Source organism: Sminthopsis crassicaudata, chromosome 2 (assembly GCF_048593235.1).
Source record: "Sminthopsis crassicaudata isolate SCR6 chromosome 2, ASM4859323v1, whole genome shotgun sequence".
Lineage (NCBI taxonomy): Eukaryota > Metazoa > Chordata > Mammalia > Dasyuromorphia > Dasyuridae > Sminthopsis > Sminthopsis crassicaudata.
The window spans coordinates 195,872,730-195,944,818 of record NC_133618.1 but is presented as its reverse complement, the minus strand read 5'-3'; positions in this window follow the sequence as shown (position 1 = coordinate 195,944,818).

The window sequence follows — 72,089 nt, the reverse complement described above, 5'->3', positions numbered from 1 at the left end:
ACTCACTTCACTCATCATCTGTACATGTAAGTCTCTTCAGGTCTTTCTGAAATCATTCTGTTGATAGTTTCTTATAGAATAATAATATTCCATAACAATCATATACCATAACTTATTTAGACATTCCCCAAATGATGGGCATCTACTCAGTTTCCAGTTCCTCACCACTAAAAGGGCTGCCACAAACATTTTTGCACAAATGGGTCCTGTTCCCTTTTTTATGATCTCTTTGAGATACAGACCCAATAGAGAGACTGATAGATCAAGAGGTACGCACACTAAAGCCATTATTCCAAGATACTTTCAGTTCCCTAATTCATGTCCCAATATTTTGCTTGTCAACAGTCCTCCTCTGTAAGATGAGACACATAGATCAAATGAAATGATTTCTAATATTCATTACAGCTCTAATAATCCATGATTCTAATGTATCAGATGTTCATTATCAAGTCCTGACATAAATCAAATATGGATGTGAAAGAGAAAAAGAAATGCGTCTTTATTTGAGATAAAAAAGTTTGCAAACTGGGGTCATCCACGAATGTGGAACAACATGGATTCCACAAACTAGAGGCCATGAAAAAGTCTTTTATACCCTCAAGAGGAAAGCGGAAGAGGCAGTTCAAGGTAGCAAGACTTCATGATGAGATAGCAAGGCCTGGTAGTGAGATCCGAGCCACTCTCCATAATTCAAACTGAGAGAACCACTTATGTTGGCCATTTTGCCTTTCATGCCTTGAATATTAATGGAAGGGGACAAGGACATCAAAGGCCCAGATCCAGCTTGAGCCTGATTCTCTTACAAGGCAAGATCTCAGGCTGGGATTTAATATTTGACTCAGCTCAACCTAATTGACATTACCTTGCTGAGAATGCTACTGATATTATTGTCATTTAAGGAGTGGCAGGTAATATTACATTTGGTATTAACAGTTATATAATAATTTTATGTCCTCATTAAGTCCCTATGGTATACATGGTGCTAGGGTTTATAAAGGCAAATAACATACAGTTTGATCGCTGAAGAGGTTGCCACACAGTGTATTCCACCTGACACAGTGCTGTGATTTTTGAATGCTATTTACATAGTTCTATGGTAAGATGTTCTCTTAAGGATGCAAAAGTTGTCCTTTTCTCCTTCTATATTAAAAAAAATCCTAAGTTTTCATCAGTAACTCAGGAGATGAAAGCAACCAGAGAGCTTGGAGTAATCAAATGATTTTTGGGATGTTGTCTTGACTGTGCTTTTAGCACAACGTGTTAGGACACTCTGTAACACACACAGCCTTTCACATTAATATCCAAAGTCTTTGACTTTTGAAATATTTGAGAAAAATTCTTTGAGAAAAATAGTAATTTATGTTAAAGTTAATAATGACTTAATTGTCACAACGCAACTTCTGTTTAGATGGGCTGACAAATTAACAAGGGTCAATTTTGGTTTAGTTAAGACTTAATAAAAATAATTTCTAAAAAAGACAATTGGGCTGAAAATCAGCTATAAGCAAAAGCTTCTTTTGGGCCAGGGCAATAACAGTAGGCTAATAATAACAAGCGTGTAACATATATATGGAGAGGAGGTATGACCTAAGATCTAGGACTGACCTTGGAGCAAGAATATCCAAACTCAAGTCCTATCTGTGACATTCAGACTGGCTGTCTCAGCATGAACAAATCATTTAACACCTCAGTACTCCAGATAACTAAGATTATAAAGCAGCTCATGTCTGTCCTGGACCTTCTTGGATCTACACTCTATTACGCTGACTTTTATTTGGTTCCAGGGATTTGATCATTATTTCTTTAGAGCTCCATTTCTCCATCAATATCTGCCTATTGGAAATTTTAAAATAGATGTGCCATAGACATCTCAAATTTAACATATTGGAGGTGACTAGGTGATTCAGTGGATAGAGCGCTGCATCAGGAGTTAGTTCAATTCTGGCCTCAGATACTTACTAGCTATTTGATCCTGGTTAATCTACTAGAGAAGAAAATGTCAAACCACTTTAGTATCTTGGCCAAGAAAATCCCATGGACAGTATGGTCCATGGAGTCATGAAGAGTTGGACATAAATGAATTAACTGAATAATAACATATAGTAGTAATATACATACACATTTGAGTACAAATGTATATGTGTGGATATACATGCGTACACATACATAAATGTATATTTGTTTGGAATACAAAAACAGAAGTATAATAGTCCTTGCCCTCAAGGAGTTGGATTATAGACACATATATACACATGCATGTGTACATATTACATATATATATATGTTTGTGTGAGTGTATATCTATCCATTTATACATAAATTTATTGCTTTACAGTTTACAGCAACATCCTTTCTTAAAGACCCAAATTTGTAATTTGGGTTGACTATAAATCATAAAGTTATGTATGACATATTAAAATAAAATTTTATTTTATTTTCAAAGATTTATCTTCATTTCATTTTCCTTCTGCTTCCACTGAAAAAGAAAAAAAATCCTTGTTACACAGCTATATAGTCAAACAAAACAAAATTTCTCAATGTCTATGTCTAAAAATAATATATCTCAATCTGTACTTTAAGACCATTACTTCTCTATTAGGAGGTAGGCAGCTTGTTTCATGATGAATCATCAATAATTTGGTTGTTTATTGTGCTGTTCGGGGTTCTGAAATTTTCTTTTGCATTTCTTTCTTTCTTTTAAAAATATTTATTTTAATCATGCAAAATCTTCCTTCTCTTCCCCCCACCCCAAACTTCTCCCATCTACTGAGAACATTAGAAAAAACAAAACCCATTACAAACATCTATAGAGAAAACAAACGTCCACATTGGTTATGTCCTAAACATATTTGTTTTATTCTGTATTTTGAGAATTAATTGGAAGTGGTCAACATGTTTTGTCATTAGCCCTTTGGAATCCTTGTTAATCATTATGCAGCTAAGAGTTCAGACTGATAGTATTTTATCACATTTATGTATTCATCTATTCCCTAATTTATGGCTATCCTTTCATAGTCCCATTCTTCTTTTTTTTTTTAACCTTAAAAAGAGTTATGGATATTTTTAAAATCCTTAAAATTGTACTTGAAACTCATCCTTCCCTTAACTTATCCTCCTTCTCATTCCCCCTCCCCACTTTTCCTCTTTCTCTCCTATTTCCCTGTTGAGTGAAATCCCTGTTGATATCCAATGCTGTGTGTGTATGTATGTGTGTTTGTGTATTCTTCTTTTGACCAATTCACATGAGAGTGAGATTCCAATGTCCTACTCTCCTTTTTTTTTAATAGATGTCCATTTGTGTACCCTGATTATATAAAATAATTTTCCATATCCTTCTTTTCCTTTCCCCCACTGGTATATTTCTCTTCCTTTCTCTTTCCATTCAAGACATAACAGAAACATTTCCAGACCTTGTTTAATTGTACTTCCTGTATGAACCCTGATGATGCTAAAGATCAGATGGGACACATATACCATCTCCCCATATTTGGAAGTAAGTAGATTTTTTCTTGTTTAGAATTTTATAATATTTTGCTTTTTAGGTTTCTCTTTGCTCTTGTGTTTGAACTTCAAAGTTTCTTTGTAGCTCTGGTCTTTTCATCAGGAATGCTTGAAAACCCCTCTTTCTTTAATGGTCCATTTTTTCCCTCTGTGACATTCTACTCATTTTCTTGGCTCTAATCCCATATCCTTTGCCTTCTGGAATATCATATTTTAAGATTTCTGTTCCTTTTTAGTGGTGTTTGATAAATTGCGTATGATCCTGACTGTGGATCCTCTCTCCTTGGATTTTTTTCTTCCTGACTGCCTGCAGTATTTTTTCCTTGATATGGAAGTATAACTTTTGTTTATGTTGTTCCTGGGAGTTTTCATTTCAAGAAGGAAGTGTTCAATGGATTGTTTTCTATTTCATTTTTTGCCACCTCCTCTTTTTTCTCCTCCTCTTCCTCTTTTTTCTCCTCTTCCTCCTTCTCCTCACTCAATTTTGTGCCTTTTGTGCTAAGCTTTTAATTCTTTCTTCCATGGCTCTCATTTCTTTTCCAATTTTCTCATGTATAAATTTTTTTTAACTCTTCAAAAAATGAAGCCATTGCTCTTGCTCCATCTCTTGTAGGAATTCTACTTGAGTTTGTGGCCAAGATGTTTTTATTTTTCCTCTGAGGTAATAATTAATGTTTTGTAGTCATTATCTTCTGTATTTGTGTATGGAGTGTCCTTGCCATCACAATAATTCATTATGATGGAGTTCTTTTATTGTTTGCCTCTTTTTCCTGCCCATCTCCTGATTTCAGACTTCATGTTAAGGCTGGCTCTATAGGGCTTGTGGGGGCAAGGTTTGGGCTGGTCTCATCAGTGTCCCCCTTCTTGGTGATATTAAGTGTTGTATTATTCTAGGATCTCAGGGAAAAGCCAGGATCTGCAAAATTTTAGTGCTTACAAAAGGGGCAAAGTCTCATTGCTGATTCCCTGACCTGGATTTTGGTCTATGCAAGACCAGGCTGCTGTTGGACTCCAACTCAATCATCTCAGAAAGTCAGAAGTATAATTTCCACTTTGGTTTGGCATTTGTGACCTAGTTATTCCTCTGCAGGATCTAGACACTGGAATAGAGACCCTGCTTTGTTCCTAGGTCTGAGCCACACCATCATTATTGCTGGCTTCTGCACTTCTTCCTTTCTCAGCCCAGGGCATTGCTTCCTGGAAATGCCACTTCCCTGTGCAGTTTCCACCTTGGATCATTGACCTGGACTTGGGTAGTGAGTGAGAAAGTTGCCAGTCTGCATCTGTCCCCATTGCAGTGCCTCAGTCTGTGTCTGACGGTGAACTGTCTGATTTTGGAACCTCCTCTTTACCTCTTCCAGGTGCTGAAATGCTCCAAGCCTAGCATGCTCCTGGTGGACCCTGTCCCAGGGCTTGACAACCTCCCCAATTATCTCTCTGTGCCAACTTTTTTTGGATTTTCCCAAAAGGATTTGGTCTGGTGAGTTGTCTAGATTGGTTTGGAAGACTTTGAAGGAGAGCCCACTGCACTGCTTTCTCCCCTTGGTTCCAGTGATATATGACTGAAGTCGAGATTGGCGATTACCCAATTATTGTACAATGCCTAGTATATAACAGAGGTTTAGTAATTGCTTGTCAGTTGATTGATCTTGGCTAAGCCCTTTTATGACTATGGTCCAATTAGTTAAGTGACTTACCCAAGGTCACATAATTATGGAAGATTTGGGACTAGAACTAAGGTCTCCAAATTCCTGATGTTTCCTTAGAATCATCTTATTTGCTATCTTCTCTTCTTAACAAACTGAGCTTCTTAGCAGAAAGGAAACCTGATGCCCTGAGTATTACTAATTTGAGCTCTTTTATTCTGCAGACTTTTGCTTGGACTCATCCTCTCTTATTTCCCATCCCTCCAGGGAGAAATAACATCACACCGGCTTTGCCACAGGGAAGATGGGAAGCTTTGGATCAGCTAATTCTATTTTCCTGTTCCTCGATTTTGCCCTCTGTCAAATGGGACTAATCCTCTGTACTCCCTTGTTCTTGCTGTTGTTTTTCCTCTACTGCAGGCATATTCAGATGATAAATGAAGCAAAATGACTGAAACTCTTTGAACCCCTGCAAATGAAGACAGTATATAAAGACAAGGTATTATTATTATCATCATAATTTTGAGCACCACTCTGCCAAGTACATAGAGCAAAATTATTAATCATTCCTTAACTTTGACAGAACATGAGTATCCTTTTTGCAATTGAGATGTGCAGATAATTAAAAACTCTCTGCTGGTGTCTACCAATTGCTACCTTCCCTCTTGATTATCCTTTTGTACTTGAATAGGATTGTTCACAACCATTGTGCCTCTGACAGGCCTTAAGGGTCTGCAATTCCTGTCTTAACATTGCCTAGGAAGCAAATTGTGACAGCCTCCCAACCCGATTTAGGATAGCTGGCTCTGTTGACAGTCTTTCCAATTGCCTAGGGAAACAACCCATGCTGGCAGTCTGGGGAAAAATGTTAGAATGTGGTTTAATTAAGCAAAGGAAGCTACAGTGTAGCAACCCATTTTGTCTTTGGTTAGTTTGTATATTGGTTTGTATGATGTTTAAAATGTTCAGAAAGAATTGGCTCCTTTAAGAAACCAGGTGGAGGAGTGAAGAGAGTCATTCACATAGAGGTAGGAGTCTGAGTGAGCAAATTAGAAACAGCTGGGGGGCATGCTGATAATGATACCCTTGTCAGTGGCAATTGAGTCACCCCAAAAGGAGGGAAGATAGAAAGAAAAAAGAGGTCAAAGAGAAAGGGTATAAAATCTGAGTCCTCTGGGGACTATAGAAACCAATTCGACCTAGAGATTTTCAAGTTGAGTGAGTAGCAAGGTGGTGATAAAGAGATAATTATCACTTTTTTGTCACTGTATCAGTTGCATAGGGGCTAAAATCAAATGGGACTATAAGCTGTGAAAATGGTCTGTGGCAACCAGGAAAGGGAAGAAAATTAAAACTTTTCCTTCTTTAAAAAAATCATTGTCACTGATCATTGGAGAAAATAAATGTCCAAGATAAATTCACTTAGCGCGTGTGTTTTGCCCATGTCTATATACAGAGGGCTTTAGCTAAACTCAGATTTTAGGAACAGCTTTATTAGGAAGACTTGGATTCTTACTTTGAGGGGGTCCAGCTATGAGACCAGCCAGTTTTTCTCTCCTTAGAAGGGATACTATACAAGAATTATGTAGATCTATTTCCCCCCATCTCCAAATACTACTAATCTGGGAGAAATTACTTTTAGGGTCAAACCACATTCTTGTTTACTATTCCTTAAAGGATAAAGTCTGCTCCAAAACTATTTCTCAAGACTTAATTCCCTACCCAAATACTAGTTACACAAAAGACTATTACAAATACTAAATAGCCAGGTTAATAATCAAGCTCAGTTATACAGATAATATGCACAATGAATGAATTCTACCCCTGAGAGGAAGACATTTCAGCTAAATTGAGAGAGTCTGCATCTCATCAAAGTGAAAATTTCCTAAAGTCTCTAGTCTTTTGTTAGGAAAGCTGGAAGTCATGGCTATGCTGAGGCAATGATTCTTTTACAATTTTGTTTCTTCCTTAAGGGGACTGAATGTGAAGAGAACCTGTAATGGTATGTTCTTTTTTGAAGACAGAAGTTAGAAGAACAAGGATTTCTCTTGTTCCAAGTTCTTACCAATGTCGTCCCTCAGGCAGGCTCAGAGCATCAGTAATCATTCCCTACACTAATGGACAGTCTTATGCAAACATACTAGGATTGATTCCTAGGCTATCTTTAAGATTTAGGATTTCTTTGTGTTCTCCTCCTTCATATGGTATAATGAAAATCACACTGGCTTTGAAGTTTGACAGCCTGGATTTAAATCCTGGCTCTGCTATATTGTAGTCTCATGATATTGGGTATATCTCCCCTCTTTTCTAGGTTTAAACTTATTATCCATAAATTAAGGGACTTGATCATCTCTAAGGAAGGAGTTCCTCACCCTTTTGTATCATGGATCTCTTTTCAATCTAGTGAAACCTGCATAACACTTAATAGAACAATTTTTAAATGTATTCAGCACATTCACAGAACCCATGAATTCAGGGCTTATGCATAAATAAGAAGAACTAAAGGCATAAATAAAATATATAGGATAACAAAAGAAATTAATTACATTGAAACATAGGTATCAAGATATTAAAAAAAAAAACCTTTCATTTAATCCAAATTAAAGATATCTGCTTTAATATCCCATTGGGCTCAACATTAGAAGTAGATGTGTAGGGCTAGTGAAAAATCTGCAACTGCTTCTAGGAAAGATTGGATTAAAATTTTACTTTTGACATTGTGACTGTGGGCAAGTCATTTGAGTCCTCTAAATCACAGCTTTATCATTGTATATTATTTCCTTGAATATTCTAGACCCTTTCTTTCAAATTAATTTTATTATTTCATCTTATTCTGTAAAGTGTCACTTTTGTAGTTTGGTATACCATTTCATTGGTAAACTAACTTTCATAGTATTGCCATTTTTATTATATGGGTATAGCCCAAGCGTGAGCACTGAATGTTCCTCTAGTTATTTAAGTTATCCTTTTTTTGCTTTGAGGAACATTTTGTGCATGAATTTATAAAACTGTTGTGTGTTCTTTATATATATTATGTATATTTATTTGTAACACATTCTATGTATTATATGATATTTAAAAATTCCTTCATCTATATTTTGTTGGATTTTTAGCATAAGTGAAAGATTAACTTTGTCAAGACTTTTTTTTCATCTACAGGATAATATGAAGTTCTAGATGTTTTGGTTTTTAATATTATTTATTTTGATTATTTTCAGGATCTAGAATCATCCTTGAATTCCTAATATAAATTCAAATAATTCATGATAACTCATTTCTTGGATAAATGGTGCTTAAATTTGGAACTATGCCTAAAGGACTATCAATCTGTGCATATCCTTGATCCAGAAGTATCTATACTGAGTCTGTATCCCAAAGAGATCATAAAAAAGGAAAAGATCCCACATATGCAAAAATGTTTGTACTAGTCCTTTTTGTAGAGGCAAGGAACTGGAAATGGAAATGGATGCCCATTAGTTGGAGAATTGCTGAATAAGTTATAGTATGTGAATGTTATAGAATATTATTGTTTTATAAGAAACAATCAACAGGATGATTTCAGAATGGCCTGGAGAGACTTACATGAACTGATGCTAAATAAAGTGAGTAGAACCAAGAGAACATTGAACACATCAACAATGAGATTATGTGATGATCAGTTCCAATAGACATGGCTCTTTTCATCAGCAAGATGATTCAGGCCACTTCCAATGGTATTGAGATGGAAATAGATATCTTCATCCAGAGAGAGTACTGTGGGGATTGAACATGTATCACAATATAGTATTTTCACTTTTTGTTGTTGTTTGCTTGATTTTTTTTCCTTCTCATTTTTTTCCCTTTTGATCTGATCTTGTGCAACATGATAAATATGGAAATATATATAGAAGAACTGCACATGTTTAACCTATATTGGCTCATTTGCTATCTAGGAGAGTTGGGTGAGGGAAAGGAGGGAGAAAAATTTGAAACACAAGTTTTGCAAGGGTGACAGCTGAAAATTCTTTGCATGTATTTTGAAAATAAAAAATTATTATTTAAAAAAATAAATAAATTGTGATTCAGTGTTTGACAGGATAACTTTTTGGTAATCTCTCATCTGGTCCTTTGCTTTATCCTTTCCTAATTTAGTTATGAGAACTATTTTTATTTCATAAAATAAGTATGGCATACTCAATTTTTTAGAATAATTTAAGTAATATTAATACAAATTGTCCTTCAGAAATTTGATAGAATTATCTTGTAAGTACAATGAGATGAATATATCATTTGTAGCTCATTATTTTGTAGGTTTGCCTTTCTATCCTTTTTGATCAGATCAGATAAAAGTTTGTATATTTTGTTAGTTCTTTTCAAAGAATCAGGTTTTCATTTTGCCTCTACCATAGTCCTTTTTGATTTCCAACTTATCTATTTATTTTCTAATTCTCAATTTTTCTTTTTTTGTGCTTCTTTTGGATTTGTTATTTGTTTCATTTCTAACATTCAAAAATGCATATTCAGTTTATTTATCCTCTATTTTTCTCTTTCATTCATGTATGATTCTGGGGATGTAGTTTTTCCTTTGAGTACTACTTTAGCCTCATCCCATTCATTCAGTAACATTTCCATAATTTTTAATTGATGTTAAAAAATATTTTACACCATCTATATATCCCAATATATTTCTCCAGTTATTCCTTCTAACAAAGAAGAAAAAAGAAAAAAATTAGTCAATGCTACAAAAAAATCTAACATTATATTCAGGGTTCCATATTCATATAATTACCAACCTTTTCAAAGAAAGGAGGGAAATATATTCTTTGGGGCCATGCTTTGTCACTAATTTTGCAATATTCAATTTCTGTTGTTTTGGTCCTACCACTTCCATATATACCATTGTGAATATTTTTTCCTTGTTTTGCTTGTTTCATTTATGAAATTTTGTGTTTTTACATGTTTCTCAATTTACTTTATCATATTCATCAGCATATTTCTTTTTTTTCTTCTTGAGGGAATAGAATGCTAAGAATCCTTGCCACAACCGTGGTGTGATCAGAAACAACTAAAACGGGTTTTTGACCTTAAGTTGAAAGTTGAATCAGAAGAATTAATGGGAAAAAGACAAGAGTAAAAGGAAATGTGATCTTTTTTGGATGCTTTCTAGTATAGCCTGTTTGAGGGGAGGTGATGCATAGTCATTAGCTGAAAAGCCTATATAGCCTTTAGTTACAGAGGATTATTCCTCCAAATGGTTGATATAGGACAGTGTTATCAAATTTAAATAGATATAGATCCTACAGGATCCCACAGGATATTGTGATTAAAAAATCACAAATTATGATCACCTATGTTGTATTTATTTTTGTTAAACATTTCACAATTACAGACATACTTTGGAATTATTGTGGATTTGGTTCCAGACCATGGCAAAAAAATGAATAACACAACAAAGTGAGTGACATGAATTTTTTTGGTTTTCCCATGCATATAAAAGTAACATTTACCTATACAGTAGTCTATTAAATATTCAATAGCATTAAGTCTTAAAAATAATGTATATATCATAATCAAAAAATTCTTTGTTGATAACAAATGCAAAGTATCATCTGAACCTTAAGTGAGTTATAACATTTTTGCTTCAGGAGAATCTTGCCTTAGTGTTAATGACTGCTGAGTGATCAGTGCAGTGGTTGATGAAGGTTGGGCTGACTGTAGACTTTCTTAAAATAAGACAACAATGAAGTTTGCCCCATCGATCATCTCTTCCTTTCACTTGAACACTTAGAGACCATTGTAGGGTTATTAATTGGCCCAATTTCAATATTGTTTTGTCTCAGGGAATAAAGAGACCCAAAGAAAGGGATAGAGATGGGGAATGGCCAGTAAGTGAAGTATTTGTGGCATTTATGGATTGACTTCATGGTCCTTATGTGATCAGGGTTCATGGTACTCCAAAAGAATTATAACAGTAATGTCAAAGATCACTAATCACTATAAAAGGAATAAAATTTAAAAGTTTGAATTACCAAATGTGACACAGGAACAGAATGTGAGCATATGCTGTTGGGAAAAATGGCACTGATAAATTTGCTAGATACAAGGTTGCCACAGACCTTTAATTTGTAAAAAAAATTAATTCAGTTTCTGTGAGGTGCAGTAAAGGGAAGCAATCTAAAATGAGGTACATCTTTTTTTTTATTAATTTTTATAATTATAACATTTTTTACAGTACATATGCATAAGTAATTTTTTTACACCATTATCCCTTGTATTCCCTTTTGGTCCAAATTTTTCCCCTCCTTCCCTCCTTCCCCTCCCCTAGATGGCAGGCATTCCCATACATATTAAATATCTTATAGTATATCCTAGGTACAATATATATGTGCAGAACCGAATTTTCTTGTTGTTGTTGTTGTTGCAAAGGAAGAATTGGATTCGGAAGGTAAAAATAACCTGGGGAGAAAAACAAAAAAATGCTCACAGTTTACACTCATTTCCCAGTGTTCCTTTTCTGGGTGTAGCTGATTCTGTCCATCATTGATCAATTGGAATTGGATTAGCTCTTATCTATGTTGAAGATATCCACTTCCATCAGAATACATCCTCATATAGTACTGTTGTTGAAGTGTATAATGATCTCCTACTTCTGCTAAATGATGTACATCTTAATCTGGTTCTTATAGACCTGGAGTATGACACATCTTGCTAGGTAGATGTGAACTCTCTGATAAAACTATGGCCTTTTCTGGTAGAGGAGAAATTTAGAGACCCATGATATCTTCAGAAGATGGTGGGTTTTTGTCTTAGGAGATACTGAAGATCAATCAAGGCCTGAGAGGTAATGTTGCCAATGTGATGTCCAGTAAAAAAGCTGCAAAATGCCATCATCATCAGAAGGCTTTGACTGCTCTGCAGCATCAGAAAAGTAATTCTTCCTGTATCCTAAATGCTTGGATTGCATGAATGTGCTCTCATGAAGTCATATGCCCCAGTTCTAAAAGTGCCCTATCTATGTATGTCTCATGTATAATTTTCATGCATTCCTATTCTTTCCATCAAAGACTGAAGCACTTATGGGAGTGTAAGCTCCAGCTTTATGGGCCAATGCTTTGTTGTTAGTTTTATTAGTATGCTATTTCATTAGAAGCCTTTTCTTTGGGCTAAGTGTATTCTTTGGCTGAATAGTAAAAGTTAATACATCAGTGGGGGCTTGTGAATTGTTATTTGGAGAAGATTCTGACCCATCAAATATTAAAAAGCTGGAGTATCACTATAGGGACTGATGGATGAAAGATGAGATTGGGTGCTACATACACAGTGTTATATAAGTGTATGAGTAATGCCCAAAAAAGTGCTGTCACATGGGAAGTGGAGGGCATTCAGGGAAAACTTCCTGGAGGAGAAGAAATCTAAGCTGAACTTTTAAAAATGTATGGGAGGTCAGGGAGTAAAGATAAAGAGTAAGGATATTCCAGATTTCTGAAATCATGTGAAGAAAAACATTGTGGCAGGAAATATATATGGTGCATTTGAGGGACTGAAAGTTGACCAATTTGCTTAGGATGTGGAATACAGAGAAACTAGTAATATGAAATAAGTCTGAAAAGATCTAATAGTACCCAGATTTTAGAGAATCTTGTTATATAATGAACATTTTTTTAAATATATGAAAAGTGTGGAAAATGCAGTGATTAGCCCATCCCTTACTTTTTCTATAAGAAAGAAATAAATATCTGCTGGAGCAGATATAGACAGGCCCCAACTTTAAGGTCTGAATTTGGAGCAGTAAGATAGATAATTAAAAAACCAACAATAACAAATAGCTCTTTTTTCAAAATAAAGTCAGAGAAAGATCTCTAAGCAAACATCCAACAATCATATATAGATGTTGTTCTTTGTCCCTCACTTCCAGGTCAATTGTAAGAACAGCCTGTTGGCAATTAATGACTTATCAAGTCCTAAAAGCCATCCTTTCCCTCTTGATACTGGTTTATATGACTCTCCAAAAAGTGGGTCTTAGTGCATTTAGTTATTCTTAATCAGGATCTCCATGACTAAAAATTTACAAATCCAAAGGTCCTAATTACTTTTGGGAGATCTAAGGTCTGGTAAAACAAAAACCAGATTCCCAATTAGGCATTTGATTTCAGTTAGCATCATGGATTCAGAGCTGAGAGGGACCTTAGAGATAGTCACATTCAGCCTCCTAATTTTACAAGTAAAGAAACTGAGATTCAGTGTGACTTGCCTAGAATCATCTAGCCAGTAAGTATCTGAGGCAGAAATCAAATCCAAGTCTTCCTGACTCCAAGTCTAGCATTTTGTTTCTTATGTCACACTGCTAAAGCGGAATGAGAAAGCTTTCTAGGATTTGCTCTAATACTTCAATGCCTTTTGGAATGGCAGTCCAGAACAAATGAAATAGATTCCATATTTATTAAAACACAAAGAAATACTTTGTCAGACCCTGACAATACAAAGAAGAAAGCAACAGTCCTGTCCTGACTGAACTTATAGTCTAGTGGGGGAGGAGAGAAATGACATGCTCCATTTAAAAAACCGAGTCGGACTAGATCATGAGGGTGACATGAATGATTGAGTGGTTCAAGATATTCAATGACAGAAGCATCACGTGGGGATATTAGAGGAATTAAAGACCTTCATGGAAGACTTGGCACCTGGATATTATTTCCTTTAGGGTAAAAGCTGTTTTTTTCCTCTTCTTTGCATTATTAGTCTTTTAGTACATTGCCTGGCATGTAGTAAGTACTTAAAAACATATTGATTGCTTGATTGAAGGAAGACATTGAAGGATTTTGATTAGTGAACTTCTGGGATTTGAGGCTATCTCTTCCAGGAATGAAAGATATCTTGCTTCAATGCACAGAAGTTTGAGAAAGCAACATGAAATCAAAGGACTGGTGAACAGCCAGTATGGGATGTAAGAAAAAGAATAATGTTAGATAAGACTGGAGAGGTAATTTGGAGCCATATGGTAGAAGGTTTGGATCCCTGGCTAAGACTGCATTTTATTCCAGAGTCACAAGGAGCCCTTAAAGGTATCTGAGCAGAGAGATTGTAGAGAGGGGTTGTACAAATGGCCCTGGTCATGTGCTACATGAAAATAATTCTATAACTATCACCACTCCCTTAGACTTCTGGAATTTATAACCTATAAATGATACTCATAAAGGCAACTTCTGGAGCAGTACTTATCCAAGCTGTAGTCTCCGGCTCTGAGAGAGCATTTTAATGAAGAGGGATCGCCCGCCTGTGTCCATTAAAGCTGCCTGGCTTCATCAGCCTACTGTGTCCTGGGTTAAAGCAGATTTCATCTTGGCATTCCTTGCTCTACCAGCATTTGATTTCTTTCTTCATACTCTCCTTGGTATTCTCCCATGAGAAAGCTTTCCCAGTCTTTTGATGTCTGACTTTTAACTTACTATACCTCCTTGAATTCTGTTGAGTGCTCCCTTTCTATCTGGTTTCTCTCCAGAGTTCAGACTGAAGGAGCTTGCTCAGTCTTAGGTTCTTCCTACAGAGGATTGGATCCTCAAATGCCATGATACAAAATTTAAGTGATAATAGCTAATATTCTTATAGTGGAGAATTGTGCAAACATTAATCTGTCCCATTTTACAGATGAAGAAACTAAGACATTTGAAGTGGGGTTCAAACCCAAAGTTAATAAGTCCCTGTTCAGCATTTTTTCCATATTTTCCAAGTTCTCTAGGAACTCATTGTCTAATGGGAAGATCAAAAACATAGATCACTAGTATGCATATGCTACCTAAAAGAGCTACTGTGATGGATTTGGAGTCTGAGGACTGGAATTTGAGCCACAGATCTGTCGCTTAGTGAATAGACCACTGAGCCTGGAGTCGAGAAGATCTGAGTTCAAATTTGACCTCAGCGCACTAGCTGACACTAGACAAGTCACTTTGCTTTCCTTAATCTACTGAAGAAGAAATAGCAAACCACTCTGGTATTTTTGCCAAGAAAACCCCATGAGCAGTATTGGTGTGCTATGGTCTGTGGAGTTAGGGAGGGTCAGATTTAACTGCAAACTGAACAGTAATAATAACCTATCACTCACTAGTTGTGCCATCTTGAGCTAGTTATCTTAACTTTTCTGAATTTCAATTTCCTTTTATCATAAAGTGAGGTTGGACTAGATGGCCTCTGAGGTTCCTTCTAACTCTGAATCTATTTAAAAAAACTAAAAAAGACTATGATTTTGCTTTCCCATGCAGTTTGGTACTTGCTCCACAATTTGCAGTCTTATTTGACAGAAGTTCTGCAAGATGAAGTTAGTTGTCCAAGGTCACACAGAATTTGAACTCAGGTCTTCCTGATGTCATACCCAACTCTTTCCATTTTTTCTTCTTAATTGCATTTCAGAAGGATAAACTAAAGTTCTGAGGGAGATATGAGAGAAAAAAGTTCATTGGCAGATTGTGTAGAGATATTGGGAAAGCTGAATGAAGGAGTTTGCAACTGAGATGGGCTTTGAAGGTTAGAGAGGCATTCATTCCATGGAGAGGGTGAGAAAAAATCAGCAGGCAGGGCAAAGATGGGTGAGTACAGAGTGAGTCAGAGAGAGAAAAAGACAGTGAGAGAGGAAGAGAGCCAGAGAGAGAGTCAGGGATAGACAGAACTCAGAGAGAGAATGGAGACAGAGAAATAGAAACAGAGAGAGAGAAAGAAAGAAAGAGAAAGGGGGCAGCTAGGTGGCGCAGTGGAATTCAGGAGGACCGGAGTTCAAATCTGGTCTCAGACACTTAACACTTCCTAGCTGTGGGACCCTGGGCAAGTCACTTAACCCCAGCCTCAGGGGAAAAAAAAAAAGAGAGAGAGAGAGAGAGAGAGAGAGAGAGAGAGAGAGAGAGAGAGAGAGAGAGAGAGAGAGAGAGAGAGAGAGAGAGAGAAACAGAGACAAAGAGAGCCAGAGAGCCAGAGAGCCATAGAGAGATAGGAGGCAGAGATACAGAGATATAGAGCAAGGTAGAGATAGAAATAGAAATATAGACAGAGTTGGAAAAAAGACAGAGATAAAGAGAAAGAGAGATCCACAGAGAGCAGAGAAACAGACAGACAGACAGACAGACACACACACACACAAAGAGAGAGAGAGAGAGAGAGAGAGAGAGAGAGAGAGAGAGAGAGAGAGAGAGAGAGAGAGAGAGATTAGAATACACAGCAGAGTTTTGATGAATTTGATAGGCTGAGGAAGCCACTGAAGATTTTTTGACCAGAGATGTTCTTTGACTTTGACTTTGAGCTCCCTTTATTTTTCCAGGTGCTGTCCCTCTGGGATACCAGAGTGCTTTGGCATTTCTTTCTCCAGAGGACTGAGATAAACAGAAGTTTAATGAGTTGTCCAGGGTCACACAGCTAGTGAGGGTCTGAATCCCCAGAATCTGCTTGCTGAGGCTACAAAAGGTAGAAAAAGTTCAAATCTTATCCACAAGCTTGAGAAAATGGGTTGAGAAATGTAAATGTAGTGAAAGGATACAGGAGCAGGATGCAAGAGACCAGAGTTTTAATTAGTTCTTTCTCTTAGGCAAGTTTAGTTAACCTTTCTATGCCCATCCTCGTCTGTTAGGAGAGAATTATAATGCTAATTCCATCTACCTTTCAAGGTTTGTAACTATAATGTAATGGTGGGGGAGGAAACGTCATAAAAGTGTGTGTGTGTGTGTGTGTGTGTGTGTGTGTGTGTGTGTGTGTGTGTGTGTATGTGTGATGATGATGATGAAAGTCCTTTAACACTGGGTAAGCTCCACTGGTTAGTCATAACCCTGCTAGAGTGCATGCATGCAAAATTGTTTCACCCTTCCTAACAGTTCAGCTTACAGATTCCTGTCCTTATTAAGTCTCTCTCTAAGTTCAAAAGGAAGTCTTGGATATGATCTGAATATTAATAACATTTCTGATACATTCTCTCTAATTGGCTTATCATTTCTATCCCAGGCAAACCTAGAAAAAAATATTGCCTTCCTTGAGGTTAATTTTCTTTTTCACAGGCTCAAAATGCTTACTTATAGAAAATCAAAAATTATAGTAAATAGCCCCATAGTTAAAAAACAGCTTTGGGTAACATAAAAAAACATGTACGGACATCAAAAAGAATAAGGCTTCTAGGTGAAGGTTGCAGTGACTGTATCTGGGATGACAAAAGTGTATTCTCCTATGTCCCCACACATTATTGCAGTGTTCAGAACTAAGTGGTAGCAGTTGTACAGGTATCAGATATTGACTTTGCTAGGAAATACTCTGGAGAAGGAGGGAGGAAGCAAAGAAAAGTGTGACTGGATCATGAATGTCTAACCATACGTGGATGGATATGGTGTTTCTACCCATCTGTTTTTTTCTTCTCTTGGCTAATTCCAGTCTACCAGAAACTTGCTCAGGTATGATAAACACCACAATTCCTGTTTCAGTCGCCTTGTCTCCACCAGTTTTTTCTGGCAGAAGAAAGGGTCTTAGCCAACATGTATATTGGCCAACATTGCCTTGTAGAGCAGTTCTCTTCCTCTCTGGCCATGTGGCTGCCTGGATTCTTTCAAGTCCCTAAATATCAATAGGACCTATAGCATTTCCAGTATAACCTCCTCACTTCTAATCCTTGTTCCTCTCCCATATCACTGATTCTGGAGGAGCTGCAATAAGATTTAGAACAGAAAAAAATCCCCCCCAAACCTTAGAAACTCACTAGTTAAATCCCATTTTCCCCCATAGGTGAGGAAACTGTAAATAATTTGCCTAAAATAACATAGGTAACAAGTAGTAGAACTGAGATAGGATCCTAGGTCCTCTATTCTGAATATGGAATCTTTCCATAATCTCAGGCTAATCAAATGAGATAATAGAAATGCATGCTCTTTGCAAAAGTACTATGCAAATGTGAAGTAGTATTATCATTAACTACTTCTCTAGACATTCTGCTTTAAAGAAAAAAAATAATTATATATCAAACCTAATTAATTCAAATTTTGCTCTGATTTTTCCTCTTATAAAAAGGTTTGTTAACCAAATAGATACTGCAACAAATTATAAGGAAAATGTTAAAGCTACTTAAGAGAAAAATGTATTTTCATAATAATAATAATAATACCTTTCATTCCCATAGGACTTTGAAGTTTTCCAAGTACTTTCACAAAACTCATTTGAGTACCCATATAACTCTTACAATTGCTATAATAATTGAAAATAATTTTTATCTATTTACATAACTTGATTTACTAGGATTGTTCACCTATTCCTGGTGGTGATGATAGGAATGAAGGAGAATTATTGTATGTCTCAGAAAATAGTAAAATTGTACTTATTGAAGCTATTCCATACAGATCTGTGGTAAAGTACATTGCATTTATAGATGCACCTACAGTTAAGACTTGAATTTAAATCAGACCTTGGACACTTACTAGCTGTGTGGTCTTAGGCAAATCACTGGGTCCCTCTGTGCTTCAATTTCTTCATCTGTAAAATGGAATGATAATAACACCTACCTCACAGTGTTGTTGTACCTGGGGCATGAGAGAGAGAGAGAGAGAGAAGAGGAGAGAGAGAGAGAGAGAGAGAGAGAGAGAGAGAGAGAGAGAGAGAGAGAGAGAGAGAGAGAGAGACACAGAGAGACAGAGATAAAGAAACACACACACACACACACACACACACACAGACCCTGAAATACTAGGAAGCTTAAACTGGGAATGCTACTACATGAAGAAAGAATAGAACAAAGTGAGCCCTGGAAGGAGCTCACCTGTGTTTTAGGAATATGACTTTGTGGAGCACAGAAATATTGGAAATATTTAAAAAGGGAAGTATCCAAAGACTGAAGGCTAATTACAAGGTTATTTCAACGATCCAGGTGAAAGATAACCCTGACCTCAACTCTTGTGGTGGTCAAACGAGTGGAGAAAATGGGACAATTGTGAGGGGTTTATTCAAACACTAAGATTTGTCAATTGATTAGATATGGAAGTGTTGAAGAGTGAAAAGTGAGGTTATCTTCAGCATTAAGTTTTGAATCTTCTTATTGTTGTTTTATTCTTTTGAGGCAATTGGGATTAAGTGACTTGCCAAGATCACATATCTAGTAAGTGTTAAGTGTCTGAGGCTAGATTTGAACTTGGGTCCTCCTGAATTCAGGGATAGTGCTCTAACCACTGCACTAAACTACCCCAAATTTTCAATCTCGATGGCTGGAAGGATGGGAACTGACTCCCAAAGGAAAGTTAATAATATGAGGTGGTCTTGGGGGAAAAGACAATGACTTCTGATTTGGATTTTTCTGAATTTGAGATGCCTAGGAAACATCTAGTTGGAAATATCCAAATGGTGTTTGATGATGTGGAATTGGAGCATTGGAGAGAGGCTAGGATTGGATAGGGTTGGATGCAATAGTCATCACCACATAAATGACAATTAACCAAGTGGAAGCTGATGAAATTGCAATAAATCCACATGTAGAGAGAAAAAAGGGACCAATGCAAAAGCTGGGGGTACATCAGCAGTTTAGAGAGTGGGATGTAGGTAAATGATTCAAGTAAAGGAGACTGAAAAGAAGTGACCAGAAAGGTAGAAGAAAGAAGAGAAAGCTGTATCAGTATCAGGAGAATAGATGCTCAACAGTGTTAAATGTTGCCGAGAGGTCAAGAAGGATGAGGATTGAGAATGGACCAATGGATTTGGTAAGAAAGAAATTACTGGTAAAATTGCAAATAGCAGTTTCAATTGAGCGATGAAAGTCAGAAGCCAGATTACAAGGAGGTAGGAAGTGAGAGGTGAGAAAACAGAGTGAAGCCATCTATTTGTAATAGTTTGGTTGTGGAAGAGAGGAGAGTTATAGGGCAGTTTGAGATGGATTTTTGTGCATGGGGGAGATCTAGGCATATGTGTCGGGGAAAAGATTAAAGATAAGAGAAAGGGAGGCATGGGAAAATTACAGGAGCAATATACATACTGTAGAGGGTGAGATCAAGGGCAAATGAAAAGAAGCTTGCCTTGGCAAGGAGAACTACATCGTCAGAGACTAAAGGAGGAGATAAAGAGGGGACAATGTCAAAGAGTTTTGAAACGTTCAATACTAGAAAATAGGGAGCTCATAGTGAAAAGCCTCTTTTTTATCAGGAGAATATGAGGCATAAGGTGTTGGATAGGATGTTTGAGGAGAAAAAAACACAATTTTGGAACATCTGCTGTGGGAAAAACCAGTCAAATGTCAAACAGTAAAACTATTGCATTATGGAATGAAGGTGCACTTTAGCTGAGACAAATTTGTCGTGGATTTATTATGTGACAAATAATAAATTGTGTCCTCCAATTGTGTGACATCCTCTATACTACATAATAGCACACAACTCTGAGTAGTGGAATCTGATATGAGGGGTTATTCAGGGTTGGAGTTTTGCAGATATGAGCAAAGATTGGACATAGCAGTGAGAGATTACAGAGACAGTAACAGCATGAAGTTGATGGGATTAACAATAGGGTCAAGACTGAGAAAGGAGGAAAAAGAAGTCTGAGAAGGAATAATGACTTGGGAGAGCCCTGGGGCATGGAGGGATTGAAGGTCATGGTGAAGAAAAAGAACAGATTTAGGAAGAATAGCATAGAGAACGATGGAATAATGTGAGATTATTTATGGTGGAATTTTGGAAGAGCATGAGATCATAAAATCATAGAGATAGAGTTTGAAGGAATTTAAGAGACTAAAAGACTCCCCACAGTTACAGTTGTACTAAGTTTCAGAGACAGAAGTTGAACTCAGGCCTTCTAACTCAAGACCCAACACACTTTTCTGTGTAGCTTTCCATTCTTGATCATGGAAATGGAACATTTGTGGGAAATTCTGAGATCAAGACTGTGCTCATGTCTGCTAAATGCTTTCAGTTAGCTATTGGTTGTTCAGTGGAGAGAGCACTTGGTATGAAGTAAGGAAAACTGAGTTCAAATTTGGCTTCAGATACTTATTTGCTGTGTGACCCTAGGAAAACCACTTATTCTCTGTTTGCCTCAGTTTCCTCTTCTGTAAAATGGGGATAATAACCACTACCTTACAGGATTGTTGTTAGTAAAGTGCTTAGCACACACTGGGTGTTATGTTAACTAAATTATACATTTACTTGCTGTGTGATCCTGGGCATATCATTTTACAGTGTCTCAGTTTCCTCATGTAAAATGAGTGGAGACGGAAATGGCAAACAGTCACTGCAATACCTTTGCCAGGAAAATCCCAAGTGAGGTAATGAAGAGTTGGACATCACTGAAACAAACCAACAGTAACATGATGAGGATGATAATAGCTGGGAGGAACATGGGTAGATCTGATATGAATGGGGATGAGAGAATGGCAAATTGTAGTAAGGAAGCAAGGTGGATTTTGCTTAGACAGCTGTGATTTCTGTTCCACGGGGACTATGAGACAAAAAAGTAGGAGTTTGTTAGTATAGGATTACCGTTCTGTCAGTGGGGGAATTAGATCCCAGGCCATCTGATGCTACGCCATATAACCTTATAGCTCTAAAACATTGAGTGATTCTGCAACTCAGATGGAATAAAAAAAGATTTAAATATTAATATAATTTTGGTCAGGGAACCAGGGCATAGAAGAAGTGATGTAGGGGAAAGGAGAATTCTTCAAGAAGCAACCTGCTTGCATCAGTAGAAAATAGAGTTGTGCAGGTTACGGTTTTAATTGACTGACTTCTGAATCTGTATTCCTCTAGCAGAAGGCAAATCTCTTGGAATCCTGGTTTATCTTGCTAGAGGTGAAGTAAAGGGAAAAATCATTGTTTGTAGCATATATATTTAATACATTTCTCCTCCTCTTTCAGGTTTAGCTTTTGTCCACTGACCTTCCCCTGGGCACAGGGGAGTGTGTGTATACATGGCATGTTTGAAGGTTTTGCTAGATTCTTGTTTTAATGAAATAGAAGAACATGTATTTGGTCTTTAAAAATTTAACAGGGAGAAAATAAGTCTGGAAAAAACTGAGCTCTTGTTAGCTTAAGGGAAGCGGGAGCTTGAAACAGATTCAAGGGGCAGAGTGTCAGTGTACTGTGCACCTAAAACATGCCATTTGGGCATCAGGGGTGGCGTGGTGTGATAGTAAGTGAAATTTAAAGACAGAAGTGTCTATCAAATACTGGGCTATGATAATACTTACTCACATTTTTGTTAGCAAAGTGCTTTCGTGTATGTGCTCAAATGTGAAGCGTCATGGTTGGTTGAGACTTGGAATTAAGAGAGATCTGGATTCAAATCCTTCCTCTGACATGAGGTAGTGTGACTTGTATAATGGTGTGACATGCATAATGGGGATAACAATGTCACTCATGCTAAACTCATAGGATTTCCATGAGGCTCAAATGAAACAATTTTTATGAAGTATTTTGGAAATTTAAAAATGTAAATATCAGTTTTTTTTTCTTTTTTTTTTTTGGAATCATCATAACAGCTGTGAAGGGTAGGAAATAACAGATGTTACATGACACTGACAGATGATAGAGAGCTGGACTCAGATTCCATGAGATTGGGGTTCAAGTTATGATTTTGAAACATTAGGGTATGTGACCTTGGTCTCAATGATACCTCAATGCCTTTCCAAGGTCATACCTGGGAGAGCACATGCCTTCCTTCTTTGGTATAAGAAATTTCTGCATCAGATGTTTTCTACCAATGAAGTTACAAATTTACTTAAAAAAATCAATTTTATAAGGAATAAAACAGGCTTAGAGAATAAGTGATATGTTTAAAGTAGTGACTAGATTTGAATTCATCTTTTGTCCTATCATAACAATATTTTACATTTCTATTGCGTTTCATCTCATGTAAAATACTTTTTTTCTCACATCAACCCAACGAGGTATTGAGCACTAGGATTATTATTATTACTCTTTTATAGATGTGCAGATTTGATATTCTTTCTATTTGATGATGATAGACAATTTTGGCTAAATATGTAGGACAAATTTGTTATACATATGTATGTGTTTTGTATATATGTATACAGGGTACCTAGGTGGAACCATAATGCATAGAGTGTCAGGCCTGGAGTCATCTTCCTGAGTTCAAGACTAGCAATTGTACACTGGGCAAATCACTTAATCTTGTGTGCCTTAGTTTCCTCTTCTGTAAAATGAGGTAGAGAAGGGAATGGCAAACCATTCTAGTATCTTTGCCAAGAAAACCCCAAATGGGGTTTTAGAGAATTAGATATGACCAAAATGAGCGAATAACAACAATGTATGTATAAATGTGTAAACATATATATTTACTAATGTTTATATGAATGAATAAAACAGTAAGATCCAGTGGACAAACATTGCCCTTGGAATCAGGAGATGCTTCATACACTTACTACTTGTGGTATCTCAGGCAGTGATTTTTAACTTCTTGCCTGTTTCTTCATCTGCAAAATGCTGATGTTGGACTTTTAAGGTTCCTTCCAGCTTTTTATCTATTACAGATTTTTTTCAACTGGCCTCAATATAAATGAAGCACATAAAAAGGTACAGTTTTTTAAAAAGACCCCTGGTTTGCCTTGGAAGTAAAGCGTGAACATAAGCTCAGCTCACCCACTATGGACAATTCAACCCTGTAGGATTTATAAAACATATGGGACCTTCTCTGGGCTGAGCACTTCAGCTAACTTCGGGAAACAGCCCAGAGCTTGTCAGGCAGCTTGTCAGAGCCCTGGCACTGTGGTAAAAGCACACCTGGAACATCTGAATAGCAACCATAAGACCACCCTGCTTCTCTCATTCTTTCATTTCCTCTTGGGAGTGGGAGATATTATGGTGAAATACAATGAACTCTGGATTGAGAACCAAGACAACTGAATCCAAATTCTGATTTTGTTACTTTGCTGTGACCTTAGAAGTCACTTCCTCTCTTGGAGCCTCGTTTCCTTCTCTGTAAAATGAAATCTTGTCTAGCTCATTCTCTACATTTTAGCCCTTCAAGCAGAAGAAAAAGATAATAATGCATTAGTTGTTTTATGGTTTAGGCTTTTTATGAGGAAAGGTTTGAAATGAAACATAGTGGCTGAAATGTATGTGAGGATGAAGTATTCTGTTTTCCAGCTAACAGGAAAAAACTCATTTTATACAGAAAATAATTTTTATCCCTCTCTTTGGGTGAAGCTAAAGTTAGATGAAGCTAACTAGTGATGAAACAGAAGTGTGGATGGAATACCCAACCCCTGCTAGCAAAGAGGAAACTTTCTATGGGCGATATGGAACTAATTCACAATGGCTGGATTTTTGTATTAGGCACTGAAATCCAGAAAGGCAGGTTTCATTATCAAACTCTTTCCTGAATTTGAAGAATCACAGTTGCCTGAGCAGCCTTATTCCTTGTCTATTCCACAGGTTCCCATGGCCATCATACTTCTGACTTTCTATTATATCCTTAGATCTACTGATAATTCTGGCAGACGATGGGACAATTGAGATTAATACAGGATCAGGTGTTAGAATTCCGTTATATCTCTGATGATATGCTGATTTTGCTTAGACCTTCCCTAGACTTATTTTGCTAGATTAATTCCCAATTATCTTTTCCCCTTTTCTTCTCAGCACTAGCTACATAATCATAGCCTATTATTGTAAAATGGGTAAATTATGTAGATTCAGAATATCCAAATAGGAGAATGCCAAATCAACGTTTAGGTATTCCAAAATCAATTACATAGTTCTTCTTTGGGGATTTTAAGAGACCAGTGTATTTGAAGATGAGAAAATCATGACTGCCTTTGATACAGTTTAAAAAAAATTCAGGTATTCTCCTTCCTCCATTCACAAATATAATAGTTGACATTGACAAAGCTCCTTATTTGATTTTTCCAAAAATCTTGTGATATACCATTATTAATAAATATAGACGAGGAAACACTCAGGGAAGTTAAATATTTTGTCCAAAGTCACACAGCTAGTCAATGGTAGAAACAGAATTTGAATCTATTCCTTCTCTAAGTCTAGGGCTTTCCCTACTATTCCACTATATCTCATTAAGTATTTTTTCATGTGTACTTTTTAGAGACTATTTCTTCTTTTGAATGAATCCCAAATTACTCTGATTGTTTGGAGAAGACAATTACAGGTTGGAAGAAGGAAAAGAAAGAGTGGAGATACAGTTGTTACTAAGAAACAGTAAGAATGAATGAGGAAGAAAGGGGAAACATAAATAGGGATTGGGTGCAACTAAATTTTAATCCAGGAAACCAAGTAACGTCAGGTGTCTAAAAAGGTCTGGAGACTCAGTGGCTTGAAGCAAGGGTTAGAAACTTAAGTACTTTAGCAACCAAAGGTAAGAATCCCTGATTTGTTTTGGAGAAGTGGCTGATGTCCTGGGAGGCAGCAGTGGTCATGTAATTGCAAGATTAAAAGGAGTTCAGAGGTCACCTAAGACCAATCATAATAGAATAATATTGTTGTCCTTCATTCTCTTTTTTTATTAATTTTATAATTATAACATTTTTTTTAAATTTTTTTTTATTATATATATATATATATATATATTTTATAATATTATCCCTTGTATTCATTTTTCCAAATTACCCCCCCTCCCTTATTCCCTCCCCCCGACGACAGGCAATACCATACATTTTACATGTGTTACAATATAGTCTAAGTACAATACATGTATGTGAATATCATTTTCTTGTTGCACAATAAACATTAGAATCCGAAGGTACATGCAACCTGGGCAGACAGATATTAGTGCTAACAATTTACATTCCCCTCCCAGTGTTTCTTCTCTGGGTGTATCTACCTCTGTCCATCATTGATCAACTGGAAGTGAGTTGGATCTTCTTTATGTTGAAGATTTCCACTTCCATCAGAATACATCCTCATACAGTATCGTTGTTGAAGTATACAGTGATCTTCTGGTTCTGCTCATTTCACTCAGCATCAGTTGATTTAAGTCTCTCCAACCCTCTCTGTATTCCTCCTGCTGGTCATTTCTTACTGAGCAATAATATTCCATAACTTTCATATACCACAATTTACCCAACCATTCTCCAACTGATGGACATCCATTCATCTTCCAGTTTCTAGCTACAACAAAAAGAGCTGCCACAAACATTTTGGCACATATATGTCTCTTTCCGCTCTTTAGTATTTCTTTGGGATATAATCCCAGTAGTAGCGCTGCTGGGTCAAAGGGTATGCACAGTTTGATAACTTTTTGGGCATAATTCCAGATTGCTCTCCAGAATGGCTGGATTCTTTCACAACTCCACCAGCAATGTATTAGTGTCCCAATTTCCCCACATCCCCTCCAACATTTGTCATTATTTGTTCCTGTCATCTTAGCCAATCTGATAGGTGTGTATTGGTATCTCAGAGTGGTCTTAATTTGCATTTCTCTGATCAGTAGTGATTTGGAACACTCTTTCATGTGAGTGGATATAGTTTCAATTTCTTCCTCTGAGAATTGTCTGTTCATATCCTTTGACCATTTATCAATTGGAGAATGGTTTGGTTTCTTATAAATTATGGTCAGTTCTCTATATATTTTGGAAATGAGACCTTTGTCAGAACCTTTGTTTTTAAAAATATTTTCCCAATTTGTTACTTCCCTTCTAATCTTGTTTGCATTAGTATTATTTGTACAGAAACTTTTTAGTTTGATGTAATCAAAATCTTCTATTTTGTGATCAATAATGATCTCTAGTTCTCCTCTGGTCATAAATTCCTTCCTCCTCCACAAGTCTGAGAGGTAGATTATCCTCTGTTCCTCTAATCTATTTATTATCTCCCTCTTTATGCCTAAATCATGGACCCATTTTGATCTTATCTTGGTATATGGTGTTAAGTGTGGATCCATATCTAATTTCTGCCATACTAATTTCCAGTTTTCCCAACAGTTTTTTCCGAATAATGAATTTTTATCCCTAATGTTGGAATCTTTGGGTTTGTCAAAGATTAGATTGCTATAGATGTACCCTTTTTTGTCCTTTGTATCTAATCTGTTCCACTGATCTACCGGTCTATTTCGTAGCCAATACCAAATGGTTTTGGTGACTGCTGCTATATAATATAGCTTTAGATCAGGTACACTTAGACCACCTTCCTCTGAGTTTTTTTTCATTAGTTCCCTTGCAATTCTTGACCTTTTATTCTTCCATATGAATTTTGTTGTTATTTTTTCTAGGTCATTAAAATAGTTTCTTGGGAGTCTGATTGGTATAGCACTAAATAAATAGATTAGTTTGGGGAGTATTGTCATCTTTATTATATTCGCTCGGCCTATCCAAGAGCACTGAATGTCTTTCCAATTATTTAAATCTGATTTTATTTTTGTGGCAAGTGTTTTGTAATTTTTCTCATATAATTCCTGACTTTTCTTTGGTAGATGGATTCCCAAATATTTTATACTATCAACATTTGTTTGGAATGGAATTTCTCTTTGTATCTCTTGCTGTTGCATTTTGTTAGTGATATATAAAAATGCCGAGGATTTATGTGGATTTATTTTGTATCCTGCCACTTTGCTGAAATTTTGAATTATTTCTAGTAGCTTTTTAGCAGAGTCTTTGGGGTTCTCTAAGTATACCATCATGTCATCTGCAAAAAGTGATAGTTTGATTTCCTCATTTCCTACTCTAATTCCTTGAATCTCTTTCTCGGCTCTTATTGCCGAGGCTAGCGTTTCTAGTACTATATTGAATAGTAATGGTGATAGTGGGCAACCTTGTTTCACTCCTGATCTTACTGGGAAAGGTTGCAGTTTATTTCTATTGCATATTATGCTTACTGACGGTCTTAAATATATACTCCTGATTATTCTAAGGAATAATCCATTTATTCCTATACTCTCAAGAGTTTTTAGTAGGAATGGATGTTGGATTTTGTCAAATGCTTTTTCTGCATCTATTGAGATGATCATATGGTTCTTATTAATTTGATTATTAATATGGTCAATTATATTAATAGTTTTCCTAATATTAAACCAGCCCTGCATTCCTGGAATAAATCCTACTTGATCATAGTGTATTATCTTGGAGATGATTTTCTGAAGTCTTTTTGCTAATATCTTATTTAAGATTTTAGCATCAATATTCATTAAGGAGATTGGTCTATAATTTTCTTTCTCAGTTTTCGATCTACCAGGTTTAGGTATCAGTACCATGTCTGTGTCATAAAAGGAATTTGGTAGGACTCCTTCATCCCCTATTTTTTCAAATAATTTATATAACATTGGGGCTAATTGTTCTTTAAATGTTTGGTAGAATTCACATGTGAATCCATCTGGCCCTGGGGATTTTTTCCTGGGGAGTTGATTAATAGCTTGTTCTATTTCTTTTTCTGAAATGGGACTATTTAAGCAATTTATCTCCTCCTCTGTTAATCTAGGGAGCCTATATTTTTGGAGGAAGTCATCCATTTCACTTAAGTTATCAAATTTATTGGCATAAAGTTGGGCAAAGTAACTCCTTATTATTTCTCTAATTTCCTCTTCATTGGTGGAAAGATCCCCCTTTTCATTTGTAAGACTATCAATTTGATTTTCCTCTTTCTTTTTTTGATCAAATTTACCAAAGGTTTATCTATTTTATTGGCTTTTTCATAAAACCAACTCTTGGTTTTATTTATTAATTCAATAGTTTTTTTACTTTCAATTTTATTGATTTCTCCTTTTAATTTTTGTATTTCGAGTTTAATTTTTGGTTGGGGGTTTATAATTTGGTCTTTTTCTAGCCTTTTAAGTTGTAAGCCCAATTCGTTAATCTTCTCTTTCTCAATTTTCTTCAAATAAGCCTCTAAAGATATAAAATTTCCCCTTATTACCGCTTTAGCTGCATCCCAAAGATTTTGATATGATGTCTCATCATTATCATTATCTTGGGTGAAATTGTTAATTGTTTCTATAATTTGCTCTTTCACCCAGTCATTCTTTAAGATGAGATTATTCAGTTTCCAATTACTTTTTGGTCTATTTACCCCTAACTTTTTACTGAATGTAGCTTTTATTGCATTGTGATCTGAGAAGAAGGCATTTATTATTTCTGCCTTCCTACATTTAATTTTGAGATCTTTATGTCCTAGTATATGGTCAATTTTTGTATAGGATCCATGAACTGCTGAGAAGAAAGTATATTCCTTCCTATTGCCATTCAGTTTTCTCCAAAGGTCTATCATACCTAGTTTTTCTAATGTTCTATTTACTTTTTTAATTTCTTTCTTGTTTGTTTTGTGGTTTGATTTGTCTAAATCTGAGAGTGCAAGGTTGAGATCTCCCACTATTATAGTTTTATTGTCTATTTCTTCTTGCAGTTCTCTTAACTTTTCCTTTAGAAAGTTAGATGCTATACCACTTGGTGCATATATGTTTAGTATTGATATGGCTTCATTATTTATGCTACCTTTCAGCAGGATATAGTTTCCTTCCTTATCTTTTTTAAGGAGATCTACTTCTGCTTTTGCTTGATCTGAGATAAGGATAGCTACCCCTGCTTTTTTGGCTTTACCTGAAGCATAATAGCTCTGTTCCAACCTTTTACCTTTACTCTGTATGTATCTCCCTGCTTTAAGTGTGTTTCCTGTAGGCAACATATTGTAGGGTTCTGCTTTTTGATCCAATCTACTATCCGTCTCCGTTTGATGGGATCGTTCATCCCATTTACATTACAGTTAAAATTACTATTCTGTATTCCTGCCATCGTATTATCCCCAGATTATGCTTTTTTCCCTTGACCCCCCTGATCCCCTCCCGATATTTAATTTACAGACCCCCCTTGTGACGCGCAACCCTCCTCTTTTTTTTTTTTTTTTTTTTTTTTTTTTTTTAGGATCCCTCCCCCCTCCCTCCAAGTCCCTTCACTTATTCCCCTTTTCCTTTTCCCTTTTCCTCTCCCCCCTTTTAATGAGGTGAGAGAAAATTCTCTGAAAAACAAATATGTTAATTATTTACTCTTTGAGCCTCTTCTGATGAGAGTAAGATTCACACAATGATTCTCCCCCTCACTAAGTTCCCTCAGATATGGTGTATTTTCTATGTCTCTTCCTGGGATGTAGTTTCCCTCTTTTTATCACTCCTTCCCCTTTTTCTGAACCGACCTCCTTCCCTTTACTACACCCCCCTTTTTTTCTTTTATATCAGTAAAATCAAATTATCCTTGAGTATTTTTTATATACCCACAACAGAGTTACAGTTCTCAAGGGTTCTGTGTACCTTTTTCTGTTTCTCTTCAGTCTTGTGGATGTAGATCAAATTTTTTGTTTAAGTCTGGTTTTTTTCTTAGAAACATATAGAATTCCTCTGTTTCATTGAATGACCATCTTCTTCCGTGGAAAAAGATGCTAAACTTAGCTGGGTAGTTCATTCTTGGTTGCAGTCCTTGATCTTTTGCCTTTCGGAATATCAGGTTCCAGGCCCTTCTATCTTTTAATGTGGAGGCAGCCAGATCTTGGGTGACCCTTATTGTGGCACCTTGGTATTTAAATTGTTTTTTTCTAGCTGCTTGCAGGATTTTCTCCTTTGTGTGGTGATTCTGCAGCTTAGCCACAATATTCCGTGGTGTTCTTTTTTTAGGGTCTATTTCAGAAGGAGTTCGATGAATTCTTTCCACATCTACTTTCCCTTCTGTTTCTATTATCTCTGGACAGTTCTCTTTGATAATTTCCTGTAAAATAGAATCTAGGCTCTTTTTTTGGTCATAGTTTTCTGGAAGTCCAATAATCCGCAGATTATCTCTCCTAGATCTATTTTCCAGGTCTATAGATTTTCCCAGTAAGTATTTGACGTTGTTCTCCAGCTTCTCATTTTTTTTGTTTTGTTTGACTGATTCTTGGGTTCTCTGTGAATCATTCATTTCTATTTGTTCCATCCTGACTTTTAAGGAGTTATTTTCTTCTTTCACAGTTTTTAGTTCTTTTTGTAAATGCCCAATTTCATTTTTAAATGAATTATTTTGCTCTATTGAATTTTTTTCCATTTCCCTAATTTTTTTTTTTGAGAATTATTTTCTTTTTCCAATTCAGAAATTCTATTTTCTTGAGACTTTTTTATCTTTTCCAATTCAGAAATCCTACTTTCTTGTGTTTTTTTAACCTTTTCTAATTCACTAATTTTGTTTCCCTGCATCTCCTGTGAATTCTTTATTTTTTCCAACTCCAATTTCAGGACGTTGTTATTCTCTATCATAACTTCTCTTTCCTTGCCCCATTTTTCTTCGATCTCCCTCAATTTCTTAAGAGATTCTTCTAGGAGAGAGTTATGTGATGGGGGGCAGGAATCGTTCCCCTTTAGGTTGTTATCTTCTGAATCTTTGCTGTTAACTTCCTCGGGGTTGGATACCCGCTCTTTCTCTGTATAGAAGGAATCTATAGTTTTTCTAGCTTTTTTGCTCATACTTAAAAAATCTTTTGGGGTCTGTCTCTGGGGTAGGAAATTATTTACTTCTTTACCAGCTTCCTCCCAGACCGGATGGATGCAGCGGCCCCTGCGCCCGCGCTAAGAGAGAGCTCTGGGAGAGAGTTCCCCACCCCCTCCCTGGAAGCGCCTCAGAGGTGATTAGCACTGCTGTGCTTTGAGGGCGTAGAATAGTGAAGACAGCAAGAAGCTCAGCCTATGTGTCCGGGTGGGGAGTGGATGTCTGCAGCAGGTGACGTGAGAAGCCCCTGTGCTCAAACTGGAAGTGTCTGCCAGAAACCGCGGTCCCTAGTTCAAAGGTTCCGCTTCTCTGGGACTTCCTGGAGCTGAGTTCCACTCCCTCCAGCTAAGCTAGGCAGTGTGTGTTGCCTTGGGCCGTATCCACCCACTTGTCAGTCTCTTAACTATTCTCAGGTGGGAGCTGAGGCCACACCCCCTGGTGCCGATTCTCTGCTGAGTCACCCCCAGGGTGGGGGGGGGGGGGAATCTAATCTGAGTTTTAAAATATTTTGGCTTTCTCTTCTGAACTGCTAAATAATTAGCAGAGAAGAGCTAACAGCCTGTGCCAGATTCCTTTACCTCAGTGGCTTCTCTGATCCCAGAGCCCCTCCCAGCGCAATGGGCGCAGTGTGCCCCTACCCCACCGTCTGTGCTGGTCTTTCTTATTCCTCCCCTGAGAACTGACCTTTCCTGTTGAAACTCCAGATTCTCTTCAGCTGGTAAGTCGTGCTTCCAGTCCTTGTGGTATCTATCAGTCCTGAGCTAATTTTGAGACTTAATTTATCTAATTGGTTGTGAGGGAGTGAGGACGTTCACTGAGTAGTGTGTTTCTTCTCCGCCATCTTGGCTCCGCCCCCCTAATTATAACATTTTTTACAACATTATCCCTTGTACTCCCTTCTGTTCCGAATTTTCCCCTACTTCCCTCCACCCCCTCCCCTAGATGGCAGGCAGTCCCATACATATTAAATATGTTATAGTATATCCTAGGTACAATATATATGAGCAGAACCGAATTTTGTTGTTGTTGTTGTGGCAAAGGAAGAATTGGATTCGGAAGGTAAAGATAACCTGGGGAGAAAACCAAAAATGCTCACAGTTTACACTCATTTCCCAGTGTTCCTTTTCTGGGTATAGCTGATTCTGTCCATCATTGATCAATTGGAATTGGATTAGCTCTTCTCTATGTTGAAGATTTCCACTTCCATCAGAATACATCCTCATACAGTATCATTGTTGAAGTGTATAATGATCTCCTAGTTCTGCTCATTTCACTCAGCATCAGTTGATGTAAGTCTCTCCAAGCCTCTCTGTATTCCTCCTGCTGGTCATTTCTTACAGAGCAATAACATTCTATAACATTCATATACCATAATTTGCCCAACCATTCTCCAATTGATGGACAGCCATTCATTTTCCAGTTTCTAGCCACTACAAAAAGAGCTGCCACAAACATTCTGGCACATACAGGTCCCTTTCCTTCTTTAGTATTTCTTTGGGATATAAGCTCCGTAGTAGCAGTGCTGGATCAAAGAGCATGCACAGTTTGATAACTTTTTGAGTACAGTTCCAAATTGCTCTCCAGAATGGCTGGATTCTTTCACAACTCCACCAACAATGCATCAGTGTCCCAGTTTTCCCACATCCCCTCCAACATTCATCATTATTTGTTCCTGTCATTTTAGCCAATCTGACAGGTGTGTAGTGGTATCTCAGAGTTGTCTTAATTTGCATTTATCTGATCAATAGTGATTTGGAACACTCTTTCATATGAGTAGAAATAGTTTCAATTTCATCATCTGAAAATTGTCTGTTCATATCCTTTGACCATCATTTGTCCTTCATTCTCAAAGAGATCCATGACATCACAGAGGAGATGCCATAACATACAAGTGAATTGGATTTAAGTGATGGGAGGACTGTTCAGTCACCTGCTTCACTTTCCTTTCCAGGTCCATCTGGATCCAGGGGCCAGATATAGATCAGGAGGACTGGAGATGGCCATGGATGCAATGGGATATCTTGGCTTTTTTAAGCTAAGATCTTCAACAGGTCTCAGTTTGAGGCTGCACCCATTCAGTGATTAAGGCTAGGTAACAATTGAGGCAAAGAATCTCTTCTTTCACCTAGTCCCTCTCCCCATCCAAAATCAAAATAAATAAATGAATTAATGAATTAATCTGGGAGAGGAAGACTTCAGGGTTTCTGATCAAAGCAGAAATGAGTATTTATAGTCAGAGTCAGTCTGACCCAAACAAATGAGGCTTGGCCTAAGACCTACTGGTAGCCAATGAGAATCAGATTGGTTATGGTTTAAGGTATGATCCTTAAGAAAGAAACCTAGCCAATAAACCCCAAGATATTTTGGGAAGATTCAGAAGTGCAAAAGAAAAAAAATGCTTTTAAGAGCATCTATAGGTAAGGATGTAATACCTTATGTGTATAGAGGGAGGAAAGAAGGGGAAGCAACAAAGGAAGGAAGGAAGGAAGGAGAGAGGAAGAGAGGGAAGGAGGGAGGGAAGGAAGAAGGGAGGAACGGAGGAGTCTTTCAACTGACCAATTACAGTTTATGGGCCAGCTTTACTCACAGAGGTTGTTGTTTATCCTTTGTTCTCAAAGAAGACCATGATATCAGAGAGGTAATATCATGACATGCAAGTGATCCAAATCTCCTGAGTACTGACTTAGTTCATATTTCATGGAAATTTGTCTGGACTAACCTATGGAAACTCAGAGGAATAAAAGCATAACTAAGGTGGTATGATCATGGCTTTGTTTTAGGGGTTCACATTGGGACAGATTTATATTTTTCCCCAGGAGCCATTTTTCCTGTTTTGACCAAGGTATAAACACTTGTATAGATCCCTATACTTTATACTTCACTGGCCGTTTTACACCTTGATTCCTTATCCTGGCTACTATTTCTAGGGTACTGCCACTGTGGAATTCCTCTCCTAGTGTCTGCCTTCCCCACTCCCACCACCCTGTTCCAGTGCATACTGAATTTTCTGAAGGATGTATCATAGTCTTCATTTGTGAATGTATTGTCCTCTATGTACCCCCTTTTCCTAGTCTCTCTTCTCTGTAATGTTGGACACACAAGGTATTTTGACAAGTGTCTAAATCTCAGAGTTTGCCAGTCAACACTGTTCTCTGAACTATATGGACTTACCTAAATCTCAAGTGTAGGGAGCAAACTAATGACTCAAGGAGTTTGTGTACTTTTAGTTAAAGTTATTTACTGCATAATTTGATTGATAGTTTACTTCAAAATTACTGATAAAGTAATTTATAATATTTTTCATTGGTGTTCTGTCTCAGTAGGAATTTCACATATGTTTATCAGTTGTGTTAAAAATACACAAATGTTATTTACTATATCACACCATACAGGTAACAATTGAGGCAAAGAATCTCCTCTTTCACCTAGTCCCTCCCCCCCCCCCCCACCAAATCAAAATAAATAAATGAATTAATGATCTGAGAGGGGAAGACCTCAGGGTTTCTGATCAAAGCAGAATATAGTCAGAGTCAATCTGACCCAAACAACGACCCCTATTTTTCTGGTGAAAAACAACTTACAGAAAAATAGCTGAAGGCAACAATTACAAAATGGAGGCTTAAAACAAAATGGAATTATTATGCTAAGTTAGCAAACTACTTTATTAAGGGGTAAGGAAGAGGAGTCATTCTACCTCTTATTGTAAAGCCTTTGTTTTCTCCATTAAGAAGAGAATTGCATACCAATAGATTAAGAACATATTTTCTTTTTTATTATAGCTTTTTATTTACCAGATATATGCATGGGTAATTTTTCAGCATTGCCAAACCTTTTGTTCCAACTTTTCCCCTCCTTCCCCCTACCCGCTCCCCCAGATGGCAGGTTGACCAATATATGTTAAATATGGTAAAGTTAAATAAGTTAGATATAATATATGCACACATGTCCATAAAGTTATTTTGCTGCGCAAAAAGAATCAGACTTTGAAATAGTGTACAATTAGCCTGTGAAGGAAATAAACAATGCAGGCAGACAAAAATAGAGGGATTGGGAATTCTATGTAGTGGTATATAGTCATCTCCCAGAGTTCTTTTGCTGGGTATAACTGGTGCAGTTCATTACTGTTCTATTGGAACTGATTTGGTTTATCTCATTGTTGAAAATGGCCACGTCCATCAGAATTGATCATCATATAGTATTGTTGCTGAAGTATATAATGATCTCCTGGTCCTGCTCATTTCACTCAGCATCAATTGATGTAAGCCTCTCCAGGCTTTTCTGAAATCATCCTGCTGCTCATTTTTTTTAATAAAATAATAATATTCCATAATATTCATATACCACAATTTATTTAGCCATTCTCCAATTAATGGGCATCCACTCAGTTTCCAGTTTCTGGCCCCAATGAGGGCTGCCACAAACATTTTGGCACATACAGGTCCCTTTCCCTTCTTTAGTATTTCCTTGGGATATAAGCCCAGTAGTAGTATGGCTGGGTCAAAGGGTATGCACATTTTGATAATTTTTGGGCATAATTCCAGATTACTCTCCAGAATGGTTGGATTCTTTCACAACTCCACCAACAATGCATCAGTGTCCCAGTTTTCCCTTATCCCTTTCAACATTCTGCATTATCTTTCCTTGTCATTCTAGCCAATCTGACAGATATGTAGTGGTATCTCAGAGTTGTCTTAATTTGTATTTCTCTGATTAATTATGACTTGGAGCATCTTTTCATATGACTAGAAATAGTTTCAATTCTAAGAACATATTTCACCACATTATCAGTTATATAAAATTAACAAATTTTTTCTCCTTCCTTCCTCCCTCCCTCCCTTCTTCTTTCTCCCTCTGTCTCTGTCTCTGTCTCTCTCTCTTCTTTCTGACTGGAATAGAGCACAATGGGGCAGCTAGGTGGAATAGTGGAGAGATTACCAGTCCTGAAATTAGAAGGACCTGAGTTCAAATCAGACCTCACTCTTAACACTGCCCGGCTGTGTGACCCTGGGCAAATCACTTAACCTCAATTGCTTGAGGAAAAAGAATAGAATAGTGTACAATGATACAGTTGTTTCCTTCATTATGGACACTCTTGCTTTCTTAATACAGTCTAAAAATCTCCATTACTTTTTGCTCAACATAACACATCAACATGTGAGAACATATGAGAAGCCATGGTGGTACAGGAGATAGGCAGTTGGCCGTGAAGTCAAGATCTGTTTTTACATTCTATCTCTGATATATGCCGTGTTTGCATTAGTCCATTTCTTAGTATCCCAGCTAACTCCTTAAGAATATACATTATAGAGAATGTGCTAATTTTTATTGGTAGAGTAAGTTTCTTTGTTTGAGACTATCTCATATTAACACATCCTTATTACTCTATTAACTCATATTGCTCTTACTGTCAATGGAAAATTTGTCCCACCTTTACCAATAGACTTTTAAGTTGTATATTTCCCAACAGTGAGTACCCATGGGCCAGGTTTTTTCAGTTGCCAGTAGCAGGTTCTTTTAATGGGCCTTTAGAGTAGGACATTGGAGGGAAGAATTGACTTTTGACTTGCCTGTCTGTCTTATTTTTTCTCAGGCTGGTGGGGAGAACAGAGAAGGCTACTAATTTATTCAAGCCTATGCTTTCAGTTGTTCTATTTCATGATTAATGAAACAGATATCTTGGAAGACAAATTATATTGTTTCTTTCATACATTTTCCTGAGTAATGGATTCAGAGGCTGAAGAAACAAGGTCTTTTGCCAATTCCCCAACATTTAGGAGCAAATGCTCTAAATGGATAGTTACATGTATTTTCATTGTACCACTAAAATGGAAAAACAGGACTCATCATATAGCACATATTTTAGTGGGATTTATTGAAGCATAGCCCTCTGGTTTTCAAAATGAAGGATGAAGGATGAATGTATATAACAACAACTGCTGCTACTACTACTAATCTTCATGGCCTTGGGATCAGTCTTTATTTCTTTTTCATTTAACATATCTGTTGAAGGCAAGTCACAGTTGTCTTTGGCTTTAGTACATTTCTAGAAGAGAGCAATTTGAAATCAAGTTGTTCTTACTTATGGGAGAAAAGAATCTCACTTTGACATTTGCAGAAAATTATTGTCTTTGATCTACTAAGGAAGTTTTGGGATTGGTGATTGGTAGCTGTGCTCACATACAATCATTCTCAACCAATGACTTGTCTTTAGGTTTACTTGGTCATGGGCATACATTCAACCTGTTCAGTGGCCTCATATATATCTAGAGGTTACCGAGGAGAAAGCAGTGCTAGGCAGTTTTCCATAATAAACCTGAGGATGACACCTTTTTCATAACTTCGGGATGTATTTGTTATCTCTGGTGGGCAGTCCACCCAGTGTAGGTGCTAATACTTATCCTGGGAATGACCTTAGAAGAAGCTGTGTTAGAGTAGCACTCCTTAGGAAAGTTATTAATTGGGAGTAGGGCCGTTAATTTTTTAAAATTCCTGGGAAAGTTAAAGATATGAGTGATAGAGAAAAAAATTGGAAAAGAAATGAGAATGATAAGAGAAAATTATGAAGAGAGAATTAATAGTTTTGTAAAAGAGGCACAAAAATACTGAAGAAAATATTACCTTAAAAAAGAATTGAGGAAGCTAGGTGATATAGTACATAGAACACTGTCACTGGCCCTGAAGTTGGGAGAACCTAAGTTCAAATCTGGCTCAGATACTAAGTTGCTTTGTGATTCTAGCCAAATCACTTAACTCTTCTTTAAAGAAAAAAAAAAAAAAAAGAATTGGCCTACTGGCAAAAGAGGCACAAAAATTCATTGGAGAAAAGAGCTCTTTTAAAAGTAAAATAGGCCAAATGGAAAAAAGAAAACAAAAATGCACTGAAGAAAAGAACTCCTTAAAATATGAATCAGGTAAGTAAAAATGAATGACTCTAGGAAACAACAAAACAAAGTCAAAGGATGAAAAAAAAGTGAAATATCTCATCGGAAAAATAATCTGGAAAATAGAGTAATGAGAGATAGTTTATAAATTATTGGGTTAACTAAAAGCCATGATAAAAAAATAGCCATATATTGCATTTCAAGAAGTTCAAGAATCATATTTCAAGAAGGAAAACTGCCCCAATATCAGATAAAAACTGACAGAACCCACAATCACTTTCTGAAAGAAATTCCAAAATGAAAGCTCCTAGGAATAATATAGGCAAATCCCTAGGCTCTCAGGTCAAGAAGAAAATATTGTGGCAGCCAGAAAGAAACAATTCAAATATTGTGAAACCACAATCAGGATCACACAATATTTAACAGCTTCCAACTTTAAATTGCAGAGGGATCAGAAAATGATATTCCAAAAGACAAAGGAACTAGGAATGAAACAAAGATTAATTTACTTTATAAAATTGAGTATAATCCTTCAGGAGAAAAATATTCATTTAATGAAATAGAGGGTTTCTAAGCTTTCTTGGTGAAAAGACCAGAATTAAATAGAAAATTTGACATTTAAACAGAAAATTCAAGGGAAGCAATAAAAAGTAAATGTTAATGAATAACTATTTACCTTTCTACATGACAAGATGATACAGGTAAGACCTAGGAACTTTATTATTATTAGGGATTTTTTTTAACTGAAGCAATTGGGGTTAAGTGACTTGCCCAGGATCATACAGCTAGGATGTATTAAGTGTCTGAGATCACATTTGAACTCAGGTCGTCCTGACTTCAGGGCTGGTGCTCTTTCCATTGCGCCAACTAGTTGCCCCTATTATTAGGGCATTTTGAAGGAGTCTGCATAGACAGAAAACACAGATATGAGTTAATTATGTTGAGTTGGTCTACCAAAAAAAAGAATATAGGGGTGAGAAAAAGGGATGCACTTAGATGAGGCATAAGGGAGAAGTAAAATGGGACACATTTTCTCACATAAGAAAAGTCCTACAAGGAAGAACTTTTATAATGGAAAGGAACATGGTGATGGACTCTGCTTGAACCTCATTTTCATTAAAATTGGTTCAAATAGTAATATACACACACACACACACAAACATACATACATACATATACACACACTCAATTGAGAACAGAAATGTATCTGATGCAATAGAAAGATAGGCAAGGAAGCAGATGAAATATGAGGGGGGAAATAGAAGAAAAGAAGGAGGGATGTTTGGGGAAGGCATAACTTTTGAGGAAATACAGGATAAAAAGAGAAATAAAGGAAAATAGAATGGAGAAAAATGCACAGTTAGTGATCATAACTGAATGTGAATGGGATGAGCAAACCATAGAATGGAAGTGGATAGTAAAATAATTTCTAAGTCAGAATGCAACAATATATTACGTCAAGAGATGCACTTTAGTCATTTGGGATTATTTTAGATCATTGTATTGCTGAGAATAGGCAAGTGATTCACAGATTTTCATTATATAATATTGCTCTGATTGTTCCCCATTCTCCTTGTTCTGCTCACTTCATTTTGCATCAGTTCAGAGAAAGAACTGATATTATCTGAATAACGGCTGAAGCAAGTTACTTTTCTCCTACCTTCCTTCCTCTCTCCATCTCTCTCTTTTCTTTCTTTTTTCCTTATTTCTTTGTTTCTTAGTTTCTTTCTTTCTTTCCTTTTTTTATAAAAAATGACTAATATAGAAATGTTTTGCATGATTCCACATGTCTATTCTATACCAGATTGCTTGTAGTCTCAGTGAGGAGGAGTGACAGAATTTGGAACTCAATGTTAAGAATTGTTTTAACATGTAATAGGGGAAAAATAAAATGTTATTTTTTTTAAAAAATAGAGACATACTTGGGGCAGAAACACACAGAGTTGAAATAAAAGGCTGGAGCAGAGACTATTATGTTTCAGTTGAAATGAAGAGGGCAGAGATGGCAATCATGATCTCAGACAAAGCAAAAGCAAAAATAGGCCTCATTGAAAATGATAATCAGGAAAACTACATTTTGTTAAAGATAGGAGGGAAAGAAAATCAGGAACTCAAAATTAAAAAGAATGTTCAAGCATTGTATATTCCACCCATTTTCCCTTCCACTATAAAATGACAATGATGTAATATGTAAAAAAATTCACAGTACGTTTCTCTGATAATCTAATTTCTTAAATATATAGTCAGATTTATAAAAAATATAAATTTCCTTGTTGATAAATGGTCAAAATATGAGAACAGACAGGTTTCAGAAGAAATCAAAATTATTTATAGACATGGAAAAATGCTCTGTATCACTATTGATTAGAGAAAGAAAAATTAAAACAACTGTGAGTTACCATTTATCAGAAATAACAAATGTTATAGGGGATGAGGAGAAATAATACATTAATGAATTGTTGGTCACAGTAATGAATTGGTCCAACCATTCCAGAAAATAATCAGGAAGTATGCCCAAAGTGGTATAGAACTGTGCATACCTTTTGACCCAATAATAGCACTACTAGGTCTGTATTATAAAATATTTATATCAGTTCTTTTTATGATGGCAAAGGATTGGAAATATGTGGTATATGATTTTGACAAAATACCATTGGGTTATAAGAATTGATGAAGGTGATTTCAGGGGGAAAAACCATAACAAGACTTAGATGAAATGATACAAAATTAAGTGAGAATTGAGAGATCATTCTACACAGAAACAATAGTGTTGTAATGATGATCAACTGTGAAAGACTTGGCTTTTATTAATACAATGATTCAAGATAATTCCAAAGGACTCATGATGAAAAAAATGCTATCTACCTTCACAGAGAAAAATGATGAACTCTGAGTGCAAACTACAGTGTAATTTTCTCACTTTTTTTGCAATATGGCTAATATGGAATTAATGTTTTGCATGATTTCACATGTATAATTGATATAATGTCTGACTTCTCAGTGGGTGGGGAAAGCTAGGGAAAGAGAGAATCAGGAACTCAAAATCTAAAAAGAATGTTAAAAAAAAAATAAAAAAAGAGAAAAAATCATTTTGAGCAGACATGAAAGTCCAGGTATACTTTAGGGAGCTGTCACTTCTCTGGCTTTATTGCTAATACTCTAGTAGACAAGAGCTTCCATTTCTGGCACTCAGGTTTATAAGACATTAAAACAGAGAGTAATATTATTTTTATGGCAAAGGACTTGAAAAGATGGGGTACCAGTATTCCAGATTTTGTTCCCTATGGCTCTTCACTATACTATTTTTTGTTGCCATTTCTTTTTTAAAAAATAATCTCTCCCCCAATTACATATTAAGACAATTTTATCATTAATCTCTACAAGATTTTTCTTCATATGCCTGTAGATAATTTTGATTTCTTCATCTGAAAACTATCTGTTCATATCCTTTGACCATTTATCAATTGAGGAATGGCTGGTTTTCTTTTTTTTTTTTTTTTTCCTCTTTTTTTTTTGCTGAGGCAATTGGGGTTAAGTGGCCCAGGGCCACACAGCTAGGAAGTGTTAAGTGTCTGAGATCAGATTTGAACTCGGGTCCTCCTGAATTCAGGGCTGGTGCTCTATCCACTGCGCCACCTAGCTGCCCCAATGGCTGGTTTTCTTATAAATTTGATTTGGCTCTCTATATATTTGAGAAATGAGACCTTTATAAGAGACATTTGCTGTAAAGATTGTTTTTGGGGTAGGTAGTTAGTGCAGTGGATAGAACACCAGCCCTGAAGTCAGTAGGACCTGAGTTCAAATCCGACCTCTGATATTTAACACTTCCTAGCTGAATGACCCTGGCCAAATCACTTAACCCTAATCGCCTCAGCAAAAAATAAATAAATAAATAAATAAATCCAGCTTTCTGCTTTCCTTCCAGTTTTGGTTGCATTGGTTTTGTTTGGGCAAAAGCTTTTTAATTATTATGTCAAAATAATCTATTTATATTTCATAATGCTCTCTAAGCCTTAATTGATTCTAACCTTAATTCAGATAACTTCTTTAAGAATTTGGATGCTAGCAGATTCTGGGAAGAAGACAGAATAGGTAGATTTTCTCCATAAACAAAATAAAACAAAATGTTCAGGATGAACATAGATGGACAAAAAACAAATAAGAGTTCGGGCTGAACAGTGTCCCCTATAGGGACAATTAAAGAAGGCTAGAAGAAAGATCCCAGCATGAAGGTTTGACCTATTTGAAGTGTAAACATCTCCAGGCTAGCTCTACTGAAACAACCTCATCCCCAATCACAGGAACTTTTACCTCTTAATCAGGGTGGGGAGTCAGGATCTGAGTTTGGGAAGATTTAGGGAACTTCCATTAATAACGAACATTAGGTCTAGTTGTGGTCCTGGAAGACAGCCCTAGGAAAGAAGAAACTAGCACTGCCAGGTGAATATGGAAGCTTGGGGGCAAGGATGTTGATGGCTGCAGGCACTTGTAGGAGATCAGAGGTTCCAGAAAAAAGGGAAGAACTTAAATGAAGTCAGTGGCACATCCCCTTCTCCCCTATCCCACCAGAACTAGAGGTGATTACATTAAAAAGTTCTAATTTTTAAAAAAATATACAGGTAAAGGAGAAAGAACCTATCCATAAAAAACTACTATATATATATATTATATATATATATATATATATATATATATATATATATATATAAATAATTGCTTTTATCTTCAGAGGAGGATACTGAAATTACAATGTCTCTCCTTTCTCAAAGAGTACCATTAAATGTTACTTGCTAAAAAAGAAATTATAAAAGAACTCAAAAAGGACTTTAAAAAATCAGATTAAAGACTAAAAAAAAAAGAACATCCAAGAAAAACAAGATTGTGAATAGAAAGTCAACAAATTAGAAAAGATATCCAGAGTCTTAAAGCAGAAGATGACTTTTTGAAAATTGGAATTGGGCAAGGGAAGCCAGTGAAATTTTAAGAGGCCAAAAAAAAAAAACCCATCAAAAACCAAAACCCAAAATATAAAAAATGAAAACATAGGAAAAAATGTGAGAAATATAAAAACAAGAACAGATTTGGTCCTGGTGCTGGTGTCTGGGACATGTTGAGGCTGGGAGAGGGGGTAATTGGTGAGTATCTGTGTTTCCCCTAGGACTATGCTAAAGGATCTGGCATCTAGAGTCTGCCCATTCCCTTGGATATTTCTGAGGCAGGTGAGGGGTTCTGGTTTGGCATTTACCTGCTCCACTGCACTCGAGCACAGGATCTCCCACTGGTTTTCTCAGGTGGGGCTTGCTGCTGGCTTGCTTCCTGTCCTGTATGGCATTCCCCTTTCTTGCTAATATTCCAAATTCCTTAGGCTAAAAGTTGTTTCATCCCATCTTTGTGATTTCTCTTGTTTGGGGAGCTATTTTATGGTTGTTGGGGATGAGTTTGGGAGAGACAATGATTTACTGCTTACTTTGCCATCTTGGCCCCCCCCCCCCAATCCGATTTGCCCACTCTACTATTCTTTGACTGGTAGTTGTCCTATAGCTAATCCTTATTTAATCCCTATTGTTCTGCTAGTGCTATTCTTTGCTCCCTTGAACTGCTGCTCAAAATCAGTGCCCTCTCTTAACTCTACCTCACCGTTCCCTGTTGTTCACCTTTTCATCAGCAGATGGTGCTGGTTACCTCTGTTCCAATCTTTGAGTTATTGGCTTTTTAGAGCGATTACATAGGCGCTTGAATGTATAGTGAGTGTTACAGCTCTTTCATCTCTCCCGGTTCAGTCTTCTGGCTATTTAAACCTCTTTTGTTTGAGACTGGGCTCTACAATCCCACTCTATACAAAGGACCTGATTGGTTGGAGTGACTCCATAGGTATACAAGTCCCTCCTCTCATAGCCATGGACAGTGTGCCTCTCAATTAATGGAGTATGCCTAGCCCTTTCACCCACAATCTCCACTGAGTATTTGGGAATTTGAAAGTTATTCTCATCCTTTTTTCTATTTGTCCTTCATTTTTTGTTTTCTCTGGGAAATCTTGTCCAGGCTTTGCAAACTGATCTGGCTTGTTTCTCAAAGATCCCCAAAGGGCAGGGGTTATTGTTGCAGTGCCCATCACTCTTATAGATATGGGCAACCCCTCAATCTACTTAACGATATTTGCCTAGAAATTACCTTTATCATAATCAAGAGAAACATATTAATACAAGTGAAGATTAGTTATTCCTAGTTAAGTTTATTTTTAGGACCAATATTCTCAATAGCAGAAATTAGTCTAAGTCCACTAAAATAATTTGTTGTTGTTAAGTCACCTTTCAGTCAACTCCAACTCTCCGTGGGGTTTTCTCGGCAGAGATACTAGAAAGGGTTCACCATTTTCTTCTCTAGCTCATTTTACAGATAAGGAAATTGTGGCAAACAGGGTTTCATAGCTCCTAAAGACCTGAGACTGGATTTTAACTCATTGAAGACAAGCCTAGATTTTAAGCCCAGTGCTTTATCTCTGTGCCACCTAGCTGCCCATAAATAATTTATATGGATGCTAAGATTATTTCCACTTGCTACCTATGGGACCATCTGCAAGGTATTTTGCAAATTTAGTTGCCTCATATGTAAATTGGGGTATTTGGACTCTTGATCTGCCAGATCTTTTCCAGTTCTAAGTCCTAAATTCTTATTGTACCTTCTCTTTGATAGCATGGAACTTCCATTTTTTAAAAAGTTTTTAAAAAAATTTTTATTAATTTTTATAATTATAACATTTTCTTTGACAGTACATATGCATAGGTAATTTTTTTTTTTTTTTTTTACAACGTTATCCCTTGTACTCCCTTCTGTTCCGAGTTTTTCCCCTCCTTCCCTCCACCCCCTCCCCTAGATGGCAGGCATTCCCATATATATTAAATATCTTATAGTATATCCTAGGTGGAACTTCCATCTTTGGCACTCAAGTTTCTAGGATTTAAAACATAGGACAGTGCTATTTATATGGTAAAGGACGTGAAAAGATTGTTAATTTTACCTGTCCTGACTGACAGGGTACTACTCTCCCTCCCTCTCTCTATATTTCTATGATCTCTAGGTAGTCCAAGTTTTGTGTCTGGACTTTTGACTTTTCCATTACTACTATTCTATGTTTTAAAGTCTTATAAACCCACGTATCAGAGAAGGAAGTTCCCTTCTTACGAATTCGTAGCAATAAGAAAGAAGAATCAGAGAATCTGAGGTCAAATCCTTGAATCTATGAATTACCACCTGTATGACCATCATTATCTTTTTGGTTCTTGGGTTTCTGGGCCACTTCACCTTTCTAGGACTCAGTTAAAAATGAAGGATTTGGATTAGATGGCCTTTAAGGTTCCCTTTTGTTCTAAATCTATGATCCTCATTCCTGCATATATCTTTTTTTCTTTCTTCTTTTTAACAGATAAGTTAATAATAATTTTTTCATGCCTGCCATTGGAATAATTAAATTATGACACCAGCCTACGCTCAATCAACAGAGGAGCAGGAGAGATCAGTTAGCAAAGAGACTCAGAGCAAAGAATATTGTATTATGTACTCAGCTTTGTTAATGCCTTAAAAATGATTTCCTTGTGTCAGATTTGGGTCCATGTCCTCACTAGTAAAATCAGGAAGAAAAAGGCTGCCAGCAGTAAAGAATAGATATGGAAATTCAAAAGTACCATGCTTGACTCAGGTTATGTTATACTTTAAGATTGTAGTTTGTCTTACTGTTCCTTTATTGTGTATCCCTAGACAGTAGATCTCCTCTCCCTTTTAAAGTATCTAGTGTCCCTTTTAATACTCCCTTTCTTCCAGTAGAGCCATTCACAAATGTTTTGGTCCTAGTAACTCTTCACTCTTAAAAATTATTAAGAACCATATCTGGGGACAGCTAGGTGGCGCAGTGGATAGAGCACCAGTCCTGAATTCAGGAGGACCCGAGTTCAAATCTGATCTCAGACACTTAACACTTCCTAGCTGTGTGACCCTGGACAAGTCACTTAACCCCAGCCTCAGAAAAAGAAAAAAAAAAAAAAAGAACCACATCTGGACTTTAGGAAGGTCATTTTGGCATCTGTATGGAGAACTGATAGCCGAGAAACAAGGTAGAAAGAATCCTTAAAAGCTTTTTTTATGGGGGTTATATCTATTAATATTTAGTAATAACTTAGAAACCAAAATGGATATTTTCAAATATTTAGCAATTCATTTAAAAATAACAATAAACCCATTACATGTTAAGTATAATTTTTAAAATGAAAAATAACTCTTTTCAAAAACTAAAAAATGAGAGGAATGGCATTATTTTACATATTTTTGCAAATCTTTTAAGTGCCTGGCTGAAGAGAAGACAGCTGGGTTCTCATATTTGTTTCTGCATTCAATCTGTTGTGATATGTTGTTTTGGTTGAAGTATATGAAGAAAATCCGGTCTCACACACATATGTAGTTGGAAAAGGGAGAAGTATTTTTAAAAAACAGAAAGCTAGATTGCTTAGTGGACAGAACACTGGGTCTGGAGTGTGGAAGACCTGACTTCAAATCTAGCCTTAGACACTTATTGGTTGTGTGATTGTGGGAAAATCACTTAATCCTGTTTGCCTTGGTTTTCTAATCTGTAAAATGAGCTAGAGAAGGAAATGGCAATCTACTTCACTCTCTTTGCCAAGAAAACCCCACATGGCATCAACGAGAGACTGAAATAACCAGACACAAAGACAAAAATAAAAGAATCTTTGTCTTCAAGTTGCTTATATTCTACTGATGGGATACAACATATATAAAGGCCAATAAATTGTAATAATTCAGAAAGCTCTCTCTTGGACCTAGCAGTAGCAAATTTAGACATACCCCTTTTGCCTACCAGTACAACTGATTTCTCTTTTCTGGGCTCATCTTTGCTTAGAACCCTCCTCTAAAATTTCTACCTCCCCTATGTACCTGTCACATCAAAGTTGGAAAACCAGGCATGTCTATGAATGATCTCATCCTTCTCTCTAAAACACCTGCCCAATCTCTATATCAATGAGCTGTCCTTATACCCAAGAGCAAAAATATTCATGTCATACAATCAACAAGCATTTATTTTATGTGCCTGGCATGATGTGCTGGGGATATAAAGAAAGGCAAAAGCATGGTCCTTGTTTTCAAAAAGCTCACATTTCAATGTACGAGACAACATGCAAAAGAATGTACATGTAAGGTATATATAGTATGTATAGAACTTAAAAGTACTAGCAATGCTGGTTCAGAGGAACAGGAAAATGGAAGGTGGAATTTTGGCTATTTTGAGGGAAACTAGGGAAGCTAGGAGGTAGAGTTATGGGGGAGAGTTGACAAAAAAAGGCATGGAGTCCAGAATGGAGTGTCCTATATAAGAAGTGGTAAATTGGCCATGTAGCTGGTTTATAGAGTAGATGAAGAGGAGGGATGTTTAGAAGACTAGGAAAGAAGGAAGGAAGAGACTAGGTCATGAAGAGCTTTAAGAATCAGAGAATTTTATATTTGATTCTGAAGGTAAAAGGGAACACTGTTACTGATATGGAAGTGGCTTGATCATATCTGGACTTCAGGAAGGTCACTTTGACATCTGAATGGATTGATTGCAGAGAGACGAGGTAGAGTTAATAAACTTGGAAATGAACTTATTTAGCAAGATGATACTAGAGAAATCTGGATCATAAAGCTGACACACAATCTTCCATGAGTTCCCATCAAATAAATCAATTGTCTGAGGCTCCTGAAGGTTGAAACTTGCCAAACTGGGATTTAGATATTTATCCCACTCTGACAGAGTCAGTTTGAAGGTGCCATGATGCCTTGATGGGTGTGAGGTACTAGCTGTGAAGGCTCTGAACAAGAAGGCTAAGAATTGAACTAAGATGAATGAATCCAAAAGATGTAATATGGGTGCTAACTGAGAAGGCTTTCCCTTGTGTGATCAACAGCATCTTTCCTGTCCCTTCTGTGGGCTGAATTTCATCTCACCAAAGGCCTAAAGTGTTAACCAAATTCCAGTTGTACCTTTTCCTCTATGGAGATGCAGTTGTGTCCTTGTGTTTCTGGGGACTGTCACCTAAATAAGCTTTTTTTTTTTTTTTTTTTTTTTTTTTTTTTTTTTTTTTACCCTTATCTCTCTCTTGATGCCCCTGGATATCTCAGTTTAGATCTTGTGCCTTCTCTTGTGAGTCAAAAATCCATTGTATAATGTTATGTATATTGTATATGTATATATAATTGCATATATATATATATATATATATATATATATATATATATATATTTAATACTAGTTTGCTTTTTACTGACTTGTCTCCTTCTTGAGTAGAAATTTCTAAGTTCTCCAAGGAAGATACCATGAACTGCTATATAAGATAACTTAAGGAAGCAGAGAACACTTCTAGGGTGGAGGGGATGTGTGCTGGCTGGGAGGAAATCAGGCAGAGATTTTTACAGTGGATATCACTGGAGCTGAGTTTAAAAGGAAACTAACCTCTCTAAAAAGTACAGCCAAGGAAGGAATGCATTCCAGACTTGGGAGATAATCTGTGCAAAAGCACAGAGAGTAGAAAAGGAAAATTGGGTGCAGGAAATAGCCAGTAGGCCAGGTTGGCTGAAATGATAAGTGTAGGAAAGTAAAAGAATAGACTAAATAGAGAATGTGAGGAGAGAAAAATCAATGGATGAGAGGTATTACTGAGATAGAAATGAAAAGGCTTGGTAACTAATTACATATGGAAGATGGTGGAGTAGGATGATGATACTGCTGCTGCTGCTGCCTGTAACTAGAAAGATAGTGATGCCCTCAATGGAAATAAAGATTTTGGAAATTTTTTAGTTCTGGGAGAAGAGATACATTTTGCTTTAGACATGTTGAATTTGAGGTAAAAAAGTTAGATACAATGGAGTTTATTAAAGGGCAAGAAGAAGGAGGAATTTAGGAGGGAGATTATGACCAGACATAGATTTTCAAGTCCTTTGTGAAGGAATAATAACTGAATCTATATAAGTTGATGAATTCATTCAAAGAAGAATTTAGAGAGAGAAAAGAATGTGGCCCAAGAAAAAAACCTTGAGGGAACTAACACTTTATGATCAGGAACAAAAAAATGATGACTGAGAAGGAATAGTCAGACAAGAAACAAACCAAAAAAGAGAGCCCTAAAAGAAAGAGAAAAAAAACCTATGGATTTAACAATAAAGAGGTTCTTTCTGACTTTAGAGAGAACAGTTTCAACCCAGTAGTGGGGCTAGAATCCAGCTTGCAGTTGAGAGGTTGGAGGTCAGCTGAATTCTAAGAGCTCCATTTAAGAAGGAGCTCAGGGCAGCCATCTCTTCTTTCACCTGGCTGAACTCTTTCAAGTTTTTTCATCATGTCATCATGCCCCCAGAACCTCAGCACTGGGAAATTTCTGATCATCTTGCAAAGATCCTATCAGTTTTGGTATTCACACCTCATCAAAACCCTCTATTTGTCTGATTTGGAAGGCAGAGCCATGAATTTCCAAACACCCACTGAAAGAGGGAGCCCAGGCCAGGCATCTTTTTACTTCCCCTCTGGTTATACTCTTTTGGCTTCTTCACCATATCCTCTAGATGGTTACTCTACTCCCCTATTTTTCAGCTTCCTTTTGTGAATTATCTTTCCTCCATTAAATTACAAACTCCTTGAAGGAAGAGACTTTTTCTTATTTGTATTACTAAGGCTAAGCAGTGCCTGGCACTTAGTAGGTGATTAATACATGTTTACTAACTGACTACTATGATACCGTGGTTCTGTGTTGGTAGGTAGGAAAGAAGTATCCTATAGACAATAAGGAATGAAAAGTGAAAGAGAAAGAATCATTGAGGATGCAAGCTCACAAAAGTAACAATATGGGTTAGAATCAGGGGTACAAATAGAATGTTTTGCCTGGATGAGGAGCAAAATTTCAGAAAGAAAATAAAAAAAGAGACTAGAATAAACGAGAAGAGAATAGGCGATGGTATTTAGGAATTTTGAAGTTTAGAGTGGGGGAATAAAGGGAATTTGAGGGATGGTTTGCTTTTTTCCCAATAATATAAAAATTGAATTCATGTTCCTAGAGAGAAGGGTTGTCTATCTAAAGAGACATGAGAGGGTTTGAAATTGCAGCTATGAAGAATGTTATATATAGTCAGTCTGGGAAAAACTGAAGGCTTTCCATGCAACAGTGAAGGCTCATTTGAGATTGGATTAAAAAAAAAATTTGTAGTGTACTCACTGGGTATGTTTTATACCTCACTCCATCTATATCTTACAACATGTGAGTAGAATCAGAGATAGCAGATGGTGGGAATGGCCCATAGTTGGTATTTAACAAAGAATAAATAGTAACATGACAAAGAAACAATAGTAGAGGACTGCTGAATTGACTGACCACACACAGATAAAGCAGACTTCAAAATGAGGGAAGCCCAGGATATGGAAGAAGAACTGGGAGAACAGGGAAGGGCAAAAGGATCAGGGGTCATGATGGGAAAGAATCACAATCAAATAACCAGCACTAAGAAAAGTAGGTTTGGGAGGACTAAGTCACAGAGAGTAGTGAAAGATAGGAGGCTGTGAAATAAATTTCAGATTCCTGAATCATAGAGATAGAATAGTTGTGAGTGCTTATGAAATCAAGGGTATCACCTTCTCTACTGAGAATGAGGTGAAGTGAATATATAGATCATGAGAGTTAGGGTCAGGAACTGGGCAGCAAGGGATGGAGTGGTAGCTGGTGGACAAAGAATGAAAAGTATATCTAAAAGTTCCTCAGTACAATAGGAAGGCTTAAGGTACAGAAAACTATGAGCCAGGGGCTGCTTCCCTGAGGAAGGATGGAGATTGACCTGCAGGGTGGTTGATATCTGCAATAAGGATCTGGGCAGATGGATGGAGTCAAGTTCAAAGAAGAGATTGTTATTTGATAGTGACAAAGGAATGATCAGAGGAGGCAGTATATGTACTATTAGTTGAGGTTGTTTGGGGCTTGTAAGAAGGTGCATCCAATATTAGAGGGTATACAAGTAACATGACATTTCCTGGAGGTTCCAAGTTTCTCTGATATTCTGGGCTAGGTCCAACTCAAACTAGTCTAGTGATTCAGCCTCAGGGCTGGAATTCAATAAGGTAATCATGGACCATAAAATGTAATAAAAACAACTTTACTGCTGACAAAGGATAAAAAGTACACAATTCCTAAGGTTACAAAGATAGCTATTTATAGATTCCTCTGCCATGGAATTCACCACAGCAAGCAGCCATGATAGGTTAGGAAAGCATTCAGCGAGGGCAGTAGGAGTGCCTATAAAACCTCTGACCCCCAACTCCTTCTAAGCCGGGCCTTTTATGCCTCAGGCAGCAAAGAAGCCAAACCAATACTGATTCTGAGAATGGCCTTCCTGACTCCTCAAAGAGACCAGACTATCACATACCTCAGTACCAGAAGAAAGAAAGAATTGAAATGAAGGTACTTTGGATGAAAGGAGGGTTTTTGTTTTTGTCTTTACAATAAGATGTAGGCTCCAGAGGAGGGAGAAAATTGGTAGATAAGGAAAAGTTAGGGGATCTATATCTATGTACATATAGATAGATATGGATGGATATGAATATATATGTATATATGTATTTTTTTCCACCGAAAATTTTTCCATTTTTCCATGAAAATGTGAACTGGGTCACAGAGGTAAAGGAAAGAAGATATGGAGTTTACCAGGTTTAGTATCATGAGAAAAGAACCAGTTGCTCAGGCCCTCCTCCTTTCAGGGTCCTGGGATTATTGAAGAAGGCATCAATATGGGGTTGAGATATTACTTCAAACTCATGGACTGCTGGGGATATGGGCAACAAGTGAAGGCAAACTTACTCTGGAGAAGAAAGAGATCAGCATATAGTTTCATTTCAAGACCTAAAGATGGAACAAATACTCAGTTTATAATCTCTGAGTCCCTAAAAGCACTCACCTTTTGGTACTTTGATGTCTTGAGGCTGGAAATTTCTGATGAACGGTGAATTTCTTTCAGAGAAGACCATCAGCAACCTCGGATGACCTGAAGCTTAGCATCAGGGAGGGTTGTAAATCTCCTTTGGGAGCAATTTAAATCAATTATAACCCCTCCCCACCCCAACACCCCTAAGGGAATTGCAATTCAAGCAAAGATTCTGATCTGTTAAAGCAATAGGAGTCCTCAGTGAAAAGGCGGATGAGAGATTGTTAAGGCAGGAGGGACCATTTAAAAACCCTGAAATAAGATTGTTGAGGTGGCTGCATATTGTACCTATGTATTGTGCTTGTTCTGGCACTGTGTGCTTACTGTGGATTCTCATCATTATCAGCATGTCTCTATGGAAATGAGCCCTCAAACAAATCAGAAAAATATGACCTAAAAGAAGAAATGTGGTATAATGAAAATAAAATGTGGGACTTGGAATTAAAGGATGTGGAGTCAAAGCCTTGCTTTGCTACTTACCATATGTATGACCCATACATAGTATTTAATTCCTCTTTTCTTCAGTTTCTTCAATTTGTAAAATAAAGCAATTCAACTCTATCTCTGAAATACTATCTAACTCTAAATTGATAATCCTATGAGAGGTTATGTACCTTACTAGAGGTCGCATATAGCACATATATCCAAACAACTCACACAGAGGCAGCTAGATGATTTGGTGGACAGAGCTCTTGGCCTGGAGATAGGAAAACCTAAATGAAAATCTGGCCTTAGATAACTCATTAGATATGTGACCCTGGGCAAGTAAGTCACTTAATCACTTCTTGCCTAAATCTACTACAGAAAGAAATGTCTAATCTTTCCAGTATCTTTGTCAAGAAAACCTCATTCAGGATCAAAAAGAGTCACGCAAAACTGAACTATAACAATGGCACATAGTAGATACTGTGGCCAGGGCTTTTGATTTTTAAATTCAATTCTCTTTCTCCCAAATCATGGTTGGTCACCCTTCATGAAACATTTTTTTTTTCCTTTTCATTTCTGTGACATTGTGGTTTTTCTTGCTTTTAATCTACTCTTTCCTGCCTTGGTTTAATGTTTTTCTAGTATCCCAAAAAGCTTGACGATGAATTTCTTTTCTTCTTCTTCTACAGTTTTTCTTGGCAATTTCATCTGATTGCATGGCTTTTAGTATCTTTATGCAGTAACTTTCAGTTACACATGCTCTACTACCTGCATCTCCACTTCAATTTCTAGTCAACAACTTATACTTAACATGTCACAAATTATACATTTTCTTCCTCATCCCTAAACCTGTTCCTCAAGACTTTCCTATTTCTGCTAATTATATTAACATTCTATTTCATTCAATTCAATGCAGAAGCAAATTTAGTGTCTACAGTATGTCAGATGATGAGAGGCCATGTGATATAGTATAGTGGTAAAGTAGGAAACTGGCTTCAAGCAATAAAGTCTAGATTTGTCTTTTCTCTGCCATTTGCTGGCTCTGTAACCCAATCTTACCATCCGAGGCAACTCTCTAAGACTACAAGTTTCATTATTGTTCAGTTGTTTCAAGCATGCCCAATTCTTTGTGATCCCATTTGGGATTTTCTTGGCAGAGATACTGGAGGGATTTGCCATTTCCTTCTCCAACTCATTTTACAGATGGAGAAACTGAGGCAAAAGGGTTAAGTGACCTGTCCAGGTGGTACAGTGGATAGAGGACCAGGACTGGAGACAGGAAAATCTCAGTTCAGTCTTAGAAATTTACAAGCTGTGTGACCCCAAGGAAGTCACTTAACCCTGTTTTCTCAGTTTTTCTCACCTGTAAAGTGAGCTAGAAGGAAATGGCAAATGTTTTTCCAATCTATATCTCCTCCTCAATAACTCTGAAATTTTCAAGTCCCACTGACTTAACCCTAGTTCAAGCCCTCATTACTTTTAGTCTGAATTTCTACAATAACATTTTTGCTGTTTTTTTCACTTTATTTCTTTCTTCTTTTCAAACCCATCCTACCCAGAGTTGTTAGAATGATTTCCTATATGAATAACATTATATAACTGCTTATCTTTCCTATCAAATTCCTTAGGCTTATTTTAAATTTGGATTCATCCATGGAAAGAGTGAGAACCAAGATTCAAATCCTGGCCCAGACATTTACTTACCTGTGTGACCCTGGGCAAATCACTCTGGATCTTAGTTTCCTCATTTATAAAAAGAAAAGTCTTAGGCTAGATGACTTAAGTTGTCCTCCAGCTCTTCCACTTTGGTATTATAATATTTCCAGTCAGATATCAAAACATCTCAATTCACCTCTGCCTTCCTTCAAGAATAACTTATTTCACTATTTGCTGAAATTTACCATTTCTTTGTCCTCCTGTATGCTAGTATTTCCCCTTCTGAGATTATCTTCTATTCTATTCTGTAGATATTCTGCATATACCTACTTCTTTACATGTCATTTCCCTCTTTAAAATATGAATTCTGTGAGGGTAAGAACTGCTTTTGCTTTACTTTGTAGGTCTAAAGCTCAGCACCAAGCCTGGCTTATAGCAAATAAGGGTTTTGATTTCTTATTAACAGACTTGATTCAGTGATTGGTGTCTCTAATCCAATTGAATTATCTGTAGTTCCCAAACTTATACTGTGCTTTCTTATTTCTATGCCCTTTTACTCTCTCTGGATCTGTTTCCTCAACTACTGAAATGAAGAGGTTATAAATGATGACCCTAAAGATAGGCCCCTTTCATCTCTTAGTCTCAGATCTTGTGTTTGGTAGGACTTGCCTGAGTTTGTGTCCTGTTGCCTTTTATGGTCTTTGAAGACCATGGCCACTTCTATGTCAGGCTCAGACACTGGAACACTAGTGAGACAGCTAAATGAATATTAAGTTAAATTTTCAAGCCCTCTGGCACAGTTATTTGATAAGACTCAGAAATTCATATACCTCCCTTAAGAACTGATGGTGCAAATTACAATGAAAAAGGATAGGGAGATGCTGTGGAGAGTGCACTGTCATTATTTCTCTCTTATTTCTTAAAGGAAATAAAAAATGTATAGAATCCCTCAACCACTTTATAACAATTTCCATTAACTGAGCCCTCAGGTGATCATGATGACAGGTAAACAGAATTATTAAATGGAGGGCTGACTCTTATGAATGGAAACCAAAGGCAAAACCAGTATGTAATCCTGGATCTTCCACTATTAAATGTCTCCTTGATCTTAGATGCCTTTCTCCCTCCCCCATAACATTCATGTATTGTGTGACTGATGGGCTATTGAGATCATTGGAGTGGGAATGGACAAGGGTTAGGGCACAGCTGAAGAGGATGGAGGTAAGGGTTCAGTGAAGTGAGGAGGCTACTCTGTGCATTGATCTTTCCTATAAAGGGCTATGAGGTAATTCCTATTCTAGGAACATTTTTCACAATAAATCCAATGTTGGCCTTAAGAGACTGAAATCTCTAAGATGGAGGCACTAGAACAACTTGACAGACTCCAGGGAAGTAAATCAGCAGAACTGATGACACTTTTTCTGGGAGGAAACAGAATGGAAAGTCTTATCAAGAGGCATAATAGATTATTTATTTTAGTGAGTTTTATAAAGAATGAGAAAGTTGCTGAGGTGCCATCTCTTCCTCCAAATAGGAGTTACTAGTGTTCATAGTAAGTGAATATACAATGTAAAGAATGCTTATTAATAATAAAGCTTATTAAAGTTTTCTCATATATATCACTCTAAACACTGGAAGAGATGCCATAAATGAGAAATAGTCCCCATCATCATGGAATCTACAATGGAAACAGCAGAATTTTTGATAATGTAGGATTATGTATTCCCTGCCTCCCAAATATGGATAAAGTCTATTTCATCAAAAGTAAAATAGTTTACTTTTGATGAAATAAAGAAACTTTATCTATATTTACTTTAATAACCCAGTGGATCTGGTCTTTCACTGAAATCAGTTAAAAAACAAAACCAAAAAAATCATTTATTAATCACCTGCAATGCTCTAGTCACTTCACTACGGGGTGGGAATATAAAGAAAGGTAAAAGATAATCATTGACCTCAAGGAACCCACACTCTAATGGAGATAGATAGGCAAATAAATATGAACAAGCTCTATATAGGGAAAAAATGGAATGAAAGGATTATAATTAAGAGAGCTTGAGAAAAGTTTCCTGTAGAAGGCAAGATTTTAGCTGGGATTTGAAGGAAGATGAAGAAACTAGGAGGCAGAAATGGAGAAAACATTCTACGAATGGGAAATGGCCAGAGAAAATGTCTGAAATTAGGAGATGAAGTATTTTGTTCAAGAAACAGTTTGAAGGTATGTAAGGTATAAGAAGAAGAATGAGAATGTGCGTGTGTGTGTGTGTGTGTGTGTGTGTGTGCTTGCATTTAGGTATGTATGTGTTGGTGAAGTTATAAAGGTGTTTGAACTCCAAATTTTATATTTGATATTGGAGATCACAGGGAGCCACTGGAGTTTATTGAGTAGAAGTAACATGGTTAGACCTATGCTTTAGGAAGATTAATCACTGTGACAGATGAATAGAGGATGAACTGGAGTGGACAGAGATACGTGGCAGACAGATTACCTATCAGGCTACTGCAATAATCCAGGTATAAGGTGATGAATGGCTGCACTGAGGTGGTGGCAGTGTCAGAAGAAGGAGTATCGGGAAGATGTTAGAAAGGGAGAAATGATGGGCATTAGCAACAGATTGGAAATAGGCAGCGAGAGAGAGAAAGTGAGAAATTAAGGATGACGCTCAGTTTGTGAGCCCAAAGGACTGGGAAAATAGTGGTGCCTGCTACAGTAAAAGGGAAAATCTGGAAGGGAGGAGGTTTTGGGAGAAAAGATAATGAATTCAGTTTTGGGCATGTCATATTTAAGATGCCTAGAGGACATCCAGTTTGAGATACCCACTAAGCTATTGGAAATGTGAGAATAGAGGTCAGGAGAGAGACTAGGTTCTCCCTAATAGTACATTTTATTTTTTTGGAGAGCCACTTGTTAAACATTTACCAGCATACATTTGTTTTCAGCCTGCACAATTAGTAACTTTCAGGTAGTCTGACAATTCTTATAGTAGCTCTCTTTAATCGGTTCTCCAGATCAGTTTTCTTAATAGAGTTGTTTCAGATTCTCTTCTATTTTTTTCCCTTACATAATTAGTTTCTAAATTTTTCTCCCCAGACTTTTTTTTTTTTTTTTTTTTTAACCTCTGACCCATTCTTACTACTCACAGGCTACTTCCAGGCCCTTATCACCTCTTGCCTAAACTATTAGAAAACCTTCCTAACTGTTCTCCCTACCTCCATTCTCTCTCTACTATACTTCAAGTAATTCTCCACTCAGGTGACAAAACGATTGCCTAAGGCATAGGCATGGCTAAGCTGTTCTCTTACTCAATAAACTCCTATGGCTCCCTATCTTTTCTAGGATTTAACATACTTTCCTCTTTTGGCTCTTTAAACCGTACAGAAAGAAACAAAACAGAGACAAAAGTCAGCAAGAAGCCAACAGAAAAGAAAAGTTATCAACGAGAAAAGGCAGCATCAGCATAAAGGAGTCTCTAGTATGATCAGAAATAATCAAAGGCACATGTAATCTGAAAGTCTATTGTGTTCAGAGGCAGAGGAGTAGTGGGTTTCTATGACAAAGCCCCAGAACCTCTTCCCCTCCTCCCCTCAACAGAGACCTTGGAAGTTCTAACAAGCAACTATAGCAGCCAGCAGCCACAATAGTGCTGTAGCAATGGGATCTGAACAACACGCCTTCTGTCCTGAGAGACCAAAGAGGATCGTGAAAATTCAGCTCTTTGAACCTCAAAGATGTAATAGGTCCTAACCCTGGTAGGTAGAGGCCAGCATGTTTTATAAAAGGAAAAAGAAGGTGGGCTAATAGGATTGTACTAACGTAAAAGGAAGGAAGAATGGTATAGAACTCACTCTTCACAATTAATGTGTATTTAAAGAAGAATACATAAACATGGAAGAAGAGGGGAAGCACATATCAGATGAAACTTACTTTTACCTGAAATAGACAAAGGAGAATTTACACACACATAGTTTTGTATAGAAATATATATATTTATATTTATAAATATACATGCATATATTTATATATATATACATATATATATATATATATAAATATATAAAATATATTTAACAGGGAAACAAGTGAGAATAGGAAAGAGGATCAGGTTGCACATGTGTGCTGTAGCCAGTCTGAATTGTCTCATAAAACCTGATTATTAAAATTTCAATATGATAATGTATCCAGAAAATGGCAAATACCATAAATCAGGACTTGATTTGCTGATTTGTTGATTGCATATGTTTAATGGAGTGATAAAGATTTTAGTAATTCAAGTTAAACTTAAATTTGTTTTGGATGCTTTTTTTTTTTTTTTTTTTTTTTTTTTTTACATATAGTGGGAATGCTGGGGTTATTAAACATTTGCCAGCCCACCCCTGGTTAAGAAAGAGAGAGCAATGTTAGAAAAGGAGATCCTGAAAAGGTGGTTTAAAAGGAGGGATAAAAATATTAAGAACTAATCTAAGGGATAGCTTATATTATTTTAGGTAATTTGAGAATGGCCAAACAAATTGTTGTAAATAAATATGGTAGAATATTATTGTATCATTAAAAATAATGAAAAAAGATGATTTCAAAGAATATGGGATAGTATGAACTGACACATGGAATGAAGTGAGCAGAACCAGGTAGATTTACACAAAGACAGTAAGGAAAATCTTTTTTTTCCCTAAAGATTTAAGAACTCTGATCATTGTAATTACCACATCTTCAAACAATCTATAATAAGGCACATTAACTACCTCCTGACAGAGATGATGGATACTGGGTCCAGAAAGAGACAAATATGTGTGTATTCATTGGCTTGACTGTGCTTGTTTGTTCCAAGTGATTTCTGCTTCTGCCTTCTTTTTCAGTTTTTAAATAGTATAATGGATGAAGATGTGGGGTTGGAGTGCCCTCTTCCTCCCATATATACTGTTAGTGCTCTATCTCTGAAATTATCTTCCAGTTATACTATATGTATTCTTTTCATGTTATCTCCTACATTTTAGAATGGAGCTTCTGGAGGATAGTAACTGTGTTTTGAATTTATTTTCTAGGCATTGACCACAGTGCCTGGCACAAAATGGATGCAGGATAAATGCTTGTTAACTGATTCAGTAATTATCTCTCTTCTCAGATTCTGTGGTCTAGCCAAATTGGACTTGTTGCTCCTCATATATGACATTCAAGATTCCATCTTTCTAAAGTGAAGATACTGACTGGTCTCTCTGAAATGCACTTCACACTTCTTCCTCACAGAATCCCTATTTTCTTTAAGACTGTTCAAGTAGCTAACTTCTACATGAAGCCTTTCATAATTTCCCAACTCTAATGCCTTCCTTCTCTAAACTGCTGTTGTTATATACTTGTATATGCACTGGTTATCTCTCCTTGAAAGCAGAGATTGTTCCCTTTTCATCATATTCGTATCACTTAATATAGTGCTTGTTATGGAGTAGGTACTTAGTAATTTATTTTATTGCTTTCATTCATTCCTTCTTTTGTTTTTCTACATATACATAGTACATGAAGTTGCAGACTTTGGTGAACATACCTCTTTCTGATTTTTTGCCTCATTTGCTGGCATATATTGGGGGGAGAATTAAGGGAGTAAATATTTATGAAGCATTTACTATAACTAGGCACTGTGCTAAATGCTTTATAGGCATATAATATTAACATATCCAGGAGAAGAAATTGTTGGAGAAGAAATTCTTTTTTTTTTATATATATATATTTTATAATATTATCCCTTGTATTCATTTTTCCAAATTGCCCCCCCTCCCTCTATTCCCTCCCCCCGACGACAGGCAATACCATACATTTTACATGTGTTACAATATAGTCTAAGTACAATACATGTGTGTGAATGTCATTTTCTTGTTGCACAATAAACATTAGAATCCGAAGGTACATGCAACCTGGGCAGACAGATATTAGTGCTAACAATTTACATTCGCTTCCCAGTGTTCCTTCTCTGGGTATAGTTATTTCTGTCCATCATTGATCAACTGGAAGTGAGTTGGATCTTCTTTATGTTGAAGATTTCCACTTCCATCAGAATATATCCTCATACAGTATTGTTGTTGAAGTATACAGTGATCTTCTGGTTCTGCTCATTTCACTCAGCATCAGTTGACCTAAGTCTCTCCAGGCCTCTCTGTATTCCTCCTGCTGGTCATTTCTTACAGAGCAATAATATTCCATAACCTTCATATACCACAATTTACCCAACCATTCTCCAACTGATGGACATCCATTCATCTTCCAGTTTCTAGCTACAACAAAAAGAGCTGCCACAAACATTTTGGCACATATATGTCTCTTTCCACTCTTTAGTATTTCTTTGGGATATAATCCCAGTAGTAGCGCTGCTGGGTCAAAGGGTATGCACAGTTTGATAACTTTTTGGGCATAATTCCAGATTGCTCTCCAGAATGGCTGGATTCTTTCACAACTCCACCAGCAATGTATCAGTGTCCCAATTTCCCCACATCCCCTCCAACATTTGTCATTATTTGTTCCTGTCATCTTAGCCAATCTGACAGGTGTGTAGTGGTATCTCAGAGTGGTCTTAATTTGCATTTCTCTGATCAGTAGTGATTTGGAACACTCTTTCATGTGAGTGGATATAGTTTCAATTTCTTCCTCTGAGAATTGTCTGTTCATATCCTTTGACCATTTATCAATTGGAGAATGGTTCGGTTTCTTATAAATTATGGTCAGTTCTCTATATATTTTGGAAATGAGACCTTTGTCAGAACCTTTGTTTTTAAAAATATTTTCCCAATTTGTTACTTCCCTTCTAATCTTGTTTGCATTAGTATTATTTGTACAGAAACTTTTTAGTTTGATGTAATCAAAATCTTCTATTTTGTGATCAATAATGATCTCTAGTTCTCCTCTGGTCATAAATTCCTTCCTCCTCCACAAGTCTGAGAGGTAGATTATCCTCTGTTCCTCTAATCTATTTATTATCTCCCTCTTTATGCCTAAATCATGGACCCATTTTGATCTTATCTTGGTATATGGTGTTAAGTGTGGATCCATATCTAATTTCTGCCATACTAATTTCCAGTTTTCCCAACAGTTTTTTCCGAATAATGAATTTTTATCCCTAATGTTGGAATCTTTGGGTTTGTCAAAGATTAGGTTGCTATAGATGTATCCTTTTTTGTCCTTTGTATCTAATCTGTTCCACTGATCTACCGGTCTATTTCTTAGCCAATACCAAATGGTTTTGGTGACTGCTGCTATATAATATAGCTTTAGATCAGGTACACTTAGACCACCTTCCTCTGAGTTTTTTTTCATTAGTTCCCTTGCAATTCTTGACCTTTTATTCTTCCATATGAATTTTGTTGTTATTTTTTCTAGGTCATTAAAATAGTTTCTTGGGAGTCTGATTGGTATAGCACTAAATAAATAGATTAGTTTGGGGAGTATTGTCATCTTTATTATATTCGCTCGGCCTATCCAAGAGCACTGAATGTCTTTCCAATTATTTAAATCTGATTTTATTTTTGTGGCAAGTGTTTTGTAATTTTTCTCATATAATTCCTGACTTTTCTTTGGTAGATGGATTCCCAAATATTTTATACTCTCAACATTTGTTTGGAATGGAATTTCTCTTTGTATCTCTTGCTGTTGCATTTTGTTAGTGATATATAAAAATGCCGAGGATTTATGTGGATTTATTTTGTATCCTGCCACTTTGCTGAAATTTTGAATTATTTCTAGTAGCTTTTTAGCAGAGTCTTTGGGGTTCTCTAAGTATACCATCATGTCATCTGCAAAAAGTGATAGTTTAATTTCCTCATTTCCTACTCTAATTCCTTGAATCTCTTTCTCGGCTCTTATTGCCGAGGCTAGCGTTTCTAGTACTATATTGAATAGTAATGGTGATAGTGGGCAACCTTGTTTCACTCCTGATCTTACTGGGAAAGGTTGCAGTTTATTTCTATTGCATATTATGCTTACTGACGGTCTTAAATATATACTCCTGATTATTCTAAGGAATAATCCATTTATTCCTATACTCTCAAGAGTTTTTAGTAGGAATGGATGTTGGATTTTGTCAAATGCTTTTTCTGCATCTATTGAGATGATCATATGGTTCTTATTAATTTGATTATTAATATGGTCAATTATATTAATAGTTTTCCTAATATTAAACCAGCCCTGCATTCCTGGAATAAATCCTACTTGATCATAGTGTATTATCTTGGAGATGATTTTCTGAAGTCTTTTTGCTAATATCTTATTTAAGATTTTAGCATCAATATTCATTAAGGAGATTGGTCTATAATTTTCTTTCTCAGTTTTCGATCTACCAGGTTTAGGTATCAGTACCATGTCTGTGTCATAAAAGGAATTTGGTAGGACTCCTTCATCCCCTATTTTTTCAAATAATTTATATAACATTGGGGCTAATTGTTCTTTAAATGTTTGGTAGAATTCACATGTGAATCCATCTGGCCCTGGGGATTTTTTCCTGGGGAGTTGATTAATAGCTTGTTCTATTTCTTTTTCTGAAATGGGACTATTTAAGCAATTTATCTCCTCCTCTGTTAATCTAGGGAGCCTATATTTTTGGAGGAAGTCATCCATTTCACTTAAGTTATCAAATTTATTGGCATAAAGTTGGGCAAAGTAACTCCTTATTATTTCTCTAATTTCCTCTTCATTGGTGGAAAGATCCCCCTTTTCATTTGTAAGACTATCAATTTGATTTTCCTCTTTCTTTTTTTTGATCAAATTTACCAAAGGTTTATCTATTTTATTGGCTTTTTCATAAAACCAACTCTTGGTTTTATTTATTAATTCAATAGTTTTTTTACTTTCAATTTTATTGATTTCTCCTTTTAATTTTTGTATTTCGAGTTTAATTTTTGGTTGGGGGGGAGAAGAAATTCTAAGAGATTGCATTTTGCTTTACCAAATTTGTTTTTATCAAAATTAACCAAGTTGGTTTTTAAAATCAACACACAATAAAAAAAGTGGAATCTTGCTCTCACTCCACCTTTTTAGTTAATCAGGTGCATGAAGAGTTGGTATATTGTGGAACATTTATGAAAGTTAGCACATTTCCTTTTTTCCATATTTTCATTAAGGAGATCCTTGATCCTGCTCATAAAGATTTTTAAAGAAATGAGAAAGTGAATGAAGTTGTTAGTTATTGATGTACTTCAGAATTATTTTTGCTTATTTTGTGTGACTTTTGTTCCCAATTTTTTTGTAGTTTCTTTTCTTGTAGATATCTTGAGAATTGTTATTTTAAGATAATTCCTCATTATTTTCAAACATATTGCTTTCTAAATAGATTTCTTCTGTGTTCACTTGATGTGTTACCACTTTTGCACATGTCTTCTCCTTTAGTGTCAATACCAAATTTTCATATAGTCAATTGAGAGGCTGAATCCAAAAAGAGTTGTCCCACTGTTATCAATGATAAAAGTTAAAAAATGCTGAAATGTTGCTGTTATATTTTTATACTTAATATCACAAAACATTTCCCTATTTTCATAAATAATTCTTGTCATTATTTGGTTTAGTTGATTCTACCATTAGTTTTATTTATTCTTATTTTCTCTTTGGCTTTTCTCCATTATTTTCCAAGATAATATCATTTATCTCAGCCACTGTTCTCCTCAATCATATCATAATGCTATTCTGCATGCTACAGTAGTAGTTGATTAAAGTCAAAGGATAGAATCAGGACTCTGGGGATCTAGTTGAATGAGAAAGAGGGAAGTTTTGAAAGTAAGCTGAAAAGTTTTGAGAAAAAAGGAAGGTTGAATCACCATTGTAATACCTAGGGATTTCTATTCCAACTGCCTCTACATGGACACAAGTTACATAGGTCTTTAGTCATCTCTGATCATTCTGGGATACTCCCTTTTGCTTGGTGGACTGCTCTCCTATGGCCTCTCTTCACTTTTCTAGATTTCAAATTCTTTATTAATTAATGTAAGTAATGGCTCATGTTTCTTCTATGTCTAAATTGTATGAAGCCCATTCTCTTGCCTAGGTTCTACTTTTACTCATTTTTTTTTATATACAAAGAGGAATGAACCAAAAGGAAGTTTATCCATAATTCCAAAAAATGTTACAGAGATAACTTTCACATAGGATGATGATGATCTTACTCTGAACCTTTAACTTACCCTTTTCTATGAAAATGTTATAGCCCAAAATTCCTGATAAATTCGAATGATTTCCAATTGATACTTGGCAGTAGTAAATGGGGGTCACATTTCCTCCTCTTCCTTTTGTTCTGCGATGCTACCTAGCAGTCATGACAGATGAATAAAACTTTGGGTGGAGTAGGTTCATGTGGTTACATCTCATCAGGAGAAAGGGGTGATGAACCCCAGTCTATTAAGTATAAGTTAATGGTGTGATAATGGGTCCATATTTCTTGCCTGTGATGTACCGTAGAAGTGCTCACTTCCATGGCAACAGGTCATCAGCAGGGTAAAGCAGGACTAAAGTCTGTTAATGAGTCTCTATTCAGCCACTAGAAAATCGGGCTGTCTGGGGGATCCAGGCTTAGCAGAAAGAATCAAAACTCTTCGAAAGACAATTATCATTAAAATGTCATAGAACTACATGGGCTTTAGGTTCTATTCTTTAAAAATATTGGCTGCCTTTCTTTTTGTCTCATCTCACTGTGACAACTAGACAAATGAGCTGCACAATTGCTGTTGCATCTGGGGCTTCTGAGTTCTGGAAGAGAGAAGCAGGAATTTTTTTTTTGGTGGATTGAAGGCACACAAAAAACCCCCCTAATAAACCCAAACAAAGTTTATTAATAAAGTTTTGGAATAAATATTGTCTTTTTCCATTGGACCACCGCATAAGCTTTATGTTTTTAAGTTTTTCTATGAGCTAGTAAATTTATAATCTCATTTTATCCTCAATGCTTTCCAAATAATCCTTCTCTCATGCTTTTTGGAATTGTGGTAATGCCCAAGGTTTGCAAAGGCTATGCTAGTGGTGCTCCAGATTTGGCAGAACCTACTGAGCAGGCAAGGTTTAGAAAACCCTTTATATGTATCCTGTTCCAGGCAATTGACCTAATGTCTGTTCCTTGTATCTGGCATGACATTCTCTGCTTTTTGGCCCATTTACTCCTCAGTTTTCTTATCTGTAATTAGGAAGTTAGGTCAAATAACCTCTAATGTTCTTTTCTACTATAAACATATAATTCTAAGATTGAAAATGGTACTTTTTCACTTCTGATCTTGAATCTCTAGCTTCCTTCACATAAAAACTCAGATGTCGTTTATTATCTAAGGTCATTTCTGATCAACTTGATGAGTTCCCTAATCAATCTGATTATATTACATTATATGGACCTTTGTCAGAAGATCATGCAAAGACAAACTCCCTTGGAAATATATGACCATTGAAAGTTTGATTAGAGAACATAGGAAATTTTTTTGGATTGTTTTCCAATGCCTTTGGTTGCCTCCAACATAAATTGCTCATTGAGCATCAGAGGGACTTGATTCTTGTGAGGGGACCACAGTCTGTATAAGTAAGCTGGCTGATCTCTTTTTTTTTTCTATCTCTTGTCTTGATTTTCATACTAGGGCACAACTGAATGGACCTTTGTTTTGGGAGAAGGAAGAGGTGGGCTTTTTTCCCCTCTCTCTTTCAGTTCTCTTAGGAGCAGCTCATAACTTGCAGAAGAAGCAAATAGAAAATTTTACATTCTTGACCAAGTGCTCTAAATTTCTTGCATCTGAAGTTCTGCATATTTTTTTTTTGCCTTTCTGTTTTGAATGTAGTCCAGAGACTAGAATTCCTGAGGATAAATGTACCCATTTAAGAAAAAAAGAGCATTGACAGAGAGTTCCTGCAGAGTACATGGAAGAGGTAGATATGTGGTTTGGTCTGAAAAGAAAGATTTTAAGATTGGACTTTTTAAGATTTGGAGATTCCTTGTTCATACAATTGATTTTAAGAACAAGGGGATCACCTCAAATGAGTACTTCTTAGAAAAGGAATTGACACTAATAGCAGATTATTCTGTAGTTGAAGAACTAAATTCATGCCATGGAAGGTTAAGAGAGCTGGATTTTACCAATCCCGTTATTGTTAGTTACTAGGACAGTGTAGGTCCTATGGGAAGAGGTTGTAGAAGAGGAAGCATTTCCTATGTCCTTTCTAGGAATAATCAAACAAGTGAGTGATTTGTGTATTGTATGTATTCCTATGTTTATTCATAGAATTCTATGAATTGTACATATCTCATACATTTTTACAGGGCATATAGGTAAATTGTTATGTAGGTAAATTATTATTCAATATCTAATAACTAGTATATACTGCCAGTGTGGAAATAAATAATTCACAGTTGGGGAAACCTAGATACTGCCCATATTTAAGTGCTATTTTGGTGATTTTTCTGGAGTTTCATTCTGGAATTGGGGCATGATAAAGTGAGGAAAGGATCTGAATAGCTTGGTTTAGGTCAAAGATTCAACCCAGTCTATGTGAGCATAGAATTCTTAGGAGACTGGTTGTACTTAATATTATTTTGTATATAGTTCATATACATACATATGCATATATATACATATATGTATGCATACATCTATGTATGTACAATATATTCAAACCTGTCTGTGTACATGTTTTTTCCTCTAATAGAATGTCAGCTCAGTGAAGATAGGGACTGTTTTGTATTTGTGTTTGTTTGTATCCCTTACTAGTGCTTAGAATTGAATTGAATTGAATTATTGAATTAAAAGGCTTTTATTATTATCCTTGGGGTAGACTGTACGTCTGCATGGAGATATAGGTCAGCATGGAGAAGTGCCTTATTGGCAGTGGAGTCACAGGTTTTTCTAGCTATTGAAATTCTCACAGAAAGATCATCTATCAAATAGTAGAAGATTTGCTACCTGAATCGGTAGAAAGAATACCCATAGAAACAAAATCATAGACTGAACAGAAATGAAAGTATTGAGGCAAATATCCTCTTAGCATCCCTGGAGGGTAGGTAGTATAGTTATTGAAAACCCTCATTTAATATGAGAGAAGAATATTTGGTCACAAGTTCGTGCAGTGATTTATCTAAATTCATACAGGTAGTTAGTATGAGAATTTAGATCCCCTATATCTTGGCTATGAACTCTCATAGAATCATAGCTTTGGAACCAAAAGGGACTTCAAAAATCCATTGGCTCAATTCCCTCATTTATAGAAGAGGCAGCTAAATCCCCAGGAGAAGGAAGTTGTCTAAGGTCACATAGTATATTGCAATAAAATATTCTATCCTATGTAAATAATAATAATAAAAAAAGAGACAAGAAGAGCTGCCCTAGAGGAGAGGAAAAACCCAGGATTATTTTTAGGGGGTTCCTGGCTAAGATAAGTTATATTATATGGGAACTCCCTATCCCCATGCCCTCCACAATATTATTATTAAATGAACTTAGTGACTCTTAGGGACAAAAGAGAGCTTCTGAAGGCCATTTAGTGCAACTTGTATTAAAAATATTCCTTTACAGAATTCCTTTCAGAAATGATCAACCAGTCACTCACTGTTACCATTCCAAGTTAAGAGAAATATGGTGGAAAGTATGCTGAATTTGGTATTAGAGGATCTGTCTTCAGATCCTGACTTTGCTACATAACTAGCTTTGTGACTTTGGGTGCGGCATTTCACCTCTTAAGTCTTATTTTTCTCATCTGTAAAATGAGAGAATTGGATTCACCATCCTTTAAAGTGCATTTTAGTTTTGAGTTTATGATCCTATGAATAAATACCAGAATTTAAGTCTCCCAACTCTTATCTGTGAACTCTTAGAGTACCACAGCTTTTAACAGGACGGGAAGAGTGACAAGGCTATTTATATTACTTGGATGAACTGGGAGTTACCAACACATTCCAGTATGATGGAAGATCATTAGATATTATTTTCTTTCCTGCTATTATATCCTTAAAGTTCCTAAACTCTATTTAGACTGCTGGGCACCTTCATCTGATTTTCTGATGTACTTTAAGAAATTCTGAGCCTTGCCTTTTGCCTTTAGAGATACTCTTACATACATATTTTCTCCCCTAAGTAGATGGCATGTTCTTTGAGAGCAAAGGCTATCTGGTTTTTTTTTCTCTTGTTTTTATACTCATTCTGTAGCACAGTGGATGGCACATAGCAACTGCTTAATAAATGCTCATTCATTCATACACCAAAGGCATTCTTGGAGGCTATATCCTAAAAGTGGCCTAGGAGTTGTGTGTGAAAGTATTTGTTATATATTTAAATCCATGATTCTTTCTTTACTTGTTTTTTTCTTCTTTCTCTTTTCCTTCTTTTTTTTTTTTTTTGATTAATTTTATAATTGTAACTTTTTTTTTGACAGTACACATGCATAGGTAATTTTTTTTTGCAACATTATCCCTTGTATTTCTTTCTGTTCCGAGTTTTTCCCCTCCTTCCCTCTATCCCCTCCCCTAGATGGCATGCATTCCCATACATATTAAATATCTTATAGTATATCCTAGGTACAATATATATGTTCAGAACCGAATTTTGTTGTTGTTGTTGTTGTTGCAAAGGATAAATTGTATTCTTCCTTCCTTCTTGAATACAAACTGAAGCACAATATTTTTCTTTCTTCTTCCTTCCTTCCTTCCTTCCTTCCTTCCTTCCTTCCTTCCTTCCTTCCTTCCTTCCTTCCTTCCTTCCTTCCTTCCTTCCTTCCTTCCTTCCTTCCTTCCTTCCTTCCTTCCTTCCCTCCCTCCTTCCCTTCTTCCTTCTTTTTTTTCCCCTTTGTTATTCTCATTACAATGTCCAGATGCTTGTGACCACAAGCAAAGTGTGGTTGCTCTGACCCACTGGAATCCAATTTCCTGAACATTGTAGATAATTCTGCAGATGGCATGGGGAGAATAGCAGATTACTGATTTTTTTGAGAAGTGCTTTTCTTTTCATTATCAGCTATCATTCAGAGGATTGACTGAATTTTTAAAAACATGACTTTTACCATTCAAAGGGTCTATTGTCTAGTAAGAGAAGTTCATTTAATAGAGAAGTGGAACTTCCTTACCTGGTGTAATTAATATCTTTTACTAGGTCTTATAAGTACTTTGCACATGTAATAGAGATGGGATCTCTAGTTCTGGCAGAATAGATGTATATTATTCAAGGCTGTGGAGGCTTGGAAATGAAGAAGCCTGCTTCTACTTGTGGTCAGGAGCTTGAGGTTTGAGATAGCAAAGCAATCCTCTTATTGGCTACTGACCAAGAAGATCAGATGATTCAATAGATCTTTGGCCTCTTTCTTCTTTTGACTTTCCAAACTCTTCCCTGCAACATGTCCATGTTGGGGTAGATATTAGTTCATCTAAGATCATGAAAGATCATACAAAATAGATAGAGCCTGAAGCCCAGGATCAGACTGACCAGACTCAATATGTGCATTAGCTATGATATGATCAAGAGGTCATCAATCCCCCTGGTTCTTTGCCACCTTTCATAGGAAGGCCTAGAATTAGATAAAGTCACCTGGAGGGAAGAAGAAACCATAAAAATAGAGCTTTTGAAGGCTGATTGAGTTTTCCTGCTTACTAGCATATAAGGGGACTGTTTCCATCATTTCAGAACTCAAGCTCCCACAGTACTAAGTCATTGAAATGTACCTGGCAGATATCTTTGCAAATGCTATGGACATGTGTAAAGCTCTACAGAACCCAGTATGAGAACCTAGGTACTATGAAATAATCTTAAAATCAAAGGTTTAATTCTTCAGTGATTAATAGAAAGATAAGAGTCAAAAATCTTCAAGCAAAATGGGGTCCCTTGATTGGGAAACATCTGAAAATCTTTTGGGACAGGAGTGAAATAATAATGACTTATTATTTTATTATGAGGAAGGATAGATATGAAGAATTCAAAGAAACATAAGATTTGAGTGAGCTGATCCTGAGCGAAGAAAATAGGACTAAGGGAACAATGAATACAATGATTGAAACAATGTAAATGAATATAAGGCTTAAATACATCAAAATTCAGATTAAATGCATTTGATGAGATTGAAACAAATGATGATGGAATTCGGTAGCAATTCACATGTGAAAAACTCATAAGGCTCTTTCTCCTTGCCAAAAAGTACATTTATTTATGAAAGGGGTTATAGACAAAATGAAGAGATATAATAGACCAGGAGTGATAAATATGAAATAAATTTAGGATAGTATATAGTTACCAAGAAAAGTGGTTTTGAACAATTAACAATGGAAAAGACAAGTTTCCTAGTGAAATTCACAATTAAGTAGGAAAAAGGGAATATGAGATGAGGTATCAATGACCTGCAGGCTAAATCCACAGAGGAGTTTAGCATTCTGAAAGAGTTATCTATAGCAAGGAGAAAGGCACTATGAGGCATGGAGGTGGGGGATGGGAAGAAAAACACCACAGGGAGGCAGGATGCAGTGGCAGGCTAACCCAAAAGGGATTTGGCAAAGATGACCTAGGCTTTGGATAGATTTATATTGGAAATTTTAACTTTGGGGATTTGACATCATAACTTGACTTTCTGATTTTTACAATAAAGTGGGGTTATCCAAGACCTTCAGAGGGGTGAAATTGTTTAGCTCAGGGAGTGATCTTATTAGTATATCAGGCTATGCCTATGAGCCCCACACAGTTACCTACGACAGGACATCATCACATTAATCAGTCTTACCTTCGAGAACTGATAATAAAACATAAGTCATTCTCTCACTACAGAGTTGGCAGATAAGGAGTGATATGTTGCATACACTGGCAGATATAATCAGTGTCCCATTGGGTTCTGCTGAATGATTTTGCTTTGTTTCAAGGTAGAGTTCTATGAGTGGGAATATGATGTTAGTTTTGGCAAGTTATAGTAATATAAAAATATATTTTTTAAATAAGAGTGGTGCCCTTTAGGAGAATAACAAAAATCTTCCCTGATAGAAGTGATTTGTAAGAAGGTCCCTGGGCAAATTTTACTAGAGGTGGGGGTAAGTGGAGAATTTAATTTAAATGAATACTCTTAATTAGATTCAACTTTCTGTTATTACCATTCTCTTTCTTTTCCTCTTCCTTTGCTTCCTTGTCTCCTGCCACCATTTTTAATCCTAGCAGGTATTCACTAGGATTCTGATTTCAAAATGATAATGAATTTCTTGTTGTCTCACATTTCTCTCATTATCTCACCTTTTTTGTAGCTCATATTTCCAAAGTACTTTAAAGTTTATAAAGACATTTTCTACAACAACTTTGTGAGAGTGCAAAAGGAGGAGTGGCTCAGATAAAGATCAACTTGCACATGGGGATAGCAGTTAATAAAATTTTATTCCTATTTACAGGAGTAGAAGAGATGCCAACCCAGAATTGTCCAAGTTTGCAGCCTGTATTCGCCTTAGTGAGTATGTAATCCATAATGGAGTGTCTTTAGATATGCAAACATATTCACAATCCATTTGAAAACCCAAAGTGTCTCAGGCTCAACTTATATAGAGGTTTAGACAAAACTCCCAAACCAAAAACTCTAAGCAAATCCAACTTAACCTGAACCAACTAAAATTCAAGCCCAAACAAACAATAAAACCAATGTAATATTAATTGAAGACTATCTCATTG